The sequence below is a fragment of the Arvicola amphibius genome, chromosome 5 (assembly GCF_903992535.2).
Source record: "Arvicola amphibius chromosome 5, mArvAmp1.2, whole genome shotgun sequence".
In the NCBI taxonomy this organism is placed as follows: domain Eukaryota; kingdom Metazoa; phylum Chordata; class Mammalia; order Rodentia; family Cricetidae; genus Arvicola; species Arvicola amphibius.
Genome location: NC_052051.1, coordinates 28,115,620 through 28,186,117, shown reverse-complemented (window position 1 = coordinate 28,186,117; position 70,498 = coordinate 28,115,620). Strand labels below are relative to the sequence as shown.

Genomic DNA, 70,498 nt, shown 5'->3' with positions numbered 1-70,498 from the left:
TTTGAATCCTTTCTACTCCTATGAGAAAGCCCTCACTTATATTTCTGCAAGTAACCCTAATAAAACTTATTGGTTTACCAAGTTTGCCTTTGGGGGTGTTTTTACTTTTTCTGCTTTTGGTTTCCTAGCTGGAATGAATATATAGTTTTGTTCATATCTCCCTGGAATAGTGTCACACAACACAAGTGTTGCAAGGGGTGAGGGGGGCCCTTTGTTTGTCCCAGCCACCAAGCTAGCTTACACCCAAAATAATCACACAGAAACTATAGTCATTAAAACATCGCTTGGCCCATTAGCTCTAGTTTCTTATTTGCTAATTCTTACATCTTAATTTAACCCATTTCTATTAATCTGTGTATCGCCATGTGACTGTGGCTTACTGGCAAAATTCTAACCAGCGTCCGTCTCAGGCAGAACCATGGCTTCTCCCACTCTGCTCTTCTTCCCAGCATCCAGTTCTGTCTTCTCCGCCTACCTAAGTTTCGCCCTATCAGGCCCAAAGCAGTTTCTTTATTCATTAGCCAATGAAAGCGACACATGAACAGAAGAACCTCCTACACCACACAAGAGCAGTGGGCCAGAGGTTGATGGGACCTGTCTGAAGTATCCTGACTAAAACGGCATCAGAGAGGCTGGCTTACCTCACAAAGGGATGTAGGTCTGACCACCTGGTAGGAGAGTGGAGTCATAGGCCAGAAGCACCTGGGACTCAAACTCCCACAGATGACTGACCTGGAATGGTGATGGAGAACAACCTGGGGCGATAGGCCGTTTAATCTTAGTCTTCACTACAGACACAGGTACCTATTGTGGGGCAGAGCAGTTTCTTTAAGGCCCAAAGATCAGCAGCATGGCTGAGAGCTTGGTTTAGACATGGTACATGGTACAGGAAAGAGTGTCCAGGGTGGTCTTCGAGGGCCAGGAAAGTAATCCAGAGAACAGAGAACACAAAGACTCACTGAACAGTTAGCTCGGATTCACCTGTAACACATCAAAAAAGAAACACAGTTGTCCACTTGAGAGAGCCTGCTGCATGAGTAGATGAACGTTACCTATGGAGAGGATGCACGGGGCCAGAATGATGTTGTTAGAGAGTGGGTGGATTAAAACCTCAGAAGTACCCTGGTTATATGTATCACGCTCACACTCAGTGCCAGATGCATGTCTCTTAGTTCTGCCATCAAATTCTTTTTTTTTTAATTTCAAAGATTTTTTTAACATACTAACCACAGTTGCCTCTCTCTCCTCTCCTTTCATTCCCCCTTCCTCTCCTCTCCATCCCCACCTGCGCCTCAGGATAAGGCCTCCCATGGGGAGTCAACAAAGTCAGTCTGCCAGCACATTCTATGCACCACCTAAGTGTAGCCTTTCCACTTCTCAAGAATCCTGCAGTGTCTCTGAAGCCATTTGTTTGCTCACTGTCTATACTGTTTACACCTTAACCATTTTGCCCAGATCTTAGATATTTGAACTCAGTTTATCTTCTCTAAGACTGAATAACCTCCAAAGCACATGCGTATTCCAGGTTGTGACTTAACGTGTGAATGTCTCCCAGACTGAGGTAGGTTAACAGGGTGGGACCAGCAGTGGTTAGGCCTGGAAACCTCCATCAAGCAACCTCAGGCATTTTCTTGGCTTCTTACTAAGCTCATTTTCCTTCTTTGTAAAGGGGCCACTCAGTATTCAGCCCCCATGGAAGATGGCAATGACTGAGTGACATAAGAGACACAGGGCCTGACAAGTCTCAGGATAGCAAGAAGGTCGGAGTTCTAATTAGCTGCCCAGCCAATGGGGGAGGCTCTGGGGACACAGCCTTTAAGGCCTGTGTGGAATCTCAGGTGGGGCTTGCCACATCTGTACCTGGAGAAAGAAGAACTTTGAGAATATATTCTGGCTGAGGAAGCGCTTCTCATGCTGCCCGTGTCTTCATCAGGACCTTGAGAACAAAAAGATGGTATCGCTCAGAAAAAAAAAGTGTGGATGGAGGGAGTAGGGACAATTATTAAGGAACAGATGAGCAGCTTGATGAATAATTACATACATCAAGAAAGGCTGGTACTTCGGTACTTGGGGGTTCATGTCATTTTCACCAACCCCCCAAGCCTGTACCAATCTGGAAGCTCTCCTAATCCTTTTCAGACATACTGCAGAGGTTCCAACACACACGCACAATTGATATAATCATTACCCGTTGGTGATTAATTCAGTCTCCATCCCTTCCAGGCCAAAGGTGAGCTGAAAGGTTCAATCTGTTTGGTACTTCTGGCAATGAGTTCTGTCTTTTTTGGTAACAAAGGGCCCACCAAGAGTTAACTCCTACATGGCTGAAAAGGACTTGCTAAAGAATATATATATATATATATATATATATATATATATATATTCATCTCACCATCACTCAGGAATACCAGGGTTCTAATGATAGAAATATGGGGTGGGGGAGTGGAAATCAAATATGTATTTCTCGTTATAGTACAGTGTCACAATGATGTTAACAGAAATCCCTTCCTTTTAACCCACAGCAGTGTCAGGAGTTGAGGTGATAGGATTATTTGACCTGCAGAGGCAGCAGGGCCTTACTGGCTACATCCACACCAGCTCTGGAAAGAAGAAAAGAATTTGGCATGTGTCTCCTTAAATGAAATATCATGGCCAGATTCTTACAGGCCCTGCTATTCCTTGTGATCACAGTGGGCCTTGTGTCTAGGAGAGTCCAAGCCTGGGGCTCACCAAAGATTGTGAGGCCATTTGAAGACATCCCCGAAACCTATGTCTATGTGCAGCAAGCACTCTGGTATGCCATGAAAGAGTATAACAAGGCCAGCAAGGACCAGTACAATTTCAAGGTGGTGAACATCCTAAAATCTCAGGAGCAGGTAGGTGCAGTGTCTGCGCCTAATTCCTTTTACCCTTGGTCTTCTTTTGGGGACAGAGATTAGTGTCAGAAATAGTTACTATATGGGAATGGAAACAAGGCCAAAAGATGTCTCTATGGTTAGTTCTCACTGGAGAATGCTCTTTGTAAATTCCTTGTTTTCTTCTCAGGATCCTTGCTATTTAAAAGTAAAAACCCAGGGGCTAAGAAGGGGGCTCGGTAAAGTGGGGACCTGAATTTGATCTACAGCTTCTATTTAAATGTTAGACATAACAGTGCATGGCTCTTGGGGTAGTGAACAGAGATAAGCAGACCCCCTGAATCTTTTTTGTCATCGAGCTTAGCAAAATCAGTGAGCTCCAGGTTCAGTGAAAGTGACCCAAGAAGACGTCGATCTGTGGCCTCTTGGTGCATGCGGGCACCCATGTGCACGAATATACCCACCCACATGAATATATACATATACCATATACATGTATACATACAACAACAAAATAATGTCAGCCAGGTGGTGGTGGCGCACGCCTTTCATCCCAGCACTTGGAAGGCAGAGGCAGGCAGATCTCTGTGAGTCTGAGGTCAGCCTGGTCTACGAGAGCTAGCTTCAGGACAGGCTCCAAAGCTACAGAGAAACCCTGTCTTGAAGAAACAAACAAACAAAAAACCAAAAAGTAAAAACAAAAAGGTCAATAAACAAATATAAAACAATTGTGAGGGGGAAATGAGACAGATGTCAAGATAGGAATTCCCTCAAATAATCTCAAAACTTCTGCCAAGAGATGTAGTGTCAAAAAAAAAAAAAAACCCCAAACAAGAAAGATAGTCTAGCCCTAAGAAGCCAGTGGCATATTGGCTTACCAGAGGGGTTACGTGGTGCTGGTTTCTTCTATGACGTTTAACTTGTATGACTCGTTGACAGATTACAGACAGTCTGGAGTACTATCTTGAAGTAAACATTGCCCGGACAATGTGCAAGAAAAGTGTTGGAGAAAATGAAAACTGCTTGCTTCAGCAAAATCCTAAAATGAAAAAGGTATGTAACTCACATGAGAGAAATGGGCCCTGTCTTACCTGTATAAAAAGAACACTGTGAGGCCAGGTCTGACACATTTGCTAGTTTCTTATTTAAACTCTGTGCTGTTTGAGACTGTGGTAGCCAGACTTCAGACCTGAGATGTTTCTATTATCTATCATTGACACCATCCTACTCCATTCTACAAGACATATACATACATATATACATGTTCAAACAACCAGGAAGACACACATATACAAGCACACATAGAGGGAAACATATATATTACACATGAAAGTAGGCTTAAAGCAAAGCCAATTCATTATTTGTTGCTATTTTGCATTCTGGATAGTTCTTCTGAACAATCATTCTGCTCCTATAGTGTATACTGGCAGGAATATTCCAGATGGGTGGGTCACTCACTATCACAGGTGCAGTGTTTCACAGAGGATGGCTGATAAAGCTGGAGCTACTCAAGCTTCATTCCTTCTGTTTGAGGCTTCTCTGGCACAAAGTCAAAGAGGGAAAAATATTGTTTTTATTATTATTAAAAATAATATTTTATCATCATCATTACCATTATCAATAGTAGTAGTAGCAGTTGCAGTAGTAGCAGCAGCAGCAGCAGCAGCAGCAGTAGTGGTAGACGTGTGCATGCTTATGCTATGCAAGTGCATGCCAGAGGTTGATGATGGCTGTCTTCCTCTACTGCTCTCCATCTTACTTTTGGAGACATAGTCTTTTACTGAGGATGGAGCTTGCCATTTGGGCTAGGTGGGCTGTCTAGGAAGCCAGTGGGATCTGCCTGTCTCTGTTCCTCACAGCGCTGTCATTACAGATGTGTGATGCTGTCCCCAGCTTTCACAGGATGCTGGAGTCTGAATTCAGGTCTTCATGCTTGTGCAGCTGTCTTTACCCACTGATCTATCTCTGCAGCCCTACCTTCTTAAAGAAGAGATAAGTAGACCCTGCTATCAGTCCTGGAGAGTGGCCATCTTGGGAGATACCCTTCCCTTAGTGCCATGTATGAGGAGGAGCTGAGTCAGTGAACAGGGTGGCATGACCACTTCACTGAAATCCTTGAACCAGGGAGTGTCAGTAAGAAATCTTCTTGTCTGATTCTATTATGCCTGCTGTTGCATGGAAGCCATGGGAGGCTGTGGGACTTCTGAATGGCTCTAATGTCCAACATAGAATCCCATGTACTGTCTTTTGCTCTTTGGTGTTAGAGTCGAGGTATATCACAGCTGTGCTCTAGTGTTACCAGACCTTGTGCCCAGATGAGTACACAGGGGTCAGTCTATCACAATGGGATGGATATTAATGTCTGATAAGCAGACGCTTTATATCTCAATTTGTGCTGTATACGTGAATGAGGTTGTATATGTGTACATAAATGTATTCTAAAACTTCATGAAATTGGACTAGAGATAAAAATGGTAGTGTGGGTCCTTCTGGGACCCTTGATAATTGTCCAGTTTCTCACTTCCAGGAGTGACTTTGGGTACCATCTAGGTCAAGATAACCTTCATAGAGATTCCTATAAATTGAAGCTTTTATTCTCTCTGCTTTTTAAATTGTTATGCATGATGCGTACTTTGATGCAGTTTCTTGGTCATCTTTGCTTAAAGATACCATTCACATATCATTCACATTTGATGCCACAGAGGTATTCCAACTTTACATTTTTATTCTAAGTTAAAGTGAATTTTTAGGAGAGAGACTAGAAACACAAGGGTGCTCACTGCCTATCATGAGCGGGAGCTGCCCTTCTGCAAGACTCTGAGACCAGGTCACACATCTCTCCGAGGTTCTTCACATGAAGGATGTTTTGCTTGGTGTCTGGACAGATTCCCTACTTTCTCTGAGAAGCACATGGCTCTGTGCTATTCTAGTTTCATTGATTCCATGAAACAGGATCCACTGGGATCTAGGCACAGCAGAGGGCCTCTGTTGATCACAGGAAAATGGCTTGTAACTGGAGGCAGACTTGAAAGGTCAAACATTTCCTGTGTTCAGAATGCTTCTGTGAGGAAGTCTGACTCCTCTGTCTTAAGGATCAAGATTGACCATACATGCAGTGCAATGGGTATGCTTGACTCATTCTCTTAGTCCTCTTAAGTTAAATCCTGGGACCTGGAAACAGGGACTTGTGTCATTTCCCCTTTTTTCATACTAACACACCCTCTCCCCCCTCTCTGTGAGGGTATATACCTCTGTGTGTGTTTATGTATATGCACATGGTCATGTGGACCATCCTCTATTTTATTTTGGGGGATAAGATCTCTCATTGAGCTCATTGATTGGTAGACTGGTTGGCCACTGACCTCCAAGATCTGCCTGTCTCTGCTCACCTTGTGCTTGGGTTACACAGATACGAAACTATGACTGAATTTTTCACATGCGTGCTTGGGATCTAAATTCAGGTACTTTACTATGCCTTCTCCATAGCTCCCTAATTAATTTTATTCTTGTCTTTTTTTAGATGGTGTTTTGCATTTTTATTGTTAGGTCCAAACCATGGAAATTTGAACTTAAAATGCTGAAGAAACAATGCAAAGATATCTAATCAGCATCCAGTATACCTTGCCACTCTCACTTTTAAATAAAGATGCTTGCAAGACAAAGGACCACCACAGCTGACCCACTGACTTCATTAATTGTGTGTGTGTGTGTGTGTGTGTGTGTGTGTTTGGATGTGACACTGAGAAAGAGTGATGCTATTTTTCTGAGGTTTTGCAGACTCCTCTAGGTGGTGCCTTTATCTCTGAAGAGAGACAGTCTGCTTCTAATGGATGCTATTTCTAACCTAACCAAGTTCCAAACATAAATACTTTCCAATGTCCACAGTTGTTCCACAGGGTCCCTTCTTCACTCACTGAAGTTCACACAAGTGCATGGAGTTAGCAAAATACTAGCGAAGTGCCTATCGGTTGTGTCACCATCTTTGAAGTCATTCATTTCCCCACTTCAGTTCCAGATCATTCCAGAGAAAGTCAGTTCCCACTTAGCTCATACATGACAGGCTAAGGAATCCTCTAGAGAAGGCCTTTTTTCATAATCTTAAGTAAGGGTTTGGGCAGATAGAGAAAGACAGTTGGGGTCTTGTATCAGAGCTCTCAGCCTCCAAGTTCTGTTTGGTTCTGCTTGGCCCAAGACACAATCTGGCAAAGTTCACAAAGAATTCTTCAATGATTTTCTGGTTGAGTGGTGTATTCTCTACCTATAAACAAATATAGGGAGGGTGGATTTGTTGGGGTCAACCAGAACACCAGTTACACTTCATAGCACAGCTGGACTGTGGTTCATTTGCAACGATGGCTAGTCAGGACCTACAAGTCCAGATAATCTATGTTGCCTTCATAGTCTTTCTGGAGCTTAGGGAGAAGATCAAGGTGACACATGGCTCATGACGAGCCGCAACTCCTGACATTGTCTTCTGTGTGTGGTGGGTGAGGTCGCCACCCAGAGACCTGTTATGGGGTCAGATAGCAGGCATAATTCACCTGTTCCCCCTTTGATGAAAGGTTAAACGTAATGGCACTCTTTGTGATCCCTGACTGTGTAGTGATTGGGAACAGAGTGTGGGACTCTAGGAGAGGAAGTCTTATAGAATTAGCCTCCCTGCCCTGAGAGCAGGCTGTCTCTACCGCTCCTTGTGGCTTCTCTGTGGTCTTGACCCCTTCCCACTGCTGTGTATGCTTTTCTTTCTGGGAGCAACCCATAGGCTTCCCTCTAGGCAAGATACACAGACCTTGGAATACCAGCTCTTGGAATGTTTGTCAGCAAGTCTTGGTTTGTCCTAGAGAAAGGTGGGGTGATGTTCCCATTGGCTCTCCCCGAATTTGAGATACATGTACCGATAAGATAAAATAGAGAGTGAAGAGTTCCCTATGGGGAAGCTCAGGCAGTTGGGTTGTGGTTCTGCTCCCCTAGCTGTGTGCATGGGGCTGTGGAAATGGTGCTGAAGGAGAAAAGAGCTTTGACCTTCACTGAGGGAAATTATACAGACCTGAACACAGTTCAGTGTGTTACTTGGTTCTACACAGGGGTGACCTCGGTCCCAGAAAACGGGGTCCAATACTCTGAGTTCACTTTTCATCTGATCCTTTTACTTCTCCTGATCTCTGCCACACGGTGCCATCTCCATCAGGTGGGACACTGTATTTGGGTCAGCCACACTTAGTGCTTTCATTGTTGTATTATTCATCTCAGCTGACATAAATTCTTTTTTGCATATATGTAGTATGGTATGTGGTGCATGCATATGTAAGTATTGTCCTGTGAGTATACGTGTGTGTGTGTATGGAAGCCAGAGGTTGATGTGGGTTATCTTCTTCTATCCCTCTCCACTTTTTCTTTTGAGATAAGGTCTCTTACTGAACCCAGAGCTCAATGATGCACAATGATTTGACAACATTTTGCTGGCCAGTGAGCTCCAGAAATCCTCTTGTCTTTGTCTCTTCATGGCTAGGATCACAGGCATGTGTCACCATGCTTAGCTGTGGATACAAACTTGGATCCTTGTGCCTGCAAGGCAAGCAGCTTACCAACTGAGCCAGATCCCCAGGCTCTTAATGCCCATTCTTATAAAAAGTAAATGGTCTATTTTAAAGATGAGTTATTTTCAGGGAATTTAACCAACTAATGGCGCATATGCACTGTCAAAAATGTCTTATTCTGACCTTGTTCGAAAGATCATCTGGTCTGTAACCATAAGAATCATGGGACCAAGGAGGAGTCCTATTTCATGTCCTAGGGACTAAAATACATATCCTCCCCAGAGGAGTGCCATTCAAATATCCTTTTAAATTTGCCCTAGGTGTTGTTCTAAGACTTGGATCTATCTGTACTGTGGACTGGGGAAGAGCAACATATAGAAAGAGTTGTGGACCTGAAAAGGGAGCAGTTTCAGGTCGGGCAGAGCTGTTGGCAAGGGGAGATGAGTGAACCCTCTAGGCTGCAAGCTTTCCACTGATTTTGAAAGTCACTCTGAAGGCTATGAGGCTGTGCAATGTATTGTTGGTTTCCACAGGCTTTGTTAGGAAAGACACATCTGACTAGCCCTGAGAACTGAAAACTATTCTCCAGGGAATGTCTCCCGTTGTCCTATCTCCCAGGGAAAGTTGCCTCTATCTTTGCCACCCACCCTGGAAGAGTAGCTTTTCATTATCTGTGTCCTAGAAAAGTAGCCCTTTGCTATCTCCCCCCTTCTCCACTGAAAAGAAGCCTTTTCTGTACTAACAATGAAGCACAGAATCAACCATTAGTGGGAAAGGAACTAAAAAGATGTGAGTCCCTGGGACTTTCTAATCAGCATTTTTTTTCTTCAATTCACAGAGCCCAGAATGTCCTACAGATAGCAACAGCTCTGCCTTAGTATCAGAAGAGTAGACCTCCAGAAGTTTCTAACCACTCTGCTGCCAGCCAACCTATCTGACATGCCTTTTAGACTCCATGCATGTTTGCTTGTTTATTGGGTATGTGTGTGTGATCACACGCACTTGGGTATGCCTTTAAGGACAACTTGGGGGAGTCTGTTTGTTCTTCCACCATGTGGGTTCTGAGGCTCAAACTTCAGGGTTGACAGCAGGTAAAAGTGCTTTTACTTGCTGAACCATCTTGCCAGTTTTCTATGCAAGTCTTGTACCTACAACGTCCAGGCAAGTGGTCTTTGTTGGTCACAGGCTACATCTTTTCCGTTTGTTAACTCTCTAAAATGTCTTTTTCCTTGCCCTAACAATTTGTTCAGGCTGGCCAGGGCACACACTCAATCTAACCTTCAGGACTTGGAGCTCTGTCTTTCGTGCATGTTCCCTAATCTAGGCAACAATCCTGGAAAAATTTGCCGGTTTTGACCATTTAGTTCTCTTATCATAGAAAGAGTGTATCTTCTGAGATGTTAGTGAAGAGAGAGCATGGTTCTTTTTCTGAACAAGGTAACACCTCTCTCCTCTGGGCAAAGGAAGAGACATGAGTTAAGATGTTCCCAAGTCTGCCTTCTATGGAAACCAAGATACATGAAGGAGCTGCATCTCACAGATCCCCAGAAATGCAGCTACCATGAATAACTGAGGTACTCTGATATGTCAGAGACTACAAAGATTATATCTGGATATTCTGAGCCAGGGTTAAGCCCCCCCCCTTTTTTTTTGTTTTTTTGAGACAGGGTTTCTCTGGTTTCTCTGTAGTTTTGGAGCCTATCCTAGAACTAGCTATTGTAGACCAGGCTGGTCTCGAACTCACAGCAATACACCTGCCTCTGCCTCCTGAATGCTAGGATTAAAGGCGTGCACCACCACTGCCTGGCTAAGCACACTACTTATGGAAGAAAAATATGAAAAGGTAAACTGTTATGGTGTTTGGGGGCCATGGACTCTCTGTCCAATAACTTCTGTGTCTTAAGAACAGCTATGAGCAATGCATAAATGAGGGAGGGTAATAAACCACATTTACACAGCAGATGGTGGCCTGGAAATAGCTCTTGGGACATAGTTGACAATCTGACAGTAAAAGACAAAGGTGGGAACCATGCGCAACCATTGGGAAGCAGGGAAAAAATGGGCCCCACCTCCAGGAAGGAGACAGGTAAAGGTTGTGTGTGGCCATAGCTTAGGGTCACTCAACATAAAGGGGTGTGGAGACAACAAGGTTTATATTAACAACAACGTGTTACCAAGGCACATGAGAGTCCACTAGTGGAGACTATTGCGGGGAAAACTGCAAGGATGAGAAAGGAAAAAAATCAGAGGCCAGAACAAAGCTCAAGGGACAGAAAGCAAAGAGAGCTGCTCTGTGAACATCTATGGGGTTTTCTCCTTCCAAGTCGTGTTACAGAGCAGAAGAAAGGTGGAGATGAGAAGGGACAACATGAAGCACCAAACTTCTGGATATCTATCTATCTATCTATCTATCTATCTATCTATCTATCTTTCATCTATGTCTGTAATCCCAGTACCTCGGAAGGGGAGACAGAAGGATTATGAGTTCATGACTTGTCTAGGCTGTATACTGATACCCTATTCTCAAAACAAACAAACATAACATAACAAAATCAAAGGTACAGAGAAAGAAGTCACCATAGTCATCATCCTACATGCATCTACCAATGAGTTAGAAATATAAAATAAAACCCATATATATAGCTATATATGCATATATATATACACATACCTATATATAGTTAAAGAACTAAAAACATGGTGATGGTTAAAAATTTTGTTTTGCAAAAGATATGATCAGGTACTGCAATTATGGTAAAGGAAGTTTATTTCATTGCCTTTTCATAGGGACATTTGGAAGATGTGTGGTCAGCAATAAAAGTGTGTGTGTGTGTGCATGTATATTGTGTGCATATATATGAATGTGCACATGCACACAGAGATCACACTGAGGTCACTTGTCTTTGTTGCTCACACCTATTTCCTTGAGACAGTGTCTCTCACTGAACCTCCTGTCCTTTGTCCCTGCACAACCAATTGCTCTGTCAGTAGTTGGACCAAAGCTATGAAGCAACAAGGAAGTGACACAGGACAGTGGTCTTCATTCTCAACCTAATCCTGAAGGCCCCAGGCCAGTGGTGCTCAGGCAGGCTTTGCGCATGTCCCATGAGCCTCCAGCCGCTGTGCCTCCTCAGATTCAAAGCTTATTCTTCTCTCTTATTTTTTGCATCTCAGTCGCTCCTTGCCTCACTGACTTCCACTAGCACACACATATGTCTTAGGGCCATGTCTTAGATTTAGTATTCAAATCTGGAGGGTTCTGATGACAACTCCTCTGTCTCATTGAAGATCAGGAGCAGATGTGGCTGACCACATCTAAGTATGCTCTTCCCCATTGGCTGATTCTCTCCAGCACATCCTGTTTGGTGTCCTGTTCATCTTTCCAGGACTGGGGGTGATTTAAAAACCAGACCATGGTGGCACATGCTTTTAATCCCAGCACTCAGAAGGCAGGGGCAGGCAGAGCTCCAAATTCAAGGCCAGCCTGGTCTATATAGTGAGTTCCAGGACAACCAGGGTACACAGAGAAACCCTGTCTCAAAAACAAAAACAAACAAATGCAAACATACAAACAAAAACCACAAAAACAAAACCCAACCAAAAAAAAAAAAAACCCAAAAAGCAAAAACAAAACAAAACAAAACATCTTTGTTGGAGCAAACAAGAATAGGAGAGGGTGTAAAACAGAGAGACATCTGAGAAGGTGGAGTCTGTGCCCGAGCTGAAGAGACTATGCCATAGAGCTGGGCCTGATAAGCAAGCTCCGGTAGGGCTGAGGGGCTGAGACAGGCAAAGCAGTGACTGTGAAATTCTGGCACCATGTCCTACACGCAGGAAAGGAAAACTCTCTCTCGTGCTCCTCTGCTGCTCTTCCTAAGCTTCCAGTCCCTCATCACTCCTGTTTCGAAGGCCGATGAGGAAACGGCCACCTCTATTTATTTCCTTCCCACGGTGGAGTTTGCTGTGGACACGTTCAACCAGAAAAGTCAGGAGGAATACGCCTACAGGGTGGAACATATCCTGAGTTCCTGGAAGGAGGAGGTAAGTGACCACATCCTTGCCTGTCCTGCCTGAATATACCTGCTACTCAGTGAGGATCCACCTCTTTTGCAGGTTATGCGTAACCTAATTCAGACAGTTTCAATGTTTAACATACCTTTTCCACACAAATTCTTTTAAAATCAGATCATGCTCTATCCACATGCAAGATACATATGTCATTCTTATTGGTTTGAAACACTTTAAATGAGTAATTTTAGAGTGAGCATTCCTTTCTAATTATTTTTATTGTATTTTATTCATTCATTCATTCATTCATTTAATGTGTGTGTGAGTGTATGTGTGTTGGCACACACAGAGGTCAGAGAATAAAGAGGGGAGTCAGTTCTCTTCTTCCACCATGTAAATATTAGATATTGAGTTCACGCTGTCATCCTTGGTGGCAAGTGCATTTACCTGATGAGTCATCTTACTGGCCCCAGAACAGACATTTCTGAGCAATTAAAATCACCCAGTAAGTAAAAGATTTACACACAAAAAGGTGGTGATAGATGAAGCTGAAAAATAAGTCAGACACAAAATTTAAAGCAAACAAACCAAAACAGTAATTGGTAAAAATGGATAAAGTAAAACAAAGATAAACAGAAAAGAGGCTGGGGATTCATGGAGCACAGAAAGAGAGCACCAGACAGCTCCTCTTCTCAATTCCCTCCTGCTCTGGGCCCCTGGCTGACCCACTCTGTCCACTGACCACATCAGACCCTCTTTATCATCCTATAATGTCCTTACAGAATGTGGTGAGGATAGCAATGCTCATCTTCAATGTTGCACTTCTGGCCGTGGGGGAGGGGCACGCAATTATCCTTCCCTGGCAAGGGAAAGGCTAAGGGCCTCTAGCCCTGCCCAGCGCTGAGGCCTCTGAGATCACTGCTCAGCATCTAAGTGGTTTTCAGAAGCACAGATTGTAAAAAAAAAAAAAAAAAAACACAACCCCCACTACACACACACAAAAAAAAAAAAAACCCCACAAAAACCAAAACAAAACAAAACCCAAGGTTTCTGAAACACTGCTCTGGGCTGTGCTTGTACTGCAGGTGTTTTACTTATAGCTCAGTTGAAAAGCATCTGGAGATCTGTGTTAGGGCTGACTATCCAGTAAGCACTGGTAAAGCCACCACCCTGCCAGAGCATGTCTTGTGTCCTCTGGGAATGCAGGTGTAAGTTCAGGTGTCTGCTGAGAGCAAAGTCTGGGTTTTTATGGTCGAATGTGGATTACAGGGACTGGAGATAATGGACTCAGCCTTGACTTCTCTGCTTTCCAACAGGTTCTTCCACTTTGGGTTCTTAACTCTCTAATCTAGAGGCTGCCTCCCTGGCTTCTGTCTCCATAGAGTTGACACCAGGCCTTGGAAGAACTCCAAATGGAGAAGAAGCTGGATCACACACTAAGCACAGTCACAGAGTCTCTTAATTGGCAAGAAGGGTCTGTTCACTTTAATTTTTTTCTGTGTGCAGGTGAATTTTCCAGCTGTTTACTCCATGAAGCTTCAGCTGCGTAGAACCATGTGCAAGAAATTTGAGGAAAGCCTCGACACTTGCCACTTTCAGCAGAGCTACAGTCCGAATAATGTAAGGCAGGGCACACACCTCCATGGTTTTTACAGCTGTGAGGGCTACAGGGATGGGCTGGGGCAGTAGGAACTGGGCAGTTAGTCATAAGACATCTATGGTCACAAGTAGAGAAAAAAAATGAATGGACACAAGTTTCTAGTACTTAGCTTCCTTTTCTCACTTGAATACAATGCAGGTTCCAAACCCAGGGAACAGTGCCACCCCTAGTAGGCTGGGTCATTCTGTAATTAATGTAATCAAGACAATCCCCTACCAACATTCTTGCAGGCCAACCTGATCTATGTCATCCTTCACTGAAACGATCTTCCCAGATTTGTAATAAGGATGCCGCTAGTTTGTTCCTGGCAGCTTAGCCCCAAAATAATCACACAGAAACTGTATTAATTAAATCACTGCTTGGCCCATTAGCTCTAGCTTCTTATTAGCTAACTCTTACATATTAATTTAACCCATTTCTATTAATCTGTGTATTGCCATGTGGCTGTCACTTACCAGCTAAAGTTCCTAGTGTCTGTCTCCAGTGGGCTACATGGCTTCTCTCTGAATCTGCCTTCTTCCACCCAGAATTCTGCTTATTTTTCTCCACCTAGCTCTGTTCCCTGCACAGGCCCAAGACAGTTTCTTTGTTAACCAATAGTAATCACAGCATACAGAGGGAAATCCCACATCACATCCCCTTTTCTGTTTAAATAAAAAGGAAGGTTTAACTTTAACACAGTAAAATTACATATAACAAAACAGATATCAAGCAATAATTACAGTTACAATACTTATATTTATTTTATCTCTTATCATAACTAAGAAAAACTATAACTCCTACTATAAATTCTTCAACTCCATCAAAGACTCCAGAAGGATATAATATTACCTAGGTAAACAATAAGTTCATTGTAAGAAACTTCCAAAACTCTAGAATTGACAGAGACATCTTGCGCCTGGACACTCACCTATAGTTCTTCTGTGCCATTGGGGCATCCATCTTCAGCCTACAGGTCCATACTATCCAGCAGACTTTTCCATGAAGCAGGAAATTTCAAAGAAAATTCCGCCTATACTGGCAGTTTGTCATTTACTTTCTTCTGTGTCCTGCAGAATGTCTAGCAGACTTTCATGAAGCAGGAAACTTGAAGGATTGTCTCACCTTTAGTCAAATTCAGCAATCATTTCTCTGTAGGTCCTGCTTGTCCAGTTTATCAAGCAGTCCAGGCAAGAACAGTTTCTTGCCCAAATGGCTAACCAACTCCATAAGGAGATTCTTTGATATCCATCATTCTCTTGAAGTAATTGGGGCTGCCAGGAGCAGATGTGTCTCATTGTCATGAAAAGTCTCAAGCTCTTAAAACATTTTAAATGCCATATTATATTTCATAGCCTTTGAAAGGTTTGAAGAATGCCTATCCATCTGAAATACACCTCTGTTCATCTAGAAAACCTAACATGACTACAAGCTTGACTATTATAGATGATTATCTATTAACCTATGTTTCTTAATTATAAATTAAATTTTTAAATGAGCTACACAAATACAATACCTTAATCAAGGTCATAAATATACATATAACAGAATTGACTTTAAATTTGTATCAATAAACCAAGTTCCATGCTAATGAAAATCTCTATAGCACATCCCCCCTTAAACATTTTCTATCCAAGCTGCTTCCTGCTGTTTACTGGTTGAAGTAATTATTTGAGGGGCATTCAAGATGACCTTTCAGAGGCTCTTGGTCCATCAAACAACATTAGTCTGGAATGATTCCATAGGTTCTCATCCTCTGTGGAAACAAAAGAAGAACTTCTTTTCCAAAGCAACATAGTCTCAGACTCAAATTGTGAAGTCAAGATACCTTTAAAGTATATCTGTTGGTTACTTAGCTCCTTCACAGTCAAAAAAATTCAAAGAAAACACAATAATATACAAAATCCAGACTCTCTGTGAATTTTCCATCTTTACATGGCTTATTTTTCTTTACTCCTTTTAATATTTGACTGTCTATATTCTGTCTCTTTAAAGACTTTGTTTTATTTTTTTTAAAAAAACATTTACTTCTTTTTATAACTCTCTGTACTCTTTTTCTTCTCTCTCCCAAGCCTATGTACATTTATCCAACACTGTGACCCATTTAGAGGTCTTCTATGTCTGAATCTGTCCTGTTGTGTATCTGAAATTCTTTTGTCTTGAAGAGCTTTTGAAATGGTAAGCAGCTTGGTTGCTCTGGATGCTAGCTCTCTCTCTCCACTTTCAAAATGGTGGAGGTACCATTACTGTCAGCTCTGGGACCCCCAGGTAGGAGCTGTGCTCAGTATTTTAACTCTGAGAATGAGCATGCAGCACATAAACCCTTTTTATCCGAGTAATAACTAAATCTGCCATACAGAGCATTGCATGGCCTGGAAATACCTCTGTGTATGGAGACAGGAATCCACCATGCTCTCCTGCCTGTACACTCTTAGCAGTCCTGATCCCAACACCTGCCCAGGCTGGGGCACTGAGCTACAGACATGGTCTCAGCTACTTTCGCACGTAGGCATACAAGCACCAGGGCCCACAAACCCCATTCAAGTGCTTTATAGCCAGACCTCCAGAAAGAGTCAGAGTTCACACCAGCAGCACAGCCCAGAAAACCAGCATTTCAAAACCTTGACTTTTTTTTTTTCTGCTACATCTGAATCAGGAAAACCTGGAAATCTTTCTTAAAGGAGGCACAGCATGCCTCCAGCTAGCAAAACCCATTTGGGAAAATAAATGCAGCTAAACTTTGTGTTTTTTTTTTTTTTTTGTGTGTGTGTCTAGAATTCCTTTTCAAGCCTTCTCAGGTTTTATATGGATTTAGTCCATCACGTTGGCAAGCCCATTTGTAGTAAGGTGGCCACTAGTTCGTTCCCAGTCACTTAGCCCTGAAATAACCACACAGAAAATGTATTAATTAAATCACTGCTTGGCTCATTAGCTCTAGCTTCTTATTGGCTAACTCTTACATATTAATTTAACCCATTTCTATTAATCTGTGTATCACCATGTGGCTGTGGCTTACTGGCTAAAGTTCCCAGCGTCTATCTCTGGTGGGCTACATGGTTTCTCTCTGACTCTGCCTTCTTCCTTCTTTTTAGTTTTCCCCACCTAGCTCTGTTCCCTGCACAGGCCCAAGACAGTTTCTTTGTTAACCAATGGTAATCACAGCATACAAAGGGAAATCCCACATCATCCCAGATGATTCTAGATCATGTAAGGTTGATAGTTGAAACTAACCATCACAGTTGGTAATCCTAGCAGGGTGCTTAATCATTACTGTTAGGTATGTGAATCACACAGGGACATCCTAGATATTTGTCTATAGGTCACTGTCTGCTGCCCATGGAATGGAAGCAGTGTCCTGGATTACCATGGGGCTTTAGATCAAGATATGGGTCAACACTTGCCAAGGGTTCACTCGGTTGTCATGTCCAAAGGTCCTTATCTCCTTCTACTACCTATTGGTCTACAGAAGTGAAGAGTGAAATAGATGCTATTTGGAGCACAAGCCACAAACTTCCTTCACCTTCTCCATTCAATGTCTTCTCTTATTCTTTCCCCCAGACCTTCATCTGCCTGTTCACTGTTGGTACCTTTCCCTGGGTAACAGAATTCAAGCTCTACAAGCAGGAGTGCTCATAGTTCCTCAGGTTGGAGTCATCATGGACTGGTCCTTCTTTCACTTCTTTCTGCATCCATGAAGCGGTTGTCCTTGGCAGGGCCTCTATGTGCTCATGTTCCTTGTTTTGCAACATTGTGTAGTGTCAAGACTGAGTATGCGGATAATAACCAAAAAATTTCATATTGCTCTTGTTTCATCATTTAGCTCATTAAAAATTGCATTTCTGACAACTTTCCATGTGTGTTTTTAGAGGAAGCACCATGGGCTGGTGGTGGTGACAGTTTGAGCTTCTAAGATGTTCTCCTAACCTTGACATTCCTGATGGGGGAACAAAGGAAACATAAGTAAGTAATATGTATCAGAATTGCTGTCACAAAGTCAAGAAACACAAGGGCTGTGATTTCCCAGGGTATCAAATATCCAAGACAGGGCCCAGGCAGATCTTCTGCCACTCTCACCTTAGCGTATGTGTTCCAACAGGATGTGCTATTGACATGAACATGTTGTAGTTTAGGTAATTCTTGATCTTTGGTGCCAAAACCTTCATTAGAGCCCTCTGGGTGATTCTGGGACTCTCTCAAATGCCAGCCCACTGCCAGTTGTCACCCTAACTACCATTGATGCCCTGTCAGCTCAGGGCTTCCTGATCCTTGGTAGTCCTGGGCAATTCTGTCACGTCAAACAATTCCAGCAAAGGAATTCACAACTGTTTGTTGTACAGTTGTAATTTTTGCAGTATAGACAGCAATGGAAACTAACATTTTTTATCACCTCATTACATTGATGCCTAGAGAAAGGCTGTTTCCCCAAACATTCCCATGTAAGGAATTTGTACCTGCTTGATAACCCTTTGGGTTCTGTAGTGAAAATTAGCAGGTGTTGACCAATGCTCAGCTTTTGAATGACAGCCAAGCTGTTAGAATCTCAAACCCACGTTGTCTTCTTTCTTTTTCCTTATTGAGACCTGGAAATACTCACTGGAACAGTTGACTGTCAAATTTTCCCAGAGATAACTGCCCATTCTAAAGGGTTCCAACAGACTATCCTCTGGGGGTGGCATCTTTTGTGTCCCAGACTACCGGCAAATAATCACTAGGAATTTTTATATAATATTCCATTATCAAATCACTGCAGGTGGGAAACTATTTGCAGATAGTGGACTTGTGTTACTGTCAAATGATTTCTCTTTTTAGTTTTCTTATAATAGTCTAGAAATACATTTTGTTTGTTGTTAGATTTTAACAATGGATTGTAATCTGAAAGAAAAAACCTCTTGGAAAAAGTCAAGGTGCGATTCAGCAATCAGATGCACGTGGAGCATCAGTAAACATACTTATGGAAGGAACTAGTGTTTTGAAAATCAGGAAGAGCTTGGGTTGAAGGGGACACTTTCTGTATTCAGTCAGTGCTTCTTGTTGGGAGTGTGAGGTCCCAAACCCAGCACCAGCCAGCCACATAGGAACAGGCACAAGCTGGGAGGAAAGGGGGCATGTGTTTCATGGGGGTAATACTAGTAAGAACCCTTTCTCTATGGTCTTGGGTAAGTGGTTCAGGTCTAAGATATCTGTTGGGGGGGGGGGAATAAAGTCTTGGTTTAGTATTATCTTGAGGTCTTCCATGAATACCAGTACTGAGGGTCTTCAGGGGTCTCTTGAGCGGAGAGATGAGAACAGAGAGCTTAGGGTTCTAAGGTTTTGCTGTCGTGAGTGGTGAGAAAAACTCAATTTGACTCCTTCCAGTGGTTTGGTTTTATTTTTCTGTGGTGCTGGGGTCAATTACTGAGCATGATGCATGCTAAGCAGGCATTAGGTCACATCCCTAGCTCTTTAATGGTGGTTTTTAACAGCACTTTTTCTAGCGTATTGTTTCATACACAGACTCCAGGTTCTAGATTATGAAAGGTCTGACTTTCATCAGCTAATGAACACACCAAAAAACTTCTTTTATCTGGTGAATATATGCTCTAGCAAATGCAATAAATCCTATAGTCTGAAAGGCCTCACAACTGGTCCAACTACCATTATATATTGGATACAGTATAATTTTATATGGGGCATCTCTAAGGAGATGCTCAACAAAGGTGAAGGAGCTCAACACTGAAAGCAATGGAGCCTGCTGTGGGAGGGAGCCCTTCCAAGACTTCCAACTGCATCAGAGAGCACTGAGCACAATGGGTCCTGTGGGAGCACTACCTGTTCAGTAGACCCTTATGTTGCTTGAGGCCTCCTAGGATCTCACATCTGATGAAAAACTAAGATAAAGAAAACTTTTAGAGATAAAACTCATAGCCTTCGTTTGGGCAAATAAGAAAACACACACACACACAAATATACATACATACATTATATGCATCAGGAATGTCCAATGACAAAGCTATGTTCTACCATTGTCTTTATTGGGGTTACTATTGCTGTGATGAAACATTATGACCAAAAGCAACTTGGAGAAGAAATGGTTTATTTGGCTTACATATCCAAAGTCACAGTCAGTCCCTTAAAGGAAGCAAGGCAGGAATTCAAACAGGGCAGGACCCAGGGAGAGGAGCTGTTGCAGAGGCCTCTAATGAGTGCTGCTTACTGACTTGCTTAGCCTGCTTTCTTATAGAACCCAGGACCATCAGCCCAGTGATGGTATCACTTACAATGGGTTGGATCCTCTCCCATCAATCATTAATTTTAAAACTGCACTAAAGCCAGATCTTATAGAGACATTTTCCCAACCTTCCTTCCTTCCTTCCTTCCTCCCTCCCTCCCTCCCTCCCTTCCTTCCTTCCTTATGACTCTAAACTGTGTCAAGTTGAGGTAAAGCTAGCCAGCATAAGTATCATAAACAGCAAGATTTTATAGACTGAAAGGAGATGAAAGCTGAAGATACGCCACACTCAATGGCTAAGTATTTTATTATACGTGCACTATGTGATAGGTGTGCCTAAGTGTTTACCTTCTAGAAACAGAGTGTAATAGAAGATTCTAAGCAATTGTAGTTTCTTTTTAGATCTCTGAAAAGCATTATTTTCAAGGCAGCTAGAGTTTTAGCTTGGTGAACATATTGAGGTAATTTCTGGTTTTTATTTTATTGATAAGAGTAGATTACAATTTTTTCTTTTTACTGATTTTTGTTATTTGAAAATTTTATGCCTGTGTTCTATGTATTCTGATTCCTTTATCCTTATCTTCCTCTCATCCCTGTTAATACCCCACCTTTCCACCACCCCCACATTTTTACCAGATTCTTGACTTATGACTTTGTTTTGTGACCATCTAGTTTAACCGGGGACATTTGTACGACACTTGGATTGGGACTCTTTTTTGGAGTCTGATGGGGTCATCAGTAGGTACACAACTAAATGCAGTGGTTCTTCATCTCCTAATAGCTCATCAGTGAAGAGTAGATTCTCTGAGTCCTTCTGTCCATGACTGACTGCTGATGGGATTGTATCTGTGTAGACTTGGGGAAGGCATCCACAGATGCTGCATTTGTCTTTGGAATGATTGTGTCTTCTGTATCTTCACCTCCAGGGGACACCTCTGACCTCCTTAGGCACATGAACATACACATACTACACACAAATACACATTAATAATCATAATTTTTAGAAAGGATTCTCTAAAATTCAGAGAACATTGTGGAAGAAGGAACAGAAAAAAATGTAGGAGCCAGAAAATAAAGAGATGAGATGTAAAATAATAAACACACAAAATCCCAGATACTTGCAAAAAGCACAGAGCTTCTTAAGTCTGTAATTGCTGCTTCCTATGAACGGCAGGTATCTTCAGAAAAAGGAGCAGGTGTGGACCAGTGCTGTGGATCCCAGTCAGGGAAGCCCCGTGGAACAAGTATTTTTCAACATGTTGAACTGTTTTGAGCGTGGGGTGCTGATGGTGAAGGAGCAGATGAAGGTCTAAGGGAGCAATCAAAATGGAACAGGGGATGGAGGAGGCTCAGGAAGCCTGTGGTTTATGGTCAGGATACTGTCTACTCAACCTTATCCCTTTCTTGACCAGCATTTGGAAGATTTTGGCCTTTGATCTACATGTGTAATCACCAACTCAAGCTCTGTTTGAGTGGTGAGCTGTCTGCATCTGGGCTTTCTCTTGATCCAGAGGCGTTTGGGTTATTGTCCTTACCTAATAAATAAGTGACCCTTAGAAGAACTGGACTGTTACTCTGTGATGCAAGCTCCCAGGAAGAGTAGGGGGATGCTCTGTTCCAGAAGGAGTTGACTACTGTCAGACATAAGTCATTAGTTGAGCTACTAAATTTTTCTTGATAGGGGTCTACTAGCCCTGGGTAGGGTTATCCCAAGAATTAGGTTGCCCTTTTCATTCTCCCTCAGAAAAGCTGCTGGTCCTTCTACTGGACATAGGTTCTGAAGAGCAGACAGTAGGGCCCCTTTTCTCACTCCCTTTTCAGGCTGTGTGTCAGTGAAGGGTCCCTAATATAGCATCAGAATTCATTAGGTTCTTTCCTCTGAATCCAGGGGAGGAGGATGACCACCAAACAATGAGCAATTGCTACTCATGTCCAAGATGCAGAACCAAAGATGGCATGGGCATCATGAGGCCTTGACATCAACAAGGAACAGACAGTGGGCAGAGTTGGGGGGACACAGGTTGGCCAGGCCTCTGTAGCTTGTACCTAGGCTGCCTGTCTTTTAAAGGGACTCTTTTCCCATTAAGGCTTAGGAAGGAATTGTGGGAAATTTGCCACTAGTCCCTCCCTGTTTTTTTTTAAAGATTTATTTATTTATTATGTATACAGAGTTCTGTCTGTATGTGTGCCTACAGAACAGAAAAGGGCACCAGATCTCATTATAGACGGTTGTGAGCCACCATGTGGTTGCTAGGAATTGAACTCAGGACTTCTGGAAGAATAGTCAGCGCTCTTAACCTCTGAACCATCTCTCCAGCCATTTTTTTTTGTTTGTTTGCTTTTTGAGACAGGGTTTCTCTGTGGCTTTAGAGCCTGTCCTCTTGTAGACAAGGCTGGCCTGGAACTCACAGAGTTCTGCCTCCCAAGTGCAGGGATTAAAGGCGTGCACCACCACACCCCGGCTCCCTCCCTGGGTCTTTAAGCGCGGCTCTGTCACCTGCTCTTGCACTCTCGCCCAACTGGTAGCACCCACAACTGTGAAAGGGGTGGATGCTGGTGTCCCGCCTTACTTTTTCCAGTTCAGGGTCATCCTGAAAGGGGCAGGTGTCCAGGCTTTCCTCGAATGTCTTACAGATGGTCCTTCTCAGCCTCAGCTTCATGAGGAAAGTTGCTGGTAGCTTTTCCTGAAGAGAGAAAAAGCCTGACATGAGCAGATCCTTCTTGCTGCCTGTTTATATACTGGCCTCAGGTCTGTGGTCAATACGGGGAGAGACCTAGACTGTCTCCTGAGTTTGGAGCTTTCCAAGGCCTGAGATCTCTTTCTTGGAGGTGAAAGTCAAGGGCATAGTCTCTACCTTGGAGAGTTAAGAGTTTGGAGGTGGCAGTCTGGTAGAAGCTAGGTGAAGTCACAGGCTGAGTCATATACCACTAATATATCATCTACCTCAAGTGTCCACATTCTACCCCACCAAATGAAGTCTAATCTTCACTCTCAATAAGTGCCTGAACCAAAACCTGAATTTCTAGAGGACAGGCTCTGGGAGGGTAGTGGTTCTGCTGATAACTCAGCCCAACGAGATGAAGCCAGATCTGCAGTATACTGTCACAATTGTCACCTGATCTACATCAAGAGAATGCTTGTGTTTCAGTCACTATGCACCAGCACACAGGATTGGAATGGTGGCTTTAGGGATAGGTTTTTATAATGTGTGCTCTGAAATCCTCCTCCTGCTTTTTTCCACTGTATCTCCCTCATCCTTTCCCTAGTCTCCCATCCTTCCCATTCTTTCTTCCCACAAGGCCAATGCTGCCTATAGCTAATCCATAGCCATAGTCCACGGGTGAGACTCCAGCCCAAGAGGGCTCAGACAACAGAGTCATCTAGTGCTCTGCAGAGGTTCCCCGAGGTCACAGCACTGTGCAGGGCTGAAACCCCTCTGCCTTTCTTCTGCTGAGGAAGGAGGAACAAAGTATCCCTCAGCCGTGACCATAAGAGTGACCTTAGAAGGTGGTATTGACATCTTGAGGACATTCTGTAGGCATCCCATTACCAGGGAGCATTTTAGGATGGAGAAGATGGCTTGATGTGGTCAATGAGATGAGCAAGTCTGCCAGGGGCCCAGAGTAGGAGGGAATCGAGAGAAGGAGCTGGGCTGGCCGGTGGCTCTCAAGACTATTAGCTAGTCCCTGGCCACAAGACAGTTGGTGAGTTCTCACCACTTACTCTTTTGTTCACTCTCTCAATTTTTCTAATTGCTCATTTGTGTGCATGAGTGTGCACATGTGTGTGCATGGAGCCTAGGGCGACACCAGAAGCTTTTCTCAGCAGCTTCTCTCTTTACTTTTTGACACAGGATATCCCACCGAAACTGAAGCTCAGCTAGACTAGGCTGGTCAAAACCAGCCCCTCTCCAGACCTTCCTGTCTCTGTTCTCCAAGCACTAGGCTTACACGTGCGCATCTGTGAGTCAGGCTTTTCAGATGGGTGATAGGGACCCTAACTATCATCTCTCCGTTTGTCTGGCAAGCACTTTACTGGCTGAGCCATCTCCCCAGCCCTCCAGTTGCTTTACCATTTAAATATCTTTGTAAGTTGCCCATGCTCCTCTAAAGAAAACCTGACCATGTTCCTGTAGGTATCTCTAATTAAACTCATTTGATCAATAACAAAAAAAGATAGACAAGTAGAAAGGGTATGGGTTGGGAAGAGAAAAGAAATAGACAAGGGTGGGAGGGGAACGAGAGAGAGAGAGACAGAGACAGAGACAAAGAGACAGAGAGGAATACTTTGAAAATACACTATATGCACTTATGAACCGTCACACAAAGCCTATTATTGTGCACAGTAAATATATACTAGCAAAAATCTTAAATTGTGACTTGACATATTTTCAGTCTTTGTCTGTGGAACTTTTGTGCAAATATTTTCTTTACTCATTAGAAATATCTCCCTAGATGCACCTATTCTAAAGTTATTATTATTAAGATTATTATTATTTTGACATAAATACCCAGATCCTTCTGTATGTGAGTAGACCTAATTTAAAAGAATGTATAAGCTAAAAAAGCATTCTAACCACTGAGAACAACTGATTTGTCATATGTAACTCAACCACAGACTGCAAATTGTCTAACTGAGACTGTCTTGCCGGCTTCATCAGCAAACAGTAACTGTAGTGGACAAGGTCACCCACCTGTGCCTTTGAGAAACTCATGATGTGAACCGGTCTGTAGGCATACTCGTCCTTGTTCTGATTGTTGAATGCGCTCACAGCAAACTTCACTATGTCAGGGTCACTGACAGGTTTATCAATGTAGAGTTTATCCTTTTCAGAACACCATGCGTGAGCTCCCTGGGCTTGGAAACCCAAGAGAAGTAACAATAATGCCCAAGGCAGAGCCATCTTCCCAGCTGGGCACAGTATGCCTCCTGTAAGGTCTGCTACCTGCCTTAGCCCTTACAGACTTACTCGCTTAGGTCTAACCCTTAAGTTCATTTCCTGGGCCCCAAACTCCTCCCTCAGGGCCTCCTCTCTGCCATCATAGTAAGTTCCTTCCACACTTGGTACCACCTCTCCCAGGCAAAACTGTTCTTTCACCTCCTGTCCCGGATGGAGCAAATGGGGCCAGGCAGGTGGTTTGGGGAGAACAAGCAAGGGGGAGGCAGAGGGCCCCTGATCTGAGTCTAGCTATGCTTGTTTCCTATGCCTCTAAGTGTGCAGCAGACCCTCCTCCACAGGATGCTCCACAGGAAGGTACTGAAAGATTTATGCTGACACCAGGTTTTAGGGAAAGGTAATTTCTGGGCAGGCCACTGGAGGAGACAATAACCCAGGGAAAGACAGATTTAAGGTGTGTGAGAAGGTGAGCATTTTGATAAGGGAGAATTGGAGCCTCTTGAATTGATGTCAGTTGTCTCCGCTCTTGACATTCCCAAGGAATGTTCCTCTGCGCCCCAGCCAGAGCAGGCATTCTTCTGCAGGGCTCTGGGAGATGTTGCCGGCCTTGAGGGGTTCAGAGTTGCAGGATCCAATCTCAGGAGCACTTCCTAAATCCGGTTTCTTAGTCTCACGGGTGTGCCGCTCCACTGCACTCTGCGGCATCCTAGCTAGCACGTCAGAGCCATCTCCTCATAGGGTTCAACAGAGGGGTGGGCATTTGCACCCAGAGTACAGGGACTAGAGGGGGAAGAGATCCCTTAGGTGGTGAGGGATGTGCCTGTTCTGTGGGCACTGGTGCCCTCTTGTGGCCTGGATTATTACAGCCCAGGAAGTACAATTTCTGGGTGGGATTTCTGGAGAGATGGTCATAGTCTCCAATCCAAGCAGCTAATTGGGAAGACACATCTGAGCCACTCCTTTGAATAAAGCTGAGGCCTTGTTCCCAAGGTGAAGTGTGCCTTTAGCCCGCGTGCATGTCTACAAGCAATTTTTGGAGACTGTGCTAGGCACTTCTGACCCTAAGCAGTGTATATCCACCTTCCTGCTCTTATCCTGCATCTGTATCTACATGTAATGCTTGGACCCTGTGCTTGGTACTTCTGACTCTAACTAGCATGTGTCCACATTCCTTCTGTGTCTGTAAAGGTCTGGAATGGCCTCCCTTCTTTGACTGGGCTTGGTTTTCTCAAGACATAAGTAAAGAATGAATGTCACCTTGTTCCAAAAGCTCTTGGGACTCACATTGTAAGAGTTCTGGCTCGCTAAGCTATATCCTGGAAGGTGTTGACTTTCCTTCTGGGGTGGGCAGCATCTCTGCTTTTTTTTGGCACTGAGCATCCTGTATGGGTCTCATAGCAAAGTTTCAGTAGTTTTTCGGGACTTCTAGAACCAAAGCTCTGTTTTTAGAAACATCAGTAACAAAAAGGATCAGGAATAACTAAGAACAAATTGCCAGACCTTCTTCATGAAGTGGTGACACCAGGAAGCCATCTTTGGGATGTGCTATGTGTACCTTAGTGGCCTGCAGTCGGGTGCTATTTTTAGGGCATTATTTTTTTTAGCCATCATCTGTAGCTATGTGCAACTTCTAAGGGGAACAGAATCTCTTAAGGGAATGCTAGCTATCATGGCTTTTTGGGAATCTATTCTCCCTGCTGGGTTGCCTTGCCCAGCCTTGATTCAGAAGGAGGAGCTTGATCCTGCCTCAACTTGATGTGCTATGCTCTGGTGACACCCATGGGAGGGCTGCCCCTTTCTGAATGGAGACAGAGGAGTGAGTTGGGAGGAGGTAGATGGGAGGCCGGGATAAGGTAGGCAGAAAGAACAGGAGGAGAGGAGGGAAGGGAAACTGTGGTCAGTACATAAAATAAATAAAAAAATTAATTAAAAAAAAGAACGCTAGCTCTCCATCCCAGAAGGGCTGTCCTGGGAGGGAATATACTCTTCTCATCGGTTCCATTGGGATGGTGGAGTGCCTGGCTCAGAGCATATCCCTGGCCCCGTCTTACTAGCCTGGCCTGTGTTGCCCCATCCTCTTACCAACCCACTCCAGCTTTCCCACACCTGCTCCTGGTTCTATGGGTCCTGCTAGGTCCCAGAATCCCCTGCTTGGCTTCTAGACCACTTCTTCAGAACCTTGTACTTTCTGTTTTGCATTCCCTTAGAGAACTCTCAAAAGCCCTATCAAATAGGCTGAAACACAAGATGGCATGCAGCATCCATGCATGTAAAAGAAGAAAGACGATATGTCTGGAACAAAGGGTCCCTGACACAGACAGAAGAGACTGTAGGATTCTAGGATTCTTTATTTGTGGTGTGTGTGTGGGGGGGTATGTATTTGTGTGTGTGTAGTGTGGTGTGTGTGTGTGTGTGTGTTTGTGTGATTGTGTGTTATCTATGTGGGGAATAGAGAACAACTTTAAGGAGTTGGTTATTTGGGTTCCAGTGATTGGACTCAGGTCACCAGCTTGTACAGCAAGCCCTTTTTACCAGCTGACCCTTCTTCTCTCTGGCCCATATTCCAAAGTTCTGGAGTTTTCTGCACCCACATCCTTGCTTCAGTTCTTCCATCTGTGACTTTTTTTTACTTCAGTCTTGACCATTGAAAGGATGAATCCGATCTAGACTTCCAGCAAATTTAAGCTAAAAGGGGGGTAATGGCTGCATGTAACAATGGCAAGGGGGTTACACTACATAATCAAAAGTATGTGAACCCTCAGCCTGAAACCCCTTGCCATATATACAAATCGGAAGTTCTGGAGGACCCATTTCTGGCCTCCTGCCACGCTTTCCTCACACTCCTAACTTGCCAGTGGGCTAGCCTCATCTCAGCTCCCTTCTGAGTGGAAGAGTGATGGATGTGGGGGACACTGCTCTATTCTGTCCGAGTGTTCAAAACTGACAAGTCTGTCTCTTTGGGTGTTTGTTTACACAGAAACCAAGGTTTCTGTTTAACTTTGGTTCTGTGAAGACAAAGTGTACTTGAGGGTGGTTAGAAGGAGGAGAGAGGACAAGTTGTTTCCTGAGATAAACACGTTCCTGTCTTAAAAGTGTGTGTTGCTGCTTATAGATGTCTATTAGAATGTCATTTGCTAAGTGGTGGCATATACTTGCAGTTCTTGAAGCCAGGAGGATGAGGCAGAAGGGTTGGGAGTTCAAAGCCAACCTGAGCTTCATAGGAAAACTCTGTCTCAAAGAACTGAGGGGCTGAGGGTGTAGCTCAGTGGTCAGTTGCTGCTGTGGCATCAGCTCAAGGATCTAAATCCAATCTCTAGTACTTTACAAAAGGATAAAATATCTTTTCCTTCCTTTCAGAAATCAAAAGTCTGGTGGCCTTTCTGTACCCAGGCCAGTGTTTACTGTGGCTCATGAAGCACAGCCAGACCCAGTTCTCTCTTCATGCTGAATGTGCCTTTCTTTGCTCAGCACTTGCCTGCTAACTAACAACAGCCCCAAACCTCTGTTTTAAACAAACAGCTCCAAAATGTTACAGTGCTAGATAAATATTAGTTTCAGGATAATGGAAAATCCAAATTCCAGAGGCCTTGTCTAACCAGGGAACTGTGTCTTACTTTGAGGGTAAAGCCATCTCTTGTTTAGCTTTTCTGGGGACCCCTGTGATGAGGACTCTACATAGACACCCAAAAGAAGAATTTCCATTAGGCCTAACTTCTCTGCTAGGAACTGTGGGTAAGCACTCCACGCCATCAGCTTCATGGAGACTTGAGAGAATCAACCAACGTTCCAGATAGGCAGCATAAGTTGTCTGAATGTCTAACATCTGCAACACTAAAGCTTTTAGTGTCCTTATGATGCCACAGTGGGACATTTCAGCTCTGACTTAGATGATGGCCATGACCAAAACGCAGTGGCACATATATTTGATATCAAGTTACCCTTGGGGAATGAATATTAGGTCTATATGAGTGTAAACGAGTTTTATTTTTAGACTTGGTTTCTGTTAGGTATGAAGGAAACCACAAAGCCCCCCAAAAGGATGGGCCCACTGATTATGCCCAAGATGACAGCCTAGGTGTTCATCTAGCTTGGGCTGGACACTGACAGGAAACATGGAAGGAGGCCGGGCGGTGGTGGCGCACGCCTTTAATCCCAGCCCTAGGGAGGCAGAGGCAGGCGGATCTCCGAGTTCGAGGCCAGCCTGGTCTACAAGAGCTAGTTCCAGGACAGGCTCTAGAAACTACAGGGAAACCCTGTCTTGAAAAACAAAAAAAAAAAAAAAAAAAGAAAGAAAGAAAAAGAAAAATAAGAAACATGGAAGGATTGCTGGAGGATACCTTCAACATTCCTTGGGAACCTATGGAAGGTCTCTGTTTGCCAGGAAGAGCTACTTCCCTATCTTCCCTTCCTCTGGTAGATAAAGCATTTGGCTACCTATTGGCATGTATACCAAAGCCAATGCTAGCCTCCAGACTCCCCTGGTCCCTATAAGCATGTAGTTGTTATTCATCCCAAAGTCCACACTAGCCTCTTGACTATGCTCACCTCCTCCACTCCTCCTGCACTGTGCTAGCTTCCAGGCCATTCCAGATTACAGCTCACTTCCTGCTCTGTTATTATGACAAGGTTCTCCCCAGCCATGGGGGGCCCGGCCATTCTCTCTCTTACCATCTCTGCTACTATTCTCGCTTCTTTCTCAGGTAGCCCTGGTCATGTCCAGTCTACTTTTTATTTTTTTCTCTTTACTCCGGATCCTTCAAGATGCCTCTAGATGTTCTCTCTTTCTTACCTACAATAATAAAACCCTTCCCCTCAAATCATGGAGTCACCCGCTTGGGCGATCTCTTCACTGTGACCTTGCTTATCGTTTCCGTATCTAAGACATCTTACTGTTTATAAATCTCCAAAATCCATAACAGTTCCAAATCCAAAGCTGAAAGCAAGTCATTCACTCCGGAGAGTGAGATGAGATATTGGGGTGAGCAGGAGTGTGAATCTGGGAACCTGTGAGAGATTTGGGTTGACAGTGAAGAAAACTGTTTTATCAGTGGACCCATCTGTAGAGACTCGAGTGTTTAGGTGATTTTTCTGGTCAGTATAATGCAGTTTCTAGAGGTCGTAGCAGGAGGCAAAGAAGGCAATAAACGAGTTCTTTGGTATTAAATGCACTGGAGTTTAAGCCTCTCTCCTAGCTCCTGAATCTTTTACTTTATGTTAACTCCGGTTTCTATGGCCATAAAATTAAAATTTTCTCCCTTGGGGAGTTGTGAAAAATGGAAGTGATGTGGAGAGCAAGGCACTAACAGAATGCCCATCAGGACAGGCGCTAACAGAATGCCCATCAGGACAGGCACTAACAGAATGCCCATCAGGACAGGCACTAACAAACAGAATGCCCATCAGGACAGGCACTAACAGAATGCCCATCAGGACAGGCACTAACAGAATGCCCATCAGGACAGGCACTAACAAACAGAATGCCCATCAGGACAGGCACTTCACAAACAGTCTCTGTCACGTTTGTCCCCATTGCCGATTACAGGGAAATTGTCCCTGTATCAAGCATTAATCCTTCATCATCAGGTAGGTTACAAATAAGTTATCATGGCTCCAAAGTATCTAAGATGCAAAATAGACATGCAGGAGGATGCTGGAGTCGGGGGCTGCTGTGGATGCAGGTTAAGAACTAGAGTTATACATTGTCGTGTGTCAAGTTCAGACTTGGTCTAATTCAGGTTGAGATCAGAGTTCAATAAAACTAATTCTGGATAATGAAACTGTACAGTTCCCTTTGAAAAGCTCTATGTTGGCTGTCTGTCTGTCATGGCAAACCACTCGAGATGCACACCTTAGAAAGAGGGAAGACTTGTTTGCTTACAGCTTCAGAATTTTCAGTCAGTGGCTGCTTGACCCCACTGCTTTCATTGGTGAGGCAGAATATCATGGCTGGGGAAGCCTGTGGTAAAGCTGCAGAGAAAGGAGAGAGGGGTATAGTTGGGGGTGTGGGGGTGATTTATCGAAAAGTTTGCATATTGCAAAGGTCTCAGTCTTTCCTTTGGCCTCTGTTCCTCTCCTATGACATGGTCAGATGCCACATTTAAACACTGTGTGGCCTTTCACAGCACCTTGTACCTGTTGGCTGATAAAACATGCCCACCCGCACATCCCCTCTCCAGTGTCAGAACAGTCCTGGGCTCTTTCTTTATTGGTGACAACTTTAGTTTCATTTGAAATAAGGCACAAGCCACAGCCGAGACCCTCGAAGCTTTTCCCAGTCACTCCACTGGCTCTTACAATGGCGCGCTGTCCTGAGAGCTTTCTCTGCAGAGCTGCTTTTTGGAATCTTCCTGCCTCGAACCGCACCATGTCCACAGTACACAATGTTCTCAAAATTTTCTTTCTGACAGTTTTGGGCAGTGTTTACTGCTCCTAGTTCCAAAACATTCTCTTTAGACTTGGCCAATGTGGTCATTGTGGTCTTTCCCCCTTTCTTAATGGCTCTCCAGGCCTGGACAATGGCTGCTTTCTCCTGGAAATGATTCCATTCAGAGCCCTTTTTGGATCTCCTGAAGCGGTTTCCGTCAACTCAGCCAAATTTCCACTTCCTTGGTGAGTGTTATTTAGAGAAAAACCTCAAGTGTCCAACAGCGGACTTGTTTTGGAACTGTCAGACGGTAAACCATGACGGGGCTCACACTTCCTTTTGAAGGACCAAACACTGATTTTCTTATTTTCTGCCTTCTTTAACTTTCCAGACTTATCAGCTATTCTTAACCAAGCTAACGTCTTTCTCAAGTGCCACCACAGTCCGGGTGAATTCTCGCCAAAGGTTTAGCTTGGAACTTATTTCTCCAATGCCCTGGGCAGGGGTTCCAGTGAAGAGACAACTAGGAGACTTATTAAAATAGAAATGTCATATTGTTGGAGCCCGCAAGACTATACAGTGAATGCACAGCTGACAGACCAATAGGCAGACCCACAGGAAGTGTATAAGTACACGTACTCATGGAATAACCCATTTTGCAGAGCTGCAGGAACACTTGTCTTTTGGAAAAGTCACTGTCATATCTGTAAAACCCTTGTGAAGCCATGATTCTTCCCTTCGAAATGGGATTCGTTCCCCAAACACCTCAGCAGTATGATTTCTACACAGGCAATGGAGCCACCTTGCTCCATTCCCACCACACCAGGAGGCCTTGGAGGGGTGGCATTCACTCTTTGTTCTAACAGTCAAATTTACATAGAGTCAATCCCACAAAATTACCTGCTAACAGACCACATAGAAATTTCTATAGAAGACAGGCACTGAGCAGGAAGGCAGCATGCCCCACCTTTGCTAACAAATATGGGCGTCCCCGAAGCTGGTTATCACAAAAGAGACTGGATGAGGAGAATGGGTGGATCCAGGATTCAGGGATGTTTGGTAACTTTATCTAAAGGTTTGGAATGTCAGGTACTTTCCCTTGAATGCTGGCTCTTTCCTGGGTCCGGTCACCTGTTCTGGCGTACTGCTTTGTCAGCTTCTACCTGCCCGCCTTTGTGATTTTGATACGCATGTTATCACTGTCCTTGCCTAAGGAATTTTCCAACTGTGTCTGTAAAGACTGGAAACCTCGCGGAGAGCAGCCTCTGCTCTCACTCTTCTTTTTCTCTTCACTACTTCTTCACTTCTTCTCCTCGCTACTTCTACTTCTTCCCTAGTCTCCTTCTTCTTTCTTCTCCGTATTCTTCCTGTTATTCTTCTCCACACCCTTTCACTCCACTCTCTCCCCTTGCACGAAAAATAAAGAACGTGCAGAGGTAACATATTTGAGTTCATTTTTTTTTTTTTTTTTTTTTACCCTCAGATCCTTGCCTGCCATAGGCATCCAATTCTGAGCCCTGAGGAGTTACCGAGGCTGGTGCTCAAGGCCCCCCCACCCCAATATCTTATATTGGTGTAGGCATGTGCCCAGACTAGCCACTCATTGTTTTTAAGGCCAGAGTTGGACAGATTTGGTCTCAAATGAGTAGGCATATTTTCAGGCCAATGATCTAGACAAGTTGTAAGGAAAGGTTCCAAAAGAACAGCAAGAAGGCAACCTTCCTCTTGTGGTTTGTATCAGAGGCTTGGCACAGGCAGAGAGTTTTCCTTTTATCTTAAGCTTGGCTGCATTTTCGAACTTGTGCAGTTAGTACGTTGTCAAAAATAAAATAATGCTTCTTTGCTCATTCGGACTCAAAGAGTAGCTGCTAGGCCCAAATAGGGAGATTTGAGTTGAGGGCCAGGACAGGAGAATGGGTGAGTGCTAGAGGCCCATTCTCTTAGGGGATGCCTCAACCAGGACACTCTGGAGAGGAGCAGGTGTAACAACAGCAAAGGGAATGCGCCCTGACTGATGTGGGGAGCAGTTTGTGGCGCTGTAGATTTTCTGGGCTAAGTGGCCTGAGATAGCCATGGGAAATGCTTCATTTACTACAGTGAATTTTGAGTTTAAGACCTGGGTCCTCTGAGTCAAACACCGAGGGTTCAAAATTTGCATACAGGGCTCATGTATACAGGGCTCCCAGGCTGTCTCCCATCTCTGGGCTCCCTTATGCTTCACGATATTCTTTATCTGAGGATGGAACTCCATGGTTTCAGAGGGCTGCAGTACTCTGCCTCTCTCTCTGCTCTTCTCCCTTCTCCATTTCCAATACTCCTCCAATACCCACTAAATAAATATCCACTTTCTCTGCATGGCGTGCCTAATAGGTCTCTGTCTGTCACCAGCTGTGTAGCTCCCTGCCTGCACAGGCTACTTTCGTGGCCTGCTGTTGTCTTGTGGCCTGCTGCCCGTTGCTGCCACTTGGGGACCTGCAGTGTTTTCCCATGACAGTAGAAGAACAGAGAGTATTTTTTTTTTTTTTTAGATTATTTACTATGTATACAGTGTTCTACCTGCATGCCAGAAGAGGGCGCCAGTTCTCCTTATAGATGATTGTAAGTTGCCACATAGTTGCTAGGAATTGAACTCAGGACTCAGAGCAGTCAGTGCTCTTAACCTCTGAGTCATCTCTCCAGTCCCCAGACAGTGTTCTTAACTTCTAATTCAGCTCTGAAAATTTAACTTTTAATAAAATTTTAGAATCTCCATTTAACCAAACACCCCCTCCCTGAAGTCATTGCTTCTCACACCAGGTCAGAATAGGCATCCTTTTAATGGAAGCCAGCAGGGTTTGGAGTCTGATACATTCCCCATAAGCCTCTCTCCCTCTTCCTGTCAGCTTCACTAGATTGGGACCCTGCAGTGACCAGAGAAGGGTAGGACCATGTTCTGTTCCAATAGTGTGGTTTGAGTGTTGCCGGTCTTCAAAAGCAGCCACAGCTCGAGAGATGAAAGCTGCGGCAGGAGGTGCCTCTGGATGGCTGAGTGTACAGCAAATGATTCAGATAGGCTGTGAAGTGTGGGTAGCCCCTAAATGACCCTCAAGATCCTGCTCCTGCTGGCTCATTGGTATGTACTAAGCATGTGTTCACTGAATGAAGGATCACAGGCCAAGAGAGCTCAGAGAGATCATCGGCTCTGTGGTCTCCAAAGGCCAGCCTGCAGATGGTGCCCTGCCTGTGCATCACAACAATGGGAACCCAGGTAGGGCTGTCAGAAGGGTAATACCAAGAATTGAAGTACACTCACTCCTTAACTAGGATACTCATAAACCAAGCCTCTAAATCTGAATAGATTAAAGAGTCAGATAAGGAGTCTATCTATTTGATCCAAATAATCTGTTGATTACTTTAGGCAACTGAGCTCTAACCATACCTGGTGAATTTATCTGTATGAATAAGAACACTTCTCGGGCGGTGGTGGCACACGCCTTTAATCCCAGCCCTTGGGAGGCAGAAGCAGGTGGATCTCTGTGAGTTCGAGGCCAGCCTGGTCTACAAGAGCTAGTTCTGGGACAGGCCCCAAAGCTACAGAGAAACCCTGTCTTGAAGAACAAAACAAAAAACAAACAAACAAAAAACTGAAAGGAAAGGAATAAGAACACTCAGCAATGGCACGGGAACTCCCCTTTTCAGCTACCAGGCATCAATTCTACTGCCTAGAATCCTGGGATGGAAGCAGAGAGCTTTGCTGTGTCAAAGATGCCACCATTAGTGCTAATCTGAACAATGGCTGTGTTAAGGACATTGTTGAAATTACCTCACTAAGGATCTCTGGGAATCTTGGGCTTGACAGATTCAACTCTCTTTTGGGTTACCTGTGCAAGTTCCTAATGAACTACTGAGAGGGAGAGAGACAGAGACAGACAGAGACAGAGCAGGAGATAGACAGAGACAGAAACAAAGACACAGACACAGAGGAAGAGAATTACAAAGCTGGTCCTTTAGAGGTGGGGAGGGGCTAGGTCATCTAGTGGAATTCTCCAGCTACAAAGGCAGCCTGATGGAGCATGATGTACTGTACCAGGATAGACACCCAGATTCTCCCAGGGCGAGAATCTTGCTTCTCTTCTTCTCCTCCTGGAGTCAACTTCCCCCCCCCCCCCCCCGCAGAGAAAGGTTCAGTGAAGACAGATCTTCATGAAAGTCTGTTAAAGAGGCCCATGTGTTCTTTATGTAACAGAACACAGTTGAAAATATTGACTTTGATCAGAATATCATATTTAATAGCGTGCATGGAATGTCTGGCTTCCTTTCTGTGGCTTTGAGGCCTTGAGGAGGTTTTGTTTGTTTGTTTGTTTGTTTGTTTTAACCTGTCAAAATTTCCAACAGAGCAGATTTTCAAAGACTCTGTGTGGTTATTTTGGCTGTATTTATTTTTATAAATAATCAGGAGACTATATCTTTTCACATAAATTGATCTTACTGTGATTATTTTTGGTAAAATGAAGGTTACTATTGAGAGAAGAATTAAGTTTGGGGATCAGAAGAAAGCAAAGCCACGCTCTTTTTCAACCCTATCTATATTCTACAACCTGCTGCATAAAAATATATGCCTTGCACATATATTAGAGAGAATTTTAATCCTTGGCAATTTTGAAAAACATTCTGCAGACAAATACCATTTCATATAGATCTCTCTCTCTCTCTCTCTCTCTCTCTCTCTCTCTCTCTCTGTTTGTGTGTGTGTGTATGATGTGTATGTACAGGTCATGCAGGTGCTTTTATGCATGCATGCAGTGTACATGCGCATGTATGAATGGCAGGTGAAGCTAGAGGTTGACACTGAATGTCTTCCTTCACTGCTCTCCATCCTATTCTTTGGGCACAGGGTCTTTACTGAACCTGCAGTTCACCAATTCAGCTATCTTCACTAGCCAATAAGCTCCAGGGATTCTCTTAATTCCAACCCTCACTCCCAGCACAGAGGTCACAACCATGAACCAGCAAGGCTGAATTTTACGTCAGTGCTCAGGAGCCAAACTCATGTCTTCATCCAGGCTTACATGGTAGACACTTTACTGACTGAGCTATCTCCCAGCCCAGTTTTTCATATTCATTAATGCACAGTTGCCCATTATATTTGCCTCTTTATATCACACAAAATCGAGCATATAAACTCTCTCAGCTCGTGCATAATAACGGATGTTTTGACACTCTGGAAGGCAGTACTAATAAGACTTAATGAGTTACAAAAAATGTATAGTACATGAAGGAGGTAGAGGGACAAGCTCAGGGTGCCTGGGTATAGGCAGGGGGAAGTTAGGGGTGGATATACTCATGATATGTTATATATTAAATTGTCAAAGAATAAATAAAAAGATATTCTATTAAAATTGATTTCTTAAAATTCTACTTTATTTAGAAATGACCGACACAAATAATGAATATTTATGGACTTTAACACAATATAACATTAAGATTTTATATTACTGAAATATATTTTTCCTTTTTGAGATATTGCTTCTATGAATCTCTGGCTGGATTAGAAGTTGCTATGTAGACCAAGCTGGCCTTGAACCAACAGAGATCTACCTGCCTCTATCGTTGGAATCAAAGGCATGCTCCACTGTACCTAAACCCTTCCCTCTAAAAAAGATTTTTTGAAACAATGAACAGTACAAGAATAAATGTTTTTCCATGTACATTCACCTAATTTACATGCTGTTAGCAATTACATATAAATTTCTCATGAAAATGTTATATTAATGGGATTTGAGCTAGAGATGTAGACTTTGGGTTCATCTGAAAACACAGGAGGGAATGCCAACCACTACCACTACCTCACAACCCCCTCACAAAGACGCACGTAGTACCAAAGATATTTGGACCTCAAAGAAGATTGGATGGGGGAAGGAGTGATGGAGCACTTATAATTAAGGAATGAAGGATTAGCTTATTGGATGTGTTAATTTGATAGGCCAAGCAATTGTCTGTCCAAATATTTAGAAACATTTTTAAGAATGTCATACACGGGTAATCGATATCATAGTTTCTCTCCTTAGGATCAGGGACCATCACGGAAGAAGGGTCAGAAATATCGTAAGAACCAGCAGTCAGGGAGGGCCAGAATGGAAGTGTGTCATCTGGACGTGGCAGGACTGCAGCGCTCATGAACTTGCAGAACTTGCAGCAGTTGTAGTTGCTTGCACAAGTTCAAGCCAGTCAACATTCCAGAGTGGGGAGATGCTCCCAAGCCTCCACCTCTAGCTGAGGACGGATTGACAATTGATGGCTACTGGGGAGACTGGTGTGGCCCCTGATAGGTCAGCCATGCTCCAGGGAATAGCCCCATACCCGTGAGTTTATGGGCAGCACAAACTGGACCCAGTGTGTTACAAAAAGAATGAGAAACCGGGAGGAAAGATGGGGTGGATCAGGAAGGAGTAAGGAATGAATATGGTCAGAAAATATCATATTTACATATCCAATTCTCATAGACTTAGTAAAAGAATATTACATTTAAAAATGGTGTTAAAGGAACTATAAAGGGAATTGGGAAGATATGTGGTGGTTAGTGATGGTTTGTCCCAAGGGAGCAGAATGTAATATGCTGGCTTTTGTTTTCTTTTCACAGCCATAGAGTCTTGTGGGCCAACAATAAGGCCCCTGTGATCACTTGGATATTTAGCTAACCCATGTGTCAAGAGGGAATCTTGTGTTTGGAAGGAGGCAAATGCGTTTACAAGGCAGTTTGCTACACATCTGGCCTGCATGCTGGCCACTGGTGCTTGCCTAGCTCTTACAATTCTCCTCTATGTGCTGACTCACACCTAAAAACTTTGAAAGTAATCCCATGTTACTCTCAATTTGTTTTTCTCAGGCCAGGTGAAAAGTTTAGCCTGCCTTGAGAACTACTCTGGGTACCTGCCAAGAATAAAGCGTCTCTGTAAAGCTCAATGCAGTCCCAGTTGCTGTGTTTTTGTAGAGAAGGCCTTTTGGGTTGGCCACCTACGTCTTTGCCCCTGTGGGATGGAATATTCCACCAGCGAGAGCAGCAGGTACTGTAAATGGATTATTTCCTGTCCTTCCCTCCCCCCCATGCCTGCTCCCCATCCTAGCAGCTGCTTCCAAATTACCATATAGAGACTTAATGTTATTTACAAAAGCTCAGCAGATAGCTCAAGCTTGTTACTAACTAGCTCTTGCAACTTAAATTTTGATTAACCTATGTATTGGCCCATGGCTAGTGGCTTTACCTGGCCTCTAGCATGTCTTGCTTCTTGGACAGCTGACTGGCATCTCTTGACCCCACCCTTCTCCTTCCCATCATCCTTAGTTTTGTCAACCCTCCCTGTACGTCCTACTTGACTACTAGCCAATCAGCATTTTATTAAACTCCATCCATCTGTTACCTTTGTCTTATATCAGGGTATAAAGAAACTCTGCCAGGCCTGGTGATGGATGTCCATAATTGTGGTACTCAGAAAGCTAAGGCAAGAGAGTCATGAATTTAAAGACAGGAAACTTAGTGAGACCCTAAAGAAATGTTCTCTGACTTACCTCATCAAACACATCAGAGGACTCCCATTTTAGAAAAGTGTCCTGCCCCCTGCACTGAGAACAGGGCTGGTGAACAGAAGGGCCAAGAATCTAGGCAGACTTTCCCTTGCTGGGTTTCTTCACTCTGCTTTTTTTTTTTTTTTTTTAAAGCATATTAGCACTAAATCAGATTCCTCTTTCCCAGTTACATTTCTCTACATCTCCACAGAGTTGGCTGATTTTCATGTCAACTTGAAATAGGCTAGGGTCATTTTGAAAGAGGGAGTTTCACTTGAGAAATTGCTTCCACCAGATTAGCCTGTGGGCAAGCCTGTGGTGCATTTTCTTGCTTAATGATTGTGGTGGTTTGCATGCTCATAGGGCATGGTACTATTGGAAAGGATTAAGAGATGTGACCTTTTTGGAGCAAGTGTGTCACTTTGTTGTTCCAAGGGCCCAAGCCAGGCCCAGAGACTCTCTCTTCTGCGTGTAGAACTTGTAGATTTCTCTAGCACCATGTCTACCTGTGTGCTGCCATGCTCCCTGCCACAATGATAACAGACTAAACCTCAGAATCTGTAAACAAGTCCAATTAAATGCTTTCTTTTATAAGATTTGGCATGGTCATGGTACCTCTTCACAGCAATAGGGCATTGACTAAAATGATCATTGATGTGCATTAGCGTATCCCCTTGGGTGGATGGTCCTGAAAGGTATTAGAAAAAAACAGGCTGAGTAAGACATGGGGAACAAGCCAGTAAATAGCTCCCACCCATGGCCTTTGCATTGGTTTCTGCCTCTAGGTTCCTGCATTGAGTTCCTGTTCTGCCTTCCTTTGGATGATGGAGTAAAACTGTAAAGGGAAGTAAAGTCTTGCATCCTTAAGTTGATTATGGCCATGGAGCTTTATCACAGCAATAGAAACCTTAACTCATCCTGGTTGACTGTGTTTTAATCAAGCCTATGCAACGAGTCTTCAAACATGCCCCTCAAAAGAGGGTCATAGTGTTTCCAGATGTGTAATGTACAGATGAGGGAGGAAGGATAGAAAGGGCCTGGGTAGCTCATGTCTGAATGAAAAAAGAAAGAAAAGGAAAAAGGACATGGCTAGTTCTAGGTTTTGGTATCAGATGAATGGAGAAGAAAAGGGAAAGTAAACTGATTGTTCCTAGATATGGTGAAAAGGAAGTTTTTTGTTTTTGTTTTTTCTGTTTATTTATTTATTTATTTATTTATTTTTGAGACAGGGTTTTTCTGAAGTTTTGGAGCCTCTCCAGGAACTCACTCTTGTAGACCAGGCTGGCCTTGAACTCACAGAGATCCGCTTGCCTCTTGCCTCCAGGGTGCTGGGAGAGAAAGTTTATGATAGATATGTGGGAGTGCATAGCCAGAAGCAGGGACATTTGGGAATTCCCAAATAGACCTAACCCTGATTCAGGTGAGGAGAGGAGGGAGGGGAAAGAAGAGGAGAGAGCAGAGGAACCAGGTGCAGCAGGTAGGAGGCCCAAAAGAGTGGCGGGATAAGCAAAAGTGGCTGGCTCACTGGGTTGTATAGGGGAGGGGAACTGTGGGAGGAACATTACAGTCCCAGGCTGGAGAAGTTTAGGATGGGGCAGGTATGCCAGCCAGGAGGACCTGAGAGAGACAGGGAGAATCTGGCACCAGTGTCAGCTTTGATATGTTTGTTCTAGGTTTGAGATGTAACAGCATCCTTTTCCCAGACCCACCTATGCAGTGTTCATCTGTACACTTGGTAAAAGCATATACTTCCCCCCATCTTTTGTTGTATTGCCATTCACAAATACTGCATGTTTCTTTCAAATCAAAGGTTTGAAGCAATTGTGCATTGAGCAAATCTACGGGTGCCACTTGTGTAGTGTGCTCACTTCCTGTCTTTGTGTCATATTCTGATAATTTTCATAGTATTTCTGACTTTTTCATTAGTTATGGTGCACTGTGATCTATAACCTTATTATTATTATTAAGATATTATTACTGTAATTGTTTGGATGTTTAGTTTTGTCAACTTGACAGGATGTAGAACCACCTGGGAATGGAGTCTCCATGAGGGATTGCCCATAATATTTTATCACAACAGAAATGGAACTAGTACAGTACCATGTGGTACTGTGGTCTTCTTGTGTCCTTGTGGTATCGGGGTTGAACTCAGGCTCTATGAGAACTCTACCGCTCAGAACCAGAGTAACAAATGAGTGTCAACACAGCTCCACAGCTGTACTGCTCGATGTCCTCAGGCCTCTCTATCTCTCTGGGATGTGACGGCATTGGAAATAGGCCGATGTGTATGTCATCCTACAACGAATTCTTAAGTCTCAAGTGGGAGAGCAACCTATGCTCTCAACTCCTGAGCTGTCTCTCCAGCCCCAGGTGAGGGTTACTTAGCTTGTTTCCCTTTCTTCCCATGAGGGTGACTAGGTACAGCTGCAAGAAGGCACACACAAGCATGAGACTGCACTTCCTTTATACCCTTTATCTTGGTAGATCTGTTAGGGGTAGAATTGTTAGGCTTATGGAATGCTGTGTTTAACCACTTTGAGAATATGCCCGGGCAGATTTCCAAATCATTTTCACCACCCTCACCAGCTGAGTTGGGATTCCTATTCCTTAATTTCTCTCTTTTCAATGATAGCTATGTCATGGGTATGAAGTGGGAACTGACGCTTTTAACTTACGTTAAGGTTTATGTTACGTATTCATGTATGTGCTACTCTCTGTTTTGCATATCTTCTTTAGAGATATGCCTATTGAGACTTTTTGTAATTTTTAATTGGGTTGTAATTTTTAAAAAATTAACTTTCTTATGAGATTACCTTCATTTTCTAGTTTCAACATTTTTCTAAAAGGAAATTTGCTTCGGTGGCTTTCTTTCTTTCTTTCTTTTTTTGTTTGTTTTTTGAGACAGGGTTTCTCTGTGTAGCTCTGGCTGTCCTGGAACTTGCTCTGTAGACCAATGAACTCAACAGAGATCCACCTGCCTCTTAGGTAGTTTTCTTATTGGTTTTTAATAACTCTTTATGCATTCTGGATATAAATTATGTACCAGATATATGAACTGTTTGTATGTGTGTGTGAGAGAGAGAGAGAGAGACAGAGACAGAGACAGAGGGAAGGGGTATTTGTATACCATCTTTTAATTTTTAAAATTTAACTGGTAAGTTAATATGGATCACTGGAAAATTTTCAGAGTACAACTTGGGTCAGGTACCAGGCCAGGACAATCACTGATAAGCATAAGCATAAGATATGCAAACCTGGGGTGAGGATGTGCTGAGCCAAGTTGGTGCTGTAGACACAATGGGTCTATCCAGTACACAGGTTGTCATATTGAGTGGGGCCTTGGTGACTGTAAGGCAGCCCCTTTAGAGGTTGTAGTGGTGGTGCCTCTGTCATGATCACTGTGGCAGTCCTAGAAATACAGAGCCATGGAAACACAGTGTCACTGCCTGCTGGTGTCAACCCAGGACGTGTGGCCAGTTCCCTTAGTTAGCTCATCAGTGACCTGGATTTGGGCCAAAGACAAACAAATTGCTACTGTTCAGGATCAAAGGCCTCTTAAAAGGACAGATGTTCTAGGAAGCGCTGTGATTTGAGCACTCCTGCAGACTGAAGCGAGCTTTCTGATGCAGCCTGACCATTTTGAGGATTTGAATGCAGGCCCCAGTAGGTGGGCTACTCCCCTTTGCATTGAGTGGTGGGTGGATGGACCCTGAGATGGACCCTGTATTTGCCTCCCCTACTGGGGCGCTGAGATGTCCCTGATCTATGTAACTGAGGTGGTGTTACTAACTTAAACTCTGCTTGAAGTTGGAGTCGACCTCATGTCAGTCCATGTTTGTTGAAATCCCCTCCCCCTCCGCCATGATGTTGCATAAGTATTGTGTTATGTCAGGGAAGAAAAGGGCGGGGGCATCCATCTGCCATCCCCATAGGCTATAGTGGCCTGGGGTGTGTAGGACCAATGCTGCCTCAGCTCTGGGTTGTCACTCTGCCTGGGACGCTGGCTGTTTTCCTCATCAACACACACACACAGTTTCTATTGCATGCCGAGTAGATGGAGTCATTGTAAGAGTGTCTTAGTGAAGGAGGCCTCACTGTGACTCCCTCCCATAGGCAGAGGCAAAGCTTCAGGGTGGCAGCTCAGATCACTCCTGGCACTTGCGAAGGGCTCATCCCAATATGCATGTGGATATAATCCTTCATCTCCTGTTTTCTCTTGTCTTGCTTGCTGCGTATCCTGAGACAGAAACAACTCAGAAGGAGCCAAAGGAAGTCTTTATTTTTTTTTTAATTGAGCAAGGCATGACAGGCACTGCAGGGAGAAGAGTGGAACCAGGCGACAGCTGCTCAGATGTGCAGAACCTGTCTGCAACAGCTGCTCTACTGTCCCCTGGAGCTGACACGCTGGAGATGTCCCCCAGAGCTAGAGCACCCTCTCAAGGGATGGGACACTACAGGGAAGGAGGGGAGTACAAGTAAGGAGCAGTCTCCATCACCCTTAGGCAGCCTTGCAGCTGGATTTGGTCAGGGAGTGTGTGCCTTCCCAGGGCACAGCGTAGATCTGGAAGGAGCAGAGGGTCTTCTGCAGAAGGGAGCAAAGAGAAACAATCAGCTCAGTGATATAGTTAAAAAGAGGAGTTCGCATCCCAGGATGATGGAGCAGGTGTGGAAGGATGGAAGCAAAACTTTTTCCCCCTTCTAAGTCCCAGGACACTCAACAGGATCTGTTCATCCCTACTCCTACATGTGTCCCCTTTCCTGGTTCCATGATTCCACATTCTTCTGCTCCAGCACAACTTGTTCAGGAGGAGCTTGAGTAAGGCATGGGAGCCCTGGGGTAGGAATAAATAGAGTCTGTTTCTCCAGTAAGAATGCTGTAGCTGCCTCTAGTCCAGGAAGGATAAATGTCCCTTTAGTATCCCAAATTCCAGGATAAATTCATTTAGCAATTAAACTAATCATGTGGACACACTTTCTTTCCCTAACCCTATATGGGCACAGGTCTGTATTGGCATGATCATACATGTGCCAAACATCTACCTGTAGATGCTCCGGAGTCACTACTCCCTAGACATGCACTTCTCCACTTGTGTACACAGACTCCCACTCAAATCATATTCACCAATTCGTTTTCCTGTGTGATTACTCTTAGGCACTATCAGGTACATACCCTCATCAGATGGGGCTGGTCGTGGAAAGGACATTCTGCCAAGTTTGGCTGGGACTTGGTGCATGTGGTTCGGCCTACCATCACATCCAAATAGTAGTTTACTCCAGCCACGATCTACAATGAAAAGACAATAGTCCCGTTAAGTCAATTATATGCAGCCACCTTACATCACAGAATTAAGTATTTACCTAGGCCTTATGCCTGCATTGTTGAGAAGCCAGAACTCTCACAGAGAATACTAGCCAACTCTTCCAGACAAGTAGCCTCAGGCCCTGAAGGTAATTGTTTTATTCTAAGCAACCCTGACAAAGTGTCATATGTAGCTGAGTAAGAGGAGAAGAAGCAGGACACAATAAGCAGAAGCTAGGGCTGACAAACCCTTTAGTGGGTCAGGAAGGAAAGGATCAGGTCTGGGGACACAGCCAGGGTGCTTGTTCTGGGAGCTCAGAAGCAAAGGCTCTGGGCTGCAGTATGGGATTAGCTCAAGCCTGCTGACTGTGGCTCCTCTGGCTGAGACACTGTAGCCCTGGAGCAAAGCCAGACTTTCTTTCCCATCACAGCAGGAAGCATAGAGGGAACCCATTCCTTTTATTTACCCCGACTCCCTCCTTCTAGGGACAAGAAGGGATGTGGGATGCTTCCCACACAGGGATGTTTCAAACCAGAGGAAAAACTGCCATTAAAGGCTTCCTCCTTTAGTGAGATTGTCCAGGGAGAATTTCCTTAAGCATGTCACGTCATTCTCCTGTATGTCTTCCATTTGCAATTTAAAAATTGAGCTTATCTCTCTCCCAGGACAGGGCACCCCAGACCAACCTGTCGGAAATGTGAAGCAGACTGAGGGGCCTGGGTTAGGACTCTGTACATTGCTCTGTGGGACTAGGAATACAGCTCTTGATCTTCTGGGATTCCAGTTTTCCCAATTATTTCGTCTATTTCCCTCTAGTGCCATAATTGAGAAGGGCTGCTGGCTAAGATTGCTGTCTTGGGGCAATTACCAATTTCTGAGGCTGCTCCCATGACATTCCAGGGCCATAAGAGGAAAGCAAGGCTCCCCAGAACAGCTAGATGGCACCTTCTGAGAAGACCCAAAATGGGGCTTGCCTAGTGCCCTGCATCAACAGTATGGCCAGGAGACTCTGCACCAGTCTACACAATCACGTGTCCCTTAAGGATGGGGGCCGTTCCCGAGAAATGTGTCCCGTGGACACTGTGGAGAATCAAAACACACATATACAAGCTAAAGTGGCTGTAGCATCGCAGGGTCGTTTACCGTAGGAGACCACCCCATACACACCAAATCATGGCTGAAGGGAACCTCGTCATGTGGCACCAAGCTCACCACCCCTGGCTTTGCTAAAGCCACTTTGCTAAAGACAGCAAGGTACAGCAAGCACTGCTCAGAGGAAGGCAACTGCCGGACTGACTGGAAATAGCTCATGCCGGGAGAGTCGAGCAACTCTGGAGACCAGCTAACTAAGTGAGGTTTTGAGTGAAGGAACTGAGTGTCTGTTTGGTATGCAGAGAATGTCCTTGTTTTCAGGAAGTGCTGACATTCACAAGCATGCACAAAAACACACACGCGGGTACACGTGCGTCTGAGTAGAGCGCAGAGATCAGAGCAAACGTGGCTAAGCGTTTACTGGAGGCACAGGAGAAAACCTGCATGCCCGTCGTAAGAAGTTTAAGAAGGGCGCTTACTCAGTGAGGGCAGATGCAAGCAAGGCCTACTTATCCTCCCAGGCCATTAACTCCAGGAGGCTGGTGGCGGTTAACTCAGCGCAGGAGACTGACCTACAGCTTTGGTGCTCGGCACACTTTTGGAAATAGAGCTAAGGGGGTTGGTGCCCACCCGCAGTGCTCTTCTGGGTTTCAGGATAAACCAGAGGGGGAATAACCCTGGAAACACATTTGAGGGCTGAGAAGCAGGGAAGGAGGTGGACCGCTCCCGTGAGAAGCACTGGCAGTGGCCAAGTTTCTGCAGACGCGAACCGCGCCCTGGCCGGGGGTGCCTGGTTAGGACTGCACGGGGGTAGCGGGGGACACTCACCTGCTTACGGGCTCTCAACACCTGCATGGCGCGGCTGTGGTACGCGTCGTTGCTGCCCTTGTTGTACTCGCTGATGGCGAAGTCCACCGCTCGCTGCACGCCCTCTTCGTTGACATTGGCCTCCTGCAGGCCTCCCAACAGGCGCGGACTTTGCTTGGGGGTCGCGGCCGAGGCCAAGGCCAGGACCGCCATCAGGAGCAGCGGAGCGCGTAACGGGCTGGCCATGGTTGGCTGGGACAAAGGGATGGTTCTCCAACTAGGCTCTGAATTGCGGCTGAACTGAAGCTAACACCGTGCGGCTTTTACCCAATTGACAGACTTGGGGACCAGCCCTCTGCTCCCGGCTCCTCCTTTTCCGGCTACCACCCTCTCCTCTTCTTCCGCCCCGCCCCTTCTCCCTACTCCCGGCCCCGCCTCCCCCGCATCATCCCGCCCCCTTCTTTAGCCCTCCTCTCCTCTCACTCCCTTTCTGGTCCCTCTTGCTCCGAGCAGTCGGGGCTGGCCAACGCCTACTCCCCAGCCCTTCCCCCATTCAGCCGCGCCCTTCTAGCCTGGCTCTTACTTCTTCACTCTTAGCTCTCTGTTCTTCCCAGTTCCTCTTCTCCAGGACCTTCTTCCACAGCTTCCCTTTTCACTCTTAGTTCCCAGTTTCTTAAAGTCTGGTTTCAACAGAGAAGCCTTTGCTTTCCAGACCCTAAAATGCCCGTGACTTCTGAACTCTGTTTTTCCAGGAAGGAAAAGGGCAACCAGTCTTTGACTTTCTCCGTCTTCATAGTTCAGCTTTGATCTGCGAGTGTTGGCTTACTATCTGGAAAGGCTCTGAGCAGGGCTGTTATTGCAAGTGCCTGCAGGCCTTGTCCTAAAACACTTCTTTATCAAAAGATGAGGAATTGACCCTGAGGGGTGGGGAGTGGGAAAGAGTCTAGGTCTGTGTTGCTACTTATTATCCTTAAAAGAAACCATTCCAGGTATCTTCCTGAGCAAGCCAGGAGCAGGAGACAGCACAAGTGGCCGAGCCTTGGTCAGACATTGCAGCAGGCTACTCAGTAGTGATACAACATGAACCCCGTGTGTCTTTCACTCTTCCTGACAGGTTAAAAACTACGGATGTGAGAGATTGGGTGTGGTGTCTCATGTTTTTAATTCCAGCACAGGGATGGCACAAACTGGTGGACCTCTGTTAGCTCAAGGCCAGGTTGGTATGTCTGTACTTCCAGGTCAGCTAGAGTTACACAGTGAGATCCTGTTATTAAAAAGAACAAGAACAACAACAACAAAAAAAACAAGCAAGCAAGCAAGCAAACAAACAAAAACTCAATTCCCAGTGTTCCTTGTTTCTAACCGGGAAAGTCCTGTTGAATCTTATCATCTGAACCTTGGCTATTTCCTTATCTGTTTAAATTCTAAAGAAACCACTGGGCGGTAGTGGTGCACGCCTTTAATCCCAGCACTCGGGAGGCAGAGGCAGGCAGACCTCTGTGAGTTTGTAGATAGACCAGCCTGGTCTACAAGAGCTAGTTCCAGGACACGATGGAAAGCTACAGAGAAACCCTGTCTCGAAAAAAAAAAAAAAAAAAAAAACTAAAAAGAAAAAAAAAAACCCTAAAAAAAAAATCCTAACGGGACCTCTCAACTAATGGCTAGTGATGCCCATCTCTCCCTCTCCTTATCTTTCCACAGAGCATAATAATTATTGATAACCCCCTCCCACACTACACCAGCACAAACCTTAAAGTTTGGCTTTGCGGTACTAAAGTCACCAGCATGGGTAGTTAACAGATGTGGGAAATGGGACCAGACTGAGAGAACATGTGTCCTAAATGTTACAAATACACAGAGAATCTAAAGAATTAATATGCACACTAAGGGATATAAGCTATTTCCCTAAGGATCATTATTATTATGTTGGAATTATATTTGACAGGTTAAATAAAACATTGAAATATTCAATGTTTGTAGAAGGAGCAGCAGGCTGTGTCCTCACCACCCGGCTAGCTTTACCCGAAATAATTACACGGAAACTGTATTCGTTTAAACACTGCCTGGCCCATTATCTGTAGCCTCTTATTGCTCTTATTGGCTAACTCTCACATCTTGACATCTCACATTTTTAATAATCTGTGTAGCACCACGAGGTGGTGGCTTACCAGGAAGATTCTTAATCTGCGTCTATCTTGGAGAGGAGAGCTATGGTGTCTGTCTGATGCGTCTGCTTGACTCTGCTTTCTTTCTCCCACAATTCTGTTCTGTCTACTCCACCTACATAATTTTCTGTCCTATTAAAGGGCCAAGGCAGTTTCTTTATTAACCAATGAAAGTAACATATAGATAGATGACTCTCCTCCATCAAATGTTCTTAAGTTTTTTTGACTTGAATACTTAAGACCAGGTGATTATAATACTTGGAAAGAATACCTTGTTTTCACTGTCTCACCTGGAGTGAGGTATTTTTAATGTATGTTGAAAGACTTACTTTATGTGTGCAAAAAATAATTTTATCGAGTGCACACAAAATCTAAGATGTGTCTGACCTCAGAACGCTCCCTGATGCTTCTGTGGTCCCTGTTGGTGCCGACTGGATTCTTGCCAGCCCATCTGTTCCTGGAGACTCTTCTTCTATCTACTCTTAGACTTCCTGTAAACATGCAGAATTAGCCTAGCCATGTCTGGTCCTTTGATGCAGCAGCATCGTGAGGTTCCTTTGTACTAGTTCCTTAACCTGATTGTTAGTTCTCTTTCTCCAGCAAAGCAGATGTCCCAGTGGGTACTGTGTAGGCTGATGTATCCTCCAGCTCAGGACAAAGCAAGCCTGGGCTCTCTATGGACCCTGGGAGTAGACAGGGTAGAGCTAAGCTGGGTGCAGGTAGATGGTATTATTTCTTCTTTCTACCTCACTCTCTCTGCTTGAAAATGGCTCTGTGAAGAGAAGTAAAGGTGTCTGGTTTTGACACAAATGCTGGAAGGCCCTGGGCCCTTAAAGGGTACCAGGAGGAATTATGTTGGGGGAGGTAGGTACTGGTTACTCAGTGTCATCCCTGCTCTGACCTTGAGTCTGGGCTCGGAATGAGACCCTATTATCAGGAATCTAACAGGTAGCAACAGTATTACTAATGAGTATTTGTGTTCAGGGTTAGAATAGGGAACCTTGAGTTGTGGCTACCAGCTAACCCCACTATGAATTCCAGAGTAATAATGTTCATGTTGCCCTATTGGGTGAAGGAGCTGTGGTAAGAGTGGTATTTGCCGTTTGTAAAGCAGAAATCTTCAAACAGCTGTATGGATGTTTCCCTGGATAAATAGGAAAAAGGAAGCAGACACAAAGTCAGGAAAGAGGCTGCATCTGGCGAGGTCTGTCTGAGCTGAATGCTGGCAGGCATCAGGGTCTGCTGGGCTCCACCCTCAGGAGCATTGTTGCATACAGGGTGAATTGAAATGGGGGGGGGGGGGTTAAGCCCTCTTTATCATCTGTTACTAGAAAGACGGTCCAGGGTGGACTAGTGTGTGAGAACACGTTGGAGAGAAATGGTGTATGTGTTGACATCCAGGATCATACTGCCTCTCATCCCCCTTTATAAAGCTGGCCCAGATTCATTTGGGAGAGTAGGTGACCTGAGAGGGACACCTCTGATCCCCAAGGAACAGACACTACTATGGGGCACCTTCAGGAACTGTAAGGACCATTTCCAGTCAGGTGCAGTAAGAGGTGGAAGGTGAGGCAAATCTTGGGCCAAGTGCCTGCCCATTCTTCATCTAACTCACTTGGAGGCCGGACTGTAAGTGCCAGAGGGGCAATAGGCTTCAGTGGCTATAGCTCAGCATGAAAGAGCAGTTTGTGTCCTGCAGCCTGTAGCTTTGAGATAAGCTACAGACGCCCTGAGAGAAAGAGAAACCAAGAGCTGAGCTGCATACAGTATAAAGTAGTTTACCTGTCCAGGACAGAAACATGACTCCCTCCTGACAGAGAAGACTCAGGTAACCCTGTTCTCTGTATGCATGCGTGGCTGCTGGTTTCTTGATCTGAATTAGAGAGGCTATGAAGGGGTGATAGAAAGTCTCTATAATAATAAATGGATATTCCCTGGGCCTGGTGGGGGCAGGCCAGTAATCCCAGCTACTGAGGAGGCTGAAGCAGGAAGACACAAACTTCAGGGTTAGCCTGGGCTACATAGTGAGAATCTATCTCAAAACATAAAGTAAAAAAAAAAAAAAGGCTGGAGATGTAGCTCAGTCATAGAGTGCCTGCTTAGCATGTGTGAGGCCATAGGTTTAATTCCAAGTACCACGCATAAACAAACAAACAAACAAACAGTGGATATAAAATAATGCTATTTTTAAGGAAGTAAAGTAGCCAAACAGATAAAACATTACCCAGTGTTGCAGGAGACAAGATCAAATAGGTTTAGAGTTGAGATCCTGAATATTCAAGGTTTGATCCATTAGAAATAAAGTATCCATGATAGCTGCTTTGAGTGATCAAGTTGTAGGCTTGGTGGTCTCCCCCTCAAAATGGGAGAGCCTGAAGCTTCCCTGATGGAGAGTTTGGGGTTCCTTGGGGTCGAGCTCTTAAGTCCCTTGTGCACACACTTTGGTGCTCTCTCTTCTCTCCTTTTCCTATCACCAACTCAGGGTGACATGAAGCGCTTCTAGGCCATGTGGAAACTTCAGTGCAGTGTTAGGTTGGGGTGGGACTATCTCCTAATCCCTGGACACTATGATGCATCCCAGTAGAGAGATGTGAGTGACCAGTGCCTGGTGTTTGCCGCCTGACTGCTCTACACTTCACAGGAAGGTAGAGACTCCTGGTACTTCCCACTCTGGAAGTCTTGACTTCAGGTTGCCTCTTATTCTCAGACTGTTTACAAGAGTAGATACAGTAATGGATGTGCCACAGCCTAGAGGAAGGGCCCAGAGAAAGGACTTCTGGGGACACAGGCAGCTGGCTGGGGCAGCAGGCTGCTCCACCCATCTCACTGGGCCTCAACTCACAGGCTCCCACAAGGAAAACAGGATGGATGGCTTGGGTTGAGCAATCCTCTGGCAGGATTGATTCCCCAGTGATCAGAAGTTTTGTCCAACGCACAGGCTGGTGGTCTGCCTTGCAGTGTTCTGCAAGTGACCTTAGCTCCTTTAATACACTGTCACAGCAAAGTGACTCCTGCCCTACCTGCTCAATGGATTCCTGAATGTTGGGACTAGAGTTCAGAGGTCACTAAGGCAGCCCTGTGTTCTCTCCAGGGCCCTTACCTCCTTTCTTAGCTTCACTAGGTAGCTGGTTCCAGTGTCCAAGACCCTTCTTTCCCACAATCTTCTCCACTAGGCTGTGACTTTGATTCCCTGTCTTGTCCTTACCAGACCTTGACTGCTCTGGCTCAGCAGAGAACCCTGCTAATCTATCAGTTGGGAGAGCCTCCACCCTTCGTATCTGACCACCACTATCTAGTTCCTCATCCTCTCTCAGTGGCCCCGTACTGTTTTCACTGGTAATCTTTGTGAGTTCCCTTTAGCTGGAAACTCCTACCATGGATGTCTACAATTTTCCATCCCTTAGCTCTCCCCACTGCAGCCCCTTGACTGTCATTCTCTCTTTCCTTGCTGTGTTTGGAGTTGAGGAGCCACTCCCCTCTCTTTCCTACAGCCAGTGTGCCAGCCTCCTTTCTTACAGCCATGAATCAAGTCCTGAAATTGAACACAGCTTTTTGTGCTGCCAACCCTTGTCTTGCCTACCCCATGGTGAAAATACTCTTCCTGCTTGGAGATTAGGAAAGGTCAGGGGGTGAATGGAGAGTGAGCAAGGAAGGGGCAAGCTGCAGTGGGAAGTAGGATCTGGGGGCATTTTTCCTTCAACATTTTATTGTGAAATATTTCAAAATTATAGCAGGACCATCAGACATCTCTACATTCATGTCCATCAGTCTGGCATTCATTCGTAGTAGACTGTATTTACTTCTGTTTGTCTGTCCATCTGTCCCTCTCTTTCTGTCCTGAAATGCATCTTTCACTGCATGCATTTTGTAGTTGCAGACACTAATCCATCCCACCCCCAAGCATCCGGTGTGCACATCTCTAACTAGAGCTGGGGATTTTTCTGTAGTGCTTTCGTGTGCTGTAAACCTGTCGTGAAAGGTAGAGATCTGAGGTGCACTTTCACTGAATTTTTCAGGTATGTACCCCTGTGTCACACCCCCATGGGATGCAGGAAGGGCCTTCACTACCTCTTCAGTCAGTTTGGATCTTCACCAGACATCCCGACAACTGATGGTATTTCTACTATGTTTGATTTTTACCCCATGTTCTTGTAACTGTATAATATGCTGGCATTCATGCCTGGTCCTTTTTACTTCACTGTGATGTTTTTAGGATTGCCATGGTGACAAGCTACACACAACTCCATATTTGGTTGCCATGATGAGCCTCCTTCCCCAGAGAGTCTTGGGATGGATCTGGTCTTGGGCATAGATTGAGAGTGGCTCTTGGCTGTTCTGTCTTCTCTGTTGCCTGTTTTTTTCTTTTTGTTTTACTTGGAATAAAATCTTCCCCACTTTCTTATTTTTATTCAAGTTGAATCTAGAAGGGAAAAAAAATAACTAAAGATGGAACAAACCCCAACTTGATGCAACATTGAGCATCTTTTCCCAGCCCTTCTCCCATGTTTGAAAATAAAAGTACATGTTTAAAAATTAAAGTATGTCTATTATAAAAACAAACACAAAAGTAAAGGGAAACAAACAGGAAGTAAATTGTATGCATGCATGTATGCATGTAAATTTGTATGTGATATGTGTGTGTGCATATGTGCTTTTATATGTACACATTTGTTGTGGGTACATGTGTATTTTAACCACACTAAGATCATGTGGGGGTTATAATTTGATGGGGATTCTTTTTCACTACTTATGTCCTGAACATTTTTTCATATGTCAGATGGTCTGTTTTGTTCCTTCCGTCTGCTTTACACAGTGTATAGTTTTCTCCAATGTTAACCTTTTAGATAGTTCCTAGCTTGGAATTCTATAGCGAATCATGCTGTGACATTCATATTTAAAATTTTATTTTAAAGAATTTACTCCTTGAAAACTTTATAGAGGTATACATTTCAAATTATCCACACCTACCCTGACTCCCTCTCTCCAATTTCCCTGTTCCCTCATATATCTCCCTTCTAGTTCTCCCTCTTTTTAAAAATGTTACCCACTGAGTTCACTTAGTATTGTCCATGTGCACATGGGTTTGGGTCATCTAGTAGAGCATGGGTAGTCTACCAGTGATCACTCCCAAAGAAAAGTGACTTCTCTTGCCTATCACCTATCAGTGAACACTCACAATAGGCAAAAAAAAAAAAATCTTAGTTCAATTTAGAGTGTTTGCTTTCTATAATTGAAATTTTAAGTCAGAAGATCTTGCATGCTTGAGTGTCTGTGTATGTGTGTGTGGTGTATAGTGGTAATGTGTACATGTACATGCACATGTGGAGGCCAGAGGTTGACATCAGATAACTTCCTCAGTCACTCTCTCCATCTAAATTTCATTATTTACTTATTTATTATGTGTGTGTGTGTGTGTGTGTGTGTGTGTGTACAACAGCATGTTTGTGGAAATCAGAGTATGACTTATGGCAGTTAGAGAAAACAACTTTTGGTAGCCAGCTCTTGCCTTCTTCTGTGCCGAAGCAGGGTCTCTCTTGTTTCTGTTGCTGTTACTCCAAATTTGGGGGCTTGTAAGCATCAGAGCGATTCTCCTGTTTTAATCTTCCATCTCTCCATAGGAGGATTGGGATGCAGTACAGATTACCGACGCATGTCACCCCATCATCAGGGATTTATTTATTTATTTATTTATTTTATGTGGGACCCAGGATGAAACTCAATTTGAGGCTTATAGAACAAGCACTTTTACTCACCACCAAGCCATCTCTTTAGCCCTTCTCTTTTGAGATGGGGTTCTTCTCACAGAACCTGGATCTCATGAGTCAGTTCTAGTGGCTAGACATTGAAACCCACTGCCAGCACTGGGATTCCAGATGTCACTGCTACACTGGCTTTTATGTGGGCGCTGGGGATCCAAATATAGTACCTAGAACTTGTCTGACCCATTGTACCAGGGGCTGAACTCACTGTCTTACAGATGCTAAGGCAAGAGCTTTTCCCCATAGTATATCCCCAGGCTCCTGCCCTGACATTTTAAAATCATCTCTGCTTTTCACCTTCTCATCTGTTCTTGCTCACTTTTTTTTTACCTTGCATTTTCAATGTATTAATTTTCCTATTTCTTGTCTCCACCACTGTAAAGATAATTGGGCTCTTTGCTCTATATTGCCATTCTCAGTGTCTGGCCTATGAGAGACCCAGGTATTTGCTGAATGAGTTAGTGCTCTTAACTCCAGACTCCTCTCGTTAGTTTTGAAGAAGCCACATGCCAACATTTCCTCCCATCACAGCTTCAGATTTCAGATTTTCCCATGATTTGTGTAAATGGTTTTGGTAAGAAAGAGAAGGGGAGAATGATAAAAGGACTCAAAAAATGAGAGAGCGTGTGTGAGCAAGGAGAGAGAGAGAGAGAGAGAGAGAGAGAGAGAGGAGGCAGACAGAATTGAAAACGTGGAATGAAGTTCTCAGAGGAAAGCCACACCTATGTCAAGGAATCTATAAGGCTGATTAGCTGGTTTGTTGCCTGATTGTGGAGAATTGGAAGCCCTAGGTCAATAACCAGATTACCTTGGGTATCCTTAACTCCGCTAAAACCTTTCACGTCTACCTTTGCATCTGACTTAACATCCAGTGGCTAGCACATGAGACCTTTTGGCAAGTATTAACTTAAGAGACCAGTAGTTTATACTGTTTAAAAACCCAAGAGTGGAATCAAGCAGCAGCTGAAACCTGTATCAGATCCAGCTTCACCCAATGTTCCCGCCAGTGTATTTGAACTGCGACAAGTTCACCAAACTGTTGCTGGGTTGAGACATCACATTTGAGGTAACCTCAATCTGTGTGCCTGGGACACAGTCACTCATGTTTGACTCCAGAATAAAGTGTCTCTTATGTCCTTTGAGGTGAAAGCTCTTTTATGTCCTCAAACTGGTATATTTCACAGTTTGTTGTTTCTGTTTTTGAGATAGTGTTTGCCTGGATAGCCTTGAACTCTCCCTGCCACCTACAACTTCTCAATGGTGCAGTTGTATTTATTTATTTAGTTTTTTTAATTTTTTTTATTTTAGACAGGGGTTTCACTATGTATCCTTTGGTGACCTGGAACTGCTTATGAAGATCAGACTGGCCTGGAATTTGTAAAGATCCCACCTGCTTTTGCCTTCTGCCTGCTAGAATTATATGCACCACCATGTCTGGCTTTGTGCTCTTGTTCTTTAATGTCAGCAGAATTAAGGCAGAAAATCAACACACACACACACACACACACACACACACACACGAAACCAACTTCCCCCAAAACCAAATAATCCAAACCAAACCACCACCACCCTTATCAAACAAGAACATCAACAAAGCAGATATAAAAAAAACCCAGAGAGTAAATTTATATTAATGAAGCTAATTATGCTGGCACAGTGACAAACCTTGTAATCCCAGAGCCCTGGGTGTAAAGACAAGAGAATAAAGAATTTGAAGCTAGTAAGGACTACACAGCAAGATCTTGTCTAGAAAACCCAAGGACTGTGAGCTAATCAAGAACTATTTGCTAAACCTGCACAAGGCCATGGTTCAATTTTTCCACCAGAAAAAACAAAAGGGAGAAGGGGTTAGACGAGTTTCCCAGGTAAGTCAAGGTCTGAGGCCCTGGTTTGGACAAAGCTGGTAATTAGGGCACTGGCAGTTAAGAAATAAAACCCCATTCTTCTCTACTTCTTGTCCTTCCTCCACAAGCATTATCTCCTCAGGGACTTTACCAAAAGAAAGTTACTTCATCCTGAGCTGGTTGTGAAGGGCAATGTGGAAGTCAGAAAGCTCTAGGCAAGACAGCAAGGACAGATACTGACGAGAATGTGCCTTTGTAGTCTCAGAGGAATCCCTAATCCTTTCCAATTGTAGGCAGGTGATTATTGATAGAAATATAATTTATCCCAAATGAAGGTTTTTTTGTTGTTGTTTTTTGTCTTTTTGTTTTGTTTTGCAAAGAAAAATGAGTGCTACAATGATCCTTTCCCAGACAGAATCTGCTTTGTCTGTGAGGGGGGTCCCAAGTGAGACCAAGTGGTCTTTGCCATAGCATCATGGCACTGGGATGCCCAGCACAACCTGTGTGTTTACATGCCAGAGTGTAAAATACTCGTGCTTTTCAGGGTGAAGGACAGACACAGTGAAAAAATATATTTGTGAAGACAAGGGGCTGGGTCAAGGGAAAGTATGATAAAAAATAAGATTCATATTTTACCTTAAATTAATCCTCCTACGCTTTGTTGTTTTCTTTATGTGGACATTAGCTTTGCAGCTGTTGCTAGCTCTGTGGCTATCTTGTTTATTAACTAGTGCTTGAGAAACACTGTCCTGTGACCGACGCATGCTGCCTCCTGAAGAGGCTAAGGATTAGCTTCTGCAGGGTGGCCAAGAAAAGTGGGTCTGGTCCTTCTAGGGATAAAGTGCTTCTGTCTCTCTCCTTTGCACATCTCTGCACTGAGTCAGCGCCTATGTGCCATGGTGCAATGCTTAAGGGCAGAAGACATCTAGGAGTTGAGTCCTTCCATCCACCCTGTGGATCCTAGGGACTGAACTCAGAATGTCCGTCTTGGCAGCAAGTGATTTTGCCTGCTCAGCCATCTCACTGGCCCCAGACCCTTTGGCTTACTGTCTTTCACTAACTGAAGCTTGGGAAAGAATGTGGCAGGGGAGTGGCTTGAATGGTTTTAGTTTGAAAAATTTCTAATTGATAGAGGAGTGTCAAGAAATAGCTTCATTGGCATTTTAAGTACTCTCCAATCCCGAGCTGTGGGATTTAACATTATTACCAGCATTGCTGTGAAGTAATAATATGAAGTTTACAATGAGTTGACTTCAGGGGAGGCAGCTAAGCCTAGTCGACCCGTTCAGGGTCAGTGTAGTCAGTAGAAGAGCCTTGGGGAAGAGAGCCGAGTTGCTCTGAGGACGTGACTGTGGACAGCAGCTGTACTTTCTTACAGCTGTGCTGTCCATAGGTTAAAGTCCCCAAGGCCTGGCTTTGGGCCTGGCCGACGTCTGCTACACCTGCCAATACCTGCCGTGAGGCTCCTCACGTCTAACTGTTGTTAGTGCTGGTTATCTGGTTGAATTGAGCGGTAAACTGGTATCTACTTAATCTTTGATAGCATTACTTATCTCTGTTCTATATACAGACTCACATATAGTATTATAACCAGATTACGGAGCCCCCCCCACCCCCCGAAAAAAAAAAAAAAAAGGAGACGAGTCCGTATGTAAAAGCAAAGAGCCTCTATTCAAGTTCGAACTTGGACTCTCCCTGTGTCCAATGCATTGGCATGATCAGAGAGTCTCAAGCTCAGTTGTGCTTTTTTCCCCACAGCAGAGGTCAGGGTGAGGGATTTCTATGGTTTAGGACCCCTGATTGGCTGACATTTGTGTAGGGCTGTCTTGCTGAAAGGGAGTCGATGTGTGCGGGGCTAAGAGAGATCAGGTGATCTTATCTACAATGGTTGGAACGTTAGGAATTTCTTTTGGAACACTAGGTATTTTCTCCTTAGATGGCCTGTTCCTGGGTGGTGCCTTGGTGGCTCAGTTTGTGGTCTTTCTTGGAACCAGGTATTGTCTCACAGTAATCTGAGCAGGGCTCTTTTGAGCTTGTCATGGCTGGACCCTACACTAGTACACACATATGTCTTAAAAACACAGAGTTACCCACTATAATGCCTTATTAAAATCTTTTCAGGCTGTGTATTATGCATATTCCTCTAAGTACTTCTACTGGAGAAAGAAGTTCTTTTAAGAACCTGATCATTGGTTTCAGGAGATTCACCATAGAGACAGTGGTTGTCTCATAGTTCTTTTGAAAAGTTCCCCTCTTATTCTCAGAATGCCCTTCACAGCATTTCCCCCATCTATTCCAGGATCTAGTCCAAAATCTCACCATGCCTTTTGTTCTGATGTGTTTTCGTTTTCTTGAACCAGAAACATCTGCTCTACCCTTGTCCTTCATGTTACCTACGCTTTTAAATGTTATAAAGTTATTTTTATAATAACATGTTAGTTTCCAGTTTCTAATGTGTATTGTTTAGCTTCATGTTGCTACAGTGAAATGCCCAACATAGGCTCTTTGTGAAGCAAAGAGAGACGTATTTTGATTCATGGTTTTGTAGACTTAATCTGAGGTTGGACATAAGAGAGAATGTTCACACATCAATTTAGGAAGCACAGATATCTATCTATCTATCTATCTATCTATCTATCTATCTATCTATATATATATATATATATATATATATATATATAGAGAGAGAGAGAGAGAGATGCAGCATAACCTAAGACCCTCCATTAGGCCTCACCTCCTAAAGGGCCACATTACTCAGCAAAAGCATCTCCTGAGGCCATGCCTTTAGCACATGGATCTCTGGGGGAATGTTACTTATATTTAAAGCATATTGGTGATTACGTTGTTGTGTGTTTTGCATACTTGTCTCACAGGTGGTTGTTCTTGCCTTGTGTACCATGTCAGGGGACCCTGATGTAAATTTGCCTTTACTTTTGACTGCAACCCTGGAGTTTGTTTAGGGTAGTGTCTCCCAGCTGTTCTGTATGCTTTCGCCTTTTGTCAGCAACAAGCAGTCTAGGGAGTGAGACTTTGTACTATGCTTTGGATGCTGAATGCATGTATTCATCGAAGTTTCATATGCTAGAAGGCTGGACCTAGTATGATGGTGCTGAGGAGTGGAGAAATCCTTGAGACAGGGCCTGATGGGAAGCAATTAGTCAGGGTCATGCTTTCAGAAGGCTTTGCTTTTGACTTCCTGCAGTGATTCACTCCACAAGGATAAGGAGTGAACTTGCCTCCCTCCTCCTCAGCACCTGGCTTCTTGTCTCATCATGTGATCTTCACTTTTAGCATATACTCCTACCATGATGTCATCTGTCATGTTATGGTATAGCAGAAAGTCCTTAGTCAGAAAGAAATTCCAGTCTTAGACTTTTGGCCTCCCAAATTGTCAGTTAAATAAGCCTCTTTCTGTAAAGTGCCCTGTCTGCGGTCCTTGTGATAGCAACATAGACCTGACATCCTGAAAATACACTCTCCAGCCTCCTTCCTTAGCAACTTTGGCATCTTTGATGTTTCTGCCCTAAACACCATGTGGTGTACCTCTCAGGTTTTCACGAAGTCCTCACGTCGACTTCTGCTTGCAGCAGTCTGTCAGACAAAGCTTTCTGCCTTTGGGTTAGTTCAGATGACCAGACCTTTGAACTTCAAGGGTGGTTGTAGCTGGTCCAAGGTACCAACTGTTGTACACCCACTTTGCTTTGGATGAGCTTTGCCATTTAAAGACCCAAGATTCCTCTAGCAAATAATAGCTTGCAATTTTAACCATAAATGTCTATAGGCTTTAACTATGTCCACTCATGACTGGAGGGTATACAAAAAGAATAGTTTAAATTTAGAAATTTTATATATTCCAGTGTATTGATTGGAAACTGTGTATATAACAGGGACAGTTGCTTGCTTGTGCCAACACAGCTCAGCTCTTGAAGAGGATTCAGGAAAAGCTCCAGTTGACTTTGAAATGAAAGAGTCATATGGCTGACTCCATTTGACAGACCAAGACATCCACAAACCTCCCTGGCTGAGGAACAGTCCAGCCTGCTGTTGTATCACTCTATGAGGTGTGATGGAGAAGTTGAACTTCTCATAGACTGTAATGTGTACCCACTTCCTGTCTCCCTCCAGACCCTCCCAACCTCTGCCACCTGTGATGTCTATATGAACTAAAGGCACAAACAGTAAACCTAGCTCCACTCTGTGGCCAGGGCTATCCCTTATGGGGTCTGGACAGTGGAGGGGTGACTCCAAGCCCACTTAAGGCAGAGTAGTTCCTAAAGTGTGTCTCATGAGCCACTGTCAAGTAGTTTTCACCTGTCATGAGCAGACTGCAGGTGCTATTGGAAGCCAGTCCTGATCAGGGGTTTTTGGTTTAACTTCTCTTTGGTGGGACTCAACTCTCTACTCACCCGGGTGACTCTTAGGGCAACTGATGATAGACAGGGGCCACTGGTTAGATGTCACAGCTATGAGCCAGCAGGCTGACCAACTGTGGGAATTTCAAATCACACTTTTCGTTGTCAAGTTTGGGGGATTCTGGGTCATATTTATTTTGATTCCCTGGCATAGTTACTCCAAGGTTCTGTCTGGAATCCTGCCAAGATTTTAGGGTGAGAGAGCTAGTCTAAGAGTCACTGAGCAATTTTGAAGGCCGTCCCCTTCTTTTGAACCCAAATGCCACATTGAACTTTTCAAATTTCAATTACAGTTTCCAAGTTTCAAGCACAGAAAAAAAAAAAAAAAACCACCTTAAAATACCCTCAGTGTGCATTATGGCTCCTCACATTTTCATTTTCACAAGGAAAACATGCACCTGCTGACACTGTCTTATTATTTATCTCCATGAGAAGCTGACCTTTATGGCAGGAGTCATTATTCCCAGGCCCTGACTGCATGGACTCATGTTCCCTGTGGTAAATAAGGCCCAAGAGCCTATAGGGGTGTGTGGCTAAGGATCTTTGGTAAGAAGGGGTTATTCCATACACGTGCAGGTCTTTCCTAAAATTAGCAGCCAGGTGCTAAGGAAATCTAGTCCCCTGTTGCCCTGTGGCTGTGAGAAACAAGGAGGAAAACGATTTAAGGTAGGGAAGAGGACAAGTAAGGAAGGAGGTGGGGGGTGGCCAGAGATGAGTCAGGGGAATCAACACCTTCGGTGTCACCTATTTCTCAAGTTGTGCTGCGGGTCCTGTTCTGTATGCTTCCTCTTCGAATCTTTAAAGTCCCAAGGTTGGGGCGGCATAGGTATGGAAACCAAAAGCCCTCCCCTCACACAGTTCTGACAGAAAAGGGAAGCAGATGAACTATGTTCTTCTGTGGAAGTGAGAAGTGGGCCAGGTCCTTCTGGAGCACTAAGGGCCTAGGCAGGGAACGCAGAAGGTGAGAAATGATTGTGATACCAAGACTCCCAGGCAAGGTGACTCAACAGGAGAGGGAGGTGGGGCCTAATGTTTGCTTTTTTAATCATCAGCAGAGAGATGCCAGAGAAACACCCTTGCCCTTCCCTGTTCTATGCAAACCTTCTTCAAAACTGTTTGTGAGAGCCGGGCGGTGGTGGCGCCCGCCTTTAATCCCAGCACTCGGGAGGCAGAGGCAGGTGGATCTCTGTGAGTTCGAGGCCAGCCTGGTCTACAAGAGCTAGTTCCAGGACAGGCTCTAAAAAAGCTGCAGAGAAACCCTGTCTCAAAAACCAAAAAAAGGAAAAAAAAAAACTGTTTGTGAGACCTTTGGTTTCTATGTGCTTCTCTGGATGTTAACAACTCTAATCCCAAACAGCTTCAGAAGAGCTAGGGGGAAATAATGTAACAGGAGAGGCTCAAATTCTGTGTTCCTGTGACTGACCTGGCATTCTGATGAGACTCTCTGAAGAAACAATGGACCCCAGAGAAATGGGAATTTTCTCCAGGAATCTCATGCTGGGAGAAGAAAAACACCCAGAAGAGATTATAAACTTGTCTTTAAAAAACATTTTAAGATCATTCTACTGTCTCACCTGACCACCCTCCAAGAGAAGACTGAAACCCAAACTAGAATGGGTCAAGGTTGGTCAGACCACACCTTGACTAGGACTATTCAGATAAGCATATCCTTGGCTCTCTATTTAAACTTTAATCTCACGTCAGGACCTTGAAGATGGACCAGAGTTGGAGTTGGGGGTTGAAGGCTTCTGGGTAGGGAGTGGTGGTCAATGGATCTCTTTATCCTTCTTTCCACTGTGGCCAAATTGGATAAATCTTCTTTTCTGCTTTCCATTGTTCATTTGACTTCCAAGAACAAGAAGCAAAGGCAGGGAACACTTTTTTTTTGACAAGATGTGTGGTGGGAATGGAGATTGTATCTGACAGAGTTTATTAAGTCAAAACAACCAAGCTGAGTCTGAAAACACTCACCCTGGCTTATGGGAGAAGACTCCCAGCAAGTTGCTTAAAGGCATTCTGAATTTTTAACATTTAGTCAGACTAGGTCCTCATTAACTGGCCAGGATGAATGAAAGCTTTGTCCCTCGCTGAATCTTAGTTTTTCCTCTGAGGAACAAGAGGGTAGAATAAAGGACATCACAGCCAGCCAGCTCTCTTGTACTTAAGAGGCAGGAGCAGAATCCCAGACTAATTGGCTTTGCTTCTTGACTAAATATAGAAGCGGCAATGCCTGTAATTATCATAAAGGGCCTTCCCAGGTTCGCAGAAGCTGAACTGTGGACTGGTCCAGGAATCTGTCAGGAACTGGCTGCGTGTCTGGCTTTCTTACACATCGGCACATGACACAGGTTTTGTTTCTCTTCTGCTTCCAGTCCCACACTTGTTCTAGTAAGATTCTCATGTCCCCTGAGGCTCTGTTCAATGCCGAGCCAGAACGGACATGAGTGTGCTTTGGGAGAGGGAGGCTGGAGCTGTCAGGCCAGGGTGCCTACTGAGGAGAGGGAATTTCTGCACTACTGTGTTGTCTCTGCTGAATTATCAGTCTCTATCCAGTGTCTTCCTTCTTCCCTAGGCACTGGGAGAGGGGCCAAACTTCCCTCTCCATTCTACTGGCAGAAGTCTAGCTTTCCCTTCCTCTTTTGGTTCTGGCCACACAGGGCTGAACCTGAGGCTGGACTCGTTCCTCACCCAGTACTTTTCCAGTAGACACATAATAACACTTTTATCATGTGTAACATGATAATTTTATACATGTATATAATGTATTGTGACCAGATCATTGCAACTGGATTTTTTTCTCCTTAGTTATTGTGTAAAATGTGACATATTTGGAGACGTAAAACTCTTCTACATCTTTTAAAATATGTAATATATATATGTATATAAAATCACATATGGATATAGATATATATGTTTAAATGCAATCACCCTATTGTGCTGAAGAACATAAGACCAGCTTCTTGGTAACCAATTATATTTTTACTCACTGTATAACCCATCTTTTTTTTTTGTCTTTGTTTTTTGAGACAGGGTTTCTCTGTAAAACAGCTCTGGCTGTCCTGGAACTCACTTTGTAGATCAGGCTGGTCTCAAACTCACAGAGATCCGCCTGCCTCTGCCTCCCAAGTACTGGGATTAAAGTCGCCATTATGTTAGCAAGTGCCGGCAAAAGCAGCAAGCATTATATTTCTAACAATGGGTGTTTCCTTGTCTGTGAGGTTTGGCAGGCTGCCTGTACAGGACTGCTGGTTTTGTTGTTTTCTAACTTGATTTTTTAGTTAAAGGTCAGTAGGAGCCTTTGGCTGGATTGAGTCCTGTGGACCAAACATGCAGTTCCTTGCTTGCACCTGGTACCCTTAAGCACACCTGGAACCTGTTTAACTGTTGTACGACACACAATGCAGTCCTACATGTCATAAGATAGCCCAAAAGCAATGCACTGAAATTGGTCGCCAATGTCAACTCTGAAAAATGCAGTTATTTGCAATGTAGCTATCACAGTATCTTTTAGAAGTGTACTGTGGAAAACAGTTCAGAATAGCCCTGTAAATGTTTTGCTAGCATGCCAGTGAAGCAATCACACAGATCCTTAGTTCAGTTTAATCTCTGTACCAAGATCTTTGGTTTTGGTGTTTACTTTTAGAGAGTTCTTTATCCCGTCTGAACTGTTTTCCTCTTTGACACATCCTTCCTCTTCTGTTTGGTCTAGTGAAAGAAAGAGAACCCACCCAGACAGGTCTTAAGCCTCTAGGTCATCCATCCGATTTCATTAGCAGGCTGTACCTGGCACATGGATGCTAAATTGATTCAATGAGATGCTTTCTGTTATTGGATGCTGACATTTTCAAATAGGTGCTTCAGGGATGACTGGGGATTCGGGCAGAATGACTGAAAAGGGAGAAGACGCACAGTGCATGCTCAATTTCCAATTCCTTAGGGTGGACATGAACATCGCCATTGACTGGAACTTCAGTGAAAATGACAATTGACAATTTTTAATGGGACCTACTCATGTGAAAATGAAAAGATATCATTTAATACCATAAAGTAACATAGAACTCTCCTTTTGCTTGGTGAGGCTTTTAAAAGAAAAATTTAAATATCCAAGAACCCTATTAGTTAATGCTTTAGAAAATGTTAGACTGGCACAGAGAGAAAGCCACATGGAGTTGTTCGTACACACATAGACATGTTCTTATACCAGGCCAGCGAGCCTGGGATTCCACTGGGGAGGGATGCAGTTATCTCTTGGCCTTTTCCTTATGTCCTGTCTGCCTGAGCTTCTTGTAATCTGTCTCCATACCTGAACCCACATGAAAACAAATGGAAAACTTAGTTGACATTGTCGTCATCATCATCATCATCATCGCGTAGCTGCGGAAATCCCAATGCAAGCTTGCTTTTCTGAGTGAAGGTTTGAGATTTCAAACTAGGTGAGCAGGCACGTCATGTGAACTCAGACTTTTTATGGCCCCTAGGGGCAGGGCAGACCTGTGGTGGGTGGTTAGGATCACAGGAACACAGCAAGCCAAGAGAGGTTGCAACCTGCTGGGTTTGGCCTTGAAGGATTGGAACTGTGAGAGTCAACTGTGAGAGTCCGCGTGTTCTCTGCCCCCAGTAACTGTCATTGTTGGAGTTTCAAATGACTTATGGAAGTTGGGATCCCAGCAATAGGTGTGGGTGGAGCCGGGTGGTGAGAGTTTCCTGGTTACAATTTTGTTTTACCTTATGGCCTTTGTTACTTGCACACCATGCGACTGAAAATGGAACTTTGAATGATTCTCTGCCTTCTAAATGTGGCAACAGCACTTCCCTCTCTCATCATTTCTCTGAATCTATTTTCTTTCCCATTTTATTTCATTCTCTCAAATACGGGTCCTCCAAAGAAAGGATAAGAAAGATAAGAGCAGCAATACTGCACAGTGGGAGGTGACTGGGAGCGCTGCCACCGTGCCTGTGATTGTGTGTTTATGACCTTGGGACAAGGTCATAATGTCTCCTGATAGGCTCTGATATGCTCGTGAAGAAAAGGAATGGATCAAAACCAGCTCCGCTGGAAGGAAGTGATTCAAAACGCATTTCTGTTTGGGGAACTAAGTATTCTGCAGGTTGTATCTCTGAACTCAGGGTGGAGGCCCCAGGGAAGAAGTCAGTGACGAACTGGGGTCACACAGTAGCACAGAACCCTGCCAGTCAAGTGTGTGCTGGACAAGGTTTTTAGCATTTTCTTTAACTTTTTGCTCATTGTAGTGTTCATAGTTACATCTTTCAGATCTTGAAACAATGCAAAGAGGCTCAGGACTGTGTGGCCTGAGCAGTGGAATTACAGATTCACAGTCTATGGATGGAGGAGTTTCTAGTCCTGGCTCTTTCTGTTGAAAGCACTCAGAATAATCTGTGTGTGCCAATTATCTGTTGCTGCATATGAAACCACTGCAGAATTCATGGTTTAGAGTAACAGGATTGGTTGCTTTGCATTTTCTCACAGTTCTGCATCTGTCGGGGTGTCTCTTCCGCATCTGTCGGGGTGTCTCTTCTGCATCTGTCGAGGTGTCTCTTCTGTATCTGTCGGGGTGTCTCTTCTGTATCTGTAGGGGTGTCTCTTCTGCAGCTGTCAGGGTGTCTCTTCTGCTGTTCTCTTCGGAACCCATGATAAGGTTGCATTTAGGTGGATGGTCCGCCAGGGAACAGACATCTCTTTCCCATGGGGCACATCTCCAGGAAGGGTGGATGGTGTTTCATTGCATGGAGCAGCATTCCCAGAGCAGTTATGAGTAACCATGCTGCACTTCCAGCAAGGAAAAGTGTGGATATGACATGTACAGTGACATATGAAACATAACAATTGGTAGTGGTGGCAAAAGCCGTAATACTTATGCATTTAAGTACTGAGTTGGACTGCACTTCTTTTATTTACAAAAATGAAGTTTATTATGACCCAATGTGTTGTGTTAGCCCAGTAGCCGCTTTAAACATCTTCATGAATGTCCAACCTTTCAATGACACTGAGATGTGCATTGTCACCTACCTACTAATATACTGGACAGCATCCGCAGATATCGTAGGATGCGGGCAGCCCCGAGGTCACAGGTTGAATTCACCTGGTAGTGTGTTCTGTACAGAACGCTACGTTCTCTCATGTACTTGATTTAGCTGCGTGTTATTTTTATAATGGCAATGAGCTACTGTGTGACTAACAGATCCCAGTCACGACATAGTCTATCTATCTTGGTTTGTGTAATGTATACTCTAAAGCTCACAACACAAAATCACCTAGTACCATTTTTCTCAGAATGTACAACTATAGTTAAGCCATGTTACAGTGCTCTTCAGATAATTCAAGGGCCCTTGAGCTGCCTCAGTGGATAAAAAGGTTCTTGGCTCCAAGCTTTACAACCTAAATTCAGTCCCCAGGGCACACATGGTGGAAGAAGCAGTCATATCTGTCAGCAGCAGAATGTTGATGGCTTTTTGTAACAAAACTCAGAACATGGCTAGTAGGACCCGTTGAGGGGAAAGATATTGGACCTGAAAGGCTCTCTTTAGGATTCTGTGTCATACTAGCAATGAGACCAAAGATTGATGCCAGCACAGTGCTTACCACTGATACCCTAGTGAAGATATTTTGTAAGGTTTCGTTTTCTTTTTGTGTGTGAGCATGATTCCTGAATCTGTTTCTGTGTACTGCGTACAGGCCTATTGCCCACGGAAGTGAGAAGAGGATGCCAGATTCCTCTAACTAGAATTATAGATGGTCGTGAGTCTCCATGTGTGCAGTGGGAACTGAAACCAGGTCTTCTGTTTTTAACCACTGAGCCATCTGCCCAGCCCCGACAATGGGTCTGGTAGTTCAAGGGTGTGGCCATAGCTTGTTTTCAGGAGATCCATTTGTATCTGCTACCCTTCTCTGAGTGTAAGGGAATGTGGGTGTAATTCACAGCCCACCAGTGTGCGGTAATGTCTTAAATCACTCATATAAGAAGGGAGTCAGAAAGAGGGATCATAGGCAAATGAGTTACTGAAAGGGTGTTCTCTTGGGAGAAGTAGGCATGGGGTGAGGGGAACAGGGAAGGGTGGAGTGTAGCAGAATCAGGTGAAGTCCAACCTGATTCCAGGGTATCTGGAGCTGGAATGGTATGAAGGTGTCCCATCCACAAGACAGTCACTGGTGAAGGTCCATCTTGAGGGACTAATGACTGGATCTTATTCCTTAAGTTCTGCAGACCCATGCGTATCTCAGGATCAGCCCCAAAGGCAAAGGGTTGGTTGGATGCTCTAGAGGCTTTTTCTCTGGAGAAGTCATGGTTTGAAAGCACCATCTGAGCACACCTACCTTGATATACCTGTCTACCCTGTGACAGGGCAGGCACTGCACACAGGTCCCTATACAGTCTGTGGGTTTCATGCTGGCAAGTGACTGACAACCTCTAGCTAATTAGGTCCCCTTTCTGTATTTCGTGTTCTTCTATCCAGGATGGATCGGGAGTTGGAGCTCCTAAGGCAGGGCCCTACAAGTGACTGCCAACTCTATTCTCAGGCCTTGGCTTTCTTTTCTGTCCATTGTTGAGCAAAGGCCTTTATTAATTGCCGAGTTTTTCATGAGAAGGAATTCACAGGCCTTGCCCTGCTCCACTCTCTCTTGACAGAGTTGCTGCCAGAATCACAGGTGGATCCGTGTGTGGGTGTGTGTGTCTGGGGAGAAGTGTGACAGAGAACAAATTGAACAGGACAGGCTGAACGACTGCAGAGTCACCATAGAGTGAGATGAGGGAAAGAGAGAGAGCTCCTTGTGGAGGTCCTGTTCTTTCTAGCTACTTCTATTCATGACCACCTGTATCTTCCCAGTCTTTTATTCCAGAGCCTCACATATCTACCCCACTTCATTGCTAAAGAGGCAGTAAGGGCATGGGAGCTGGTTAAATTCATTGGTTATAATTATTTCATCATGTACTGCATCCATTTATTAAAAGAACTGTAGACTACCCAGGATGATTTTATAGTAGGTAAATTATACTTAAAAAATCTGAAAGAGTCTTCCCTCTAAAAATAAAAACAAATGAACAAACAAAGAAAAAACCAAAATCAACCAAAAATTAAAGCTATTAAGAAAGAGCAGGGAGATAGGTCAGCCGTGAAGCTCTTGCTAGAGGGTCAAGACTATGGGTTTGATTCTTAGCACCACTAAAACCACAGCAGCAACAATAATGGCAATAAGACAAAAACAACAACAGAAATCATTAAGAAAATGGGTAGGATTGGCACTGCTTTGGTTGCCTGTAAGAACTCCACAATGATACTCTATTAATGGAGATATCACACCCTTTGGATGCAGGACATAAAGAAATCAAGCTAGAACTGCTGCAGAAGCTTCCTTTCTACTGACTCGCTCTCATAGTGGCAGAAGATAGCATTCAGGATGCTAGGGGAGAAAAGTCATCAGTGGTCTTGCCTAGATTTGAAGGCTGTGAGCTACATTATCAACTTGCAAGGCAAAATGTGCCCACTGATGCAATAGTGGCACAAATAGTGGTGTAACCAATTGATTTTTAAATTGGATTTCAGACCTGTTCCATGGTAGGAATTTATACTTGATTGCAAACCTAGACTTGATTGCAAACCTAGTCAAAAGTCCATGGCTGGGAAGGTCATAGGCCCTAAAAGGGGAGACCTACTACTGTTGCTTTTGTAAATGTACACAGTCTCAAACTGTCTTCTAAACATTTATACTTATGCCCATAGATTAGGGCAGCTTCAGATTTAGTCAAGAGAAGCCTCATTAGTGATGGGCCTTGGTCAATGCAGAGACTCACAGCTGCTCAAAACTGCAAGTCATAAATAGGACACACACATCACTTTTTCCTAAGCTCAGGGAGCATTGTTCCAGAGGAGTGGAAAGAGCATAACAACAACAGGAAGACGGGAAGGAACGTCATGAAACCCTATTTTCTGGATATAACATGGCTGTTGCACCTACAGTACTATGGCTACTGGCACAAGACTGGGTCCATCAGCATTCCATCAGAGATGGGGAAGGGCTTTTCAGACCCCACTCCTCCCTGATGAACAAAATTCTTAATGCTTGTAGGGAGATGAGGAATCATAGCCCTCAGTGCTATAATCACTGGTAAATTGTCCTTGCTCAAGTAAATAGCACCCCAACCAATCTTCATATAAACAGCTACAGTTACATTTAATGAGGTATAAGAAACAAAAAGACAAAAATTTGGTAGAAAACTTGTTGGAAAGAAAAAGAGTTTCTGTGGCAGAAGAAAAGAGATAGAAGAGAAAAATGGGGAGAATATGATCAAATATTTATATTTGAAAGAAAAAATACATGTAAAAAATCTGGACATAGTAGTGCATGCCTATAGCTCTGGTGCTGCAGGAGCGGGGAGTAGAGACAGGAAAATTCCTGAACTTCACTGGCCAGTCAGTTTAGTTCAACTGGTGAGCTTCAGGTTCAGAGAGAGACTGTCTGAAAAAGTAAGGTTGAACATGTTAGGGAAGACAACTAACATTGACCTCTGGCCTCCTTAGGTACATGCATACACAACACACACACACACACACACACACACACACACACACAGAGAGAGAGAGAGAAAGAGAGAAAGAGAGAGAGAGAGACAGAGAGAGAGAGAGAGAGAGAGAGAGAGGATCAGACAGGCTAGGAAGTAAATGAAACTCACAAGTCTCAGAAAGTTACCCAAATTCACAGGATTCACAAGACTCTTTACCAAGGTTTTGAGCAATAGCAATTTCTGGGTAGAGGAGACTCTTGATCAGCCTAGCTATTTGTAAATCATGAAGGGAGTTTGAGGCATACAGTTTTCATGAGCTATCATTTAGGGTTTTTCTGTAGTCCAGCTGTCTCTGAGTCATTCACATTTGTGCACGTCAACTCTTACACTCCTGTAAGTATCCCCAGTAAAACTCACTGGTTTACTAAAACTTGGTTAGGGCCTGGGGACATGGCTCAGGGGATACAGTGTTTGACACACAAGACCTCAGGTGAGGACTAGGTTCATATCCTCATAAACCATATAGATATGATTGTAGTAGCACACA

The 70,498-nt window shown here is 44.1% G+C and overlaps 4 protein-coding genes across 4 annotated transcripts; 2 read left to right on the top strand and 2 right to left on the bottom strand.

Annotated features, from left to right (window-relative positions):
• The first annotated feature begins 2,648 nt into the window (after positions 1-2,648).
• LOC119814063 (cystatin-13) lies at positions 2,649-6,459 on the top strand. The gene is made up of 3 exons (XM_038329350.1): positions 2,649-2,876; positions 3,795-3,908; positions 6,376-6,459. The coding sequence occupies exons 1-3, from the start codon at positions 2,649-2,651 to the stop codon at positions 6,457-6,459; spliced, it is 426 nt and encodes a 141-aa protein (XP_038185278.1).
• A 5,752-nt stretch (positions 6,460-12,211) lies between these two features.
• LOC119815169 (cystatin-9-like) lies at positions 12,212-17,675 on the top strand. The gene is made up of 3 exons (XM_038331352.1): positions 12,212-12,433; positions 13,907-14,020; positions 17,598-17,675. The coding sequence occupies exons 1-3, from the start codon at positions 12,212-12,214 to the stop codon at positions 17,673-17,675; spliced, it is 414 nt and encodes a 137-aa protein (XP_038187280.1).
• A 3,794-nt stretch (positions 17,676-21,469) lies between these two features.
• LOC119815167 (cystatin-9-like) lies at positions 21,470-25,151 on the bottom strand. The gene is made up of 3 exons (XM_038331351.1): positions 24,942-25,151; positions 22,818-22,931; positions 21,470-21,556 (listed from the first exon to the last, which is right to left on the bottom strand). The coding sequence occupies exons 1-3, from the start codon at positions 25,149-25,151 to the stop codon at positions 21,470-21,472; spliced, it is 411 nt and encodes a 136-aa protein (XP_038187279.1).
• Positions 25,152-43,311: 18,160 nt separating this feature from the next.
• On the bottom strand, positions 43,312-46,623 carry LOC119814752 (cystatin-C-like). The gene is made up of 3 exons (XM_038330775.2): positions 46,272-46,623; positions 44,222-44,335; positions 43,312-43,633 (listed from the first exon to the last, which is right to left on the bottom strand). The coding sequence occupies exons 1-3, from the start codon at positions 46,494-46,496 to the stop codon at positions 43,550-43,552; spliced, it is 423 nt and encodes a 140-aa protein (XP_038186703.1). The 5' UTR covers positions 46,497-46,623; the 3' UTR covers positions 43,312-43,549.
• Between the last annotated feature and the right edge of the window lie 23,875 nt (positions 46,624-70,498).

Bases quoted from the DNA above. Each gene is read 5' to 3' on its own strand.
- LOC119815167 (XM_038331351.1), bottom strand. From the start codon at position 25,151: ATGGCTCTGCCTTGGGCATTATTGTTACTTCTCTTGGGTTTCCAAGCC. The intron at 22,932-24,941 runs GTGGGTGACCTT...TTCTCTCTTCAG, and splicing joins TGAGTTTCTCAAAGGCACAG to GAAAAGCTACCAGCAACTTT. The intron at 21,557-22,817 runs GTAAGGCGGGAC...TTGCTCCCTTAG, and splicing joins ATGACCCTGAACTGGAAAAA to ACCTTCATCTGCTCCTTCAC.
- LOC119814752 (XM_038330775.2), bottom strand. From the start codon at position 46,496: ATGGCCAGCCCGTTACGCGCTCCGCTGCTCCTGATGGCGGTCCTGGCC. The intron at 44,336-46,271 runs GTGAGTGTCCCC...TTTTCATTGTAG, and splicing joins TGTTGAGAGCCCGTAAGCAG to ATCGTGGCTGGAGTAAACTA. The intron at 43,634-44,221 runs GTATGTACCTGA...TCCCTTCTGCAG, and splicing joins ACCAGCCCCATCTGATGAGG to AAGACCCTCTGCTCCTTCCA.
- LOC119815169 (XM_038331352.1), top strand. From the start codon at position 12,212: ATGTCCTACACGCAGGAAAGGAAAACTCTCTCTCGTGCTCCTCTGCTG. The intron at 12,434-13,906 runs GTAAGTGACCAC...TTCTGTGTGCAG, and splicing joins TGAGTTCCTGGAAGGAGGAG to GTGAATTTTCCAGCTGTTTA. The intron at 14,021-17,597 runs GTAAGGCAGGGC...TCTTTCCCCCAG, and splicing joins AGAGCTACAGTCCGAATAAT to ACCTTCATCTGCCTGTTCAC.
- LOC119814063 (XM_038329350.1), top strand. From the start codon at position 2,649: ATGGCCAGATTCTTACAGGCCCTGCTATTCCTTGTGATCACAGTGGGC. The intron at 2,877-3,794 runs GTAGGTGCAGTG...ACTCGTTGACAG, and splicing joins TCCTAAAATCTCAGGAGCAG to ATTACAGACAGTCTGGAGTA. The intron at 3,909-6,375 runs GTATGTAACTCA...GTCTTTTTTTAG, and splicing joins AAAATCCTAAAATGAAAAAG to ATGGTGTTTTGCATTTTTAT.